The sequence below is a fragment of the Styela clava genome, chromosome 12 (genome assembly GCF_964204865.1).
Source record: "Styela clava chromosome 12, kaStyClav1.hap1.2, whole genome shotgun sequence".
Taxonomy (NCBI): Eukaryota; Metazoa; Chordata; class Ascidiacea; order Stolidobranchia; family Styelidae; genus Styela; species Styela clava.
Window position 1 is genome coordinate 14831340 of NC_135261.1, and position 56131 is coordinate 14887470.

Genomic DNA, 56131 nt, shown 5'->3' on the forward strand with positions numbered 1-56131 from the left:
GATTTTCAGTCGTGGATGTAAACCAGGCATGCCCAACTTTTTTAGTGCCACGGTCCACTTTTATATGAGGAAACTCATTGCGGGCCGCCTAAATGTATATATACCAGTTCTGATTTACATTAGAATTTGCACGTTCGCTGAATCGAACGCTTGTATTGCACAAAGCTATTGCGGATATCTGAACACCATATTATGAAATGCTCTGAAATTTTCAGTGTTTGAAGATGAAATTTGTTTCTAGAAGGCTATTACTTTTTTATTTCTAAATTTCGTATGAAATCTGATATTTCATCCAAGATTTCGCTGTATTATTTTATCTATGGAAACACTGGCTGTCTGGTTTGATTCTTGCTACGATAAAATTGGAATTTTTTTGAGGGTATCGGTAGCGTCAAGGGTAAGGACTGCTTTGCTCTGTGTTACGTGTCCATACTCCATATATTTGAGCATTGCTTTGTTGAAATTGTAATGTATTTTGAAAATTTAGGCGAGCAATTATAGTTGAATTAATGTAATTGATCCAACTGTGGTCTATACCGAATTGACTTGCATATTTGGTATAAATTTCATTGTACCATTGCTAGTTGACGAACTAATAAATTTCTCTCTTATTCTTTTTCACAATACTTCCTTTCTCCCACGCAGAATCTTTCACTCGTCGTCGCTTGACTATTTCAAGAAAACAAAGCGCACGTGTGGCCGACACGTCATCGTACATATCAAACGACGTCATTCTCATATCTGCACCACCTTAGTGTACGCTAAACCCGTTCTGCTGGCCGCACGTAATGTGTCCACGTGTCAGGGTTTGACCACCCTGCCATAGATCAACTTATCTACATCAACTGTCGCGACAATCCATTCCAGAGAAATTCTCAATTTACCTTCCGCAATCCTGCGTGAAACCAAATTTGAACTCGATCTCTCGTGGTGTTACGTAAGTACTAAGTAGGTGTATTCTTGCAAAGTAAAAGAAGTATGATTTGCCGCTCATGTTATTTTGGTAATTTTGTGATTGGCCACTCTGAATAAGTTGGACAATCCATACCAACTTCCTTCCCTCACACAATTGAATCATTTACTGTGTGTCGGTTATATTGTTTATTCAATTTCATGGTATAGTTATAGTGCATAACATGATAGTCTTGAAATAATGGACATCGAAGTTCAGAATATTGAAACCTTTACTAAACATTAATAAAAACTGGTCAAATTATATTTTTATTTCGTACTTTCCTTCTTGTTGCTCTGATAGTAAATATGCAATTTTACAATTTAATATAGACCTCTCAATAAGAAAGTAGGCATAACTTAATATTGCAATATATCTTTCTTTCTACCATTTTGGCCATTCGCCTCCGTTGCCTCCTGCAAAATTTTGAAATAAACGTGTGATTATTGATATATTTTCTTGCACCAATCTCGACATTAATAGAGTGGGTGTTGTCGATTCATTGGCCGTCTTTACGAGCTCATTCTATACCGTTCATTTTTTTAATCATTTGGTAAAATAAATATTATAAAAACAGCTTTTGGAATTAATGCTTTTAGTGTTTTGAAATTGAAGGTGCGGTTTTACAAGTGTATGTGAAGTTTACGACTATTACTATATAATGTAAGATCATTTCAAGGAATGGAATATTCCCAATGTTAAGATGTTTTATGTAGCCATAATAAATAATATATATCCCTTACCCATAAACATTTTCATCACTGAACTCATTATTTCAGAGAAATCCCCCTTTCCACTGTAACCACCTGTAAAATGGTTATTGGACGCTAGATTCATATATACTATTTCTTGCTTAAAAGTGCCTTTTGGGACGTAGCCTATATGTACAAAAATGGCTCATTTGGTCAAGCTAACTTTTCTAACTTGGTATGAGCGATTAAATTGTAAGAACTATAGACTAAATTTCAAGTATATTTTAAAAGCATTTCTAACTTATCCACTCATTCCATATTCGGACCGATCTAACTCCATTTTTGTTATTTTTTTCGAAAACTGGACTCAGATAAAATTAATTAATAATTGTACACAATTCTACTGCTTTATTAGCATGTACGATAGTAGCGCCAGGAAAAATGTTAATGCAAGAAGTTTGACAACTGAATGAAAAATGTCTGGATTAGCTTTTGGTGTTTCTTTTTTCAAATTTGTTGTTAAAGCGCATAGCTTATAATATTTAGACAAACCAACCTTTTCCCCACCCGCGGCCTTTCATCCAATCTTCGAATCCACCTTTTTCTCCCATGGAACTATAATCTATTGTAAAACAATGAAATGATAAAGATAACAAAAAGGATATTAGTAGTATTTAGTGGTACTTTGGGTGATAATATGAATGCATGAGGAAGTGCGAATTCCTGAAGACTCTGAAATACTGATTTTACATGTTGTTCATCACCTGCCTGATTTATTTATTTTCAGTCACCAAAACCGCCCATTGATTTACCGTCAATACCAAAAGCAGAGTTTATCAAATTATGCAGTAAAATGGTTTAGATTAAGTATTCTCACGCATTACTCTATGAAGTTAGGCTCAAGGCGATTTCCGATGGCGATGTAACAGATGAAACCATATTTAGGTCTTCGTTATACTTGCTTTACTTAAAACGTATGTTAATCAAATCTTCTATTGGTTAACCGCGTTGATGTTTAAATGTGAAGTAGTTACTACTGTTGTTACCAATATTCTAGAAAATTTGAATATTCTGAAGCATGTACAAATTACATTTATTATGTAAGAGTTTAAGTAAATATACCATTTGTTTTTCATGTGAATAAAAAATATCGATTATTATATGAATAGGAGTTGTCAACATTCAATATTATATACACCTCACTCCTAATGAAGTATATTTTCATTGATCGCATACATATTTCACTTTTTTCGTAAAATAGAAGAAAAATTTGAGTGCAATGTTTTGTTGCCTTAAGTATATTAAGGCTTCTTTATATTTATCGGTGTGCGACCATTTACATCAAATTGTTCATGTTTGAACGAATTCATACTTATTCTGGTCGCTTCATTATTGTAAATTTTCAAATACACAACTAAAATTAACAACTACTTGTTAGGACAAATATCAAGTATTTAGAAAAAGTTGCGGACTTTAGAAAGGGGAAAAAATTTTTTTTTTTGATTATTTCAGTCATAATCCACGGAATTATTTTGAGAATATCCGTTTCAAAAGTTGCATTAAACAAAAGTTATCTGTTCACAACCTGAGTATAACCTTCCCGTACTTCCCGGCGAGCACCCGTTTGTGAAAATATTAGTTGGATTCGGCTAACTGAAGTTAACCCACAATTGGATAAACGAATTTTAAAACCAGACTACTGATACGTTAAGACCAATTTTGCCGGACTTTTTTCTTATTTTCAATGAAGTTATATTTGTACTGACCGTATCCACCCATTCCACCACGTCTTGCTGTTTTACTACCGTATTTGCTCTGCCCTTTAATGAAAAAAAAAGAGATTTAAATATGTCAATCCACTTGATTTTAAGTTATATACTGATTAAATCGTTACCTACTTTCTGGATTTGTATTAAAATATTTGTTTGAATTTTCGTGACATTTTGAAAAATCGAAAGTAAAATGAATCTTACATCCTGGAGCCAATCCTTCTAAAACTCCTAAGGTCAGTTCTGTAACTTTCTCTGCGTTTCGTTTTGGATCCCATTGAAATCCACCTAATTGAAATAATACCATTGTTAGCAAAAGTAATCAAAAATCAGCAGTTTATTTGAATGTTTGAGATGATGCCTAACAATTCACCATATCCACTCAATCCCTTCCCATTGTATCCTTCCATTCCTTTGCTATATCCCCCCATACCTTCTGCTTGCTCTATTCAAAAATATTGTGAGTCAAGGTTATTATTTTGCAGAAGCAAATGAGTTTCAATACATTGTGCTGTGGTTGTTTTTGTTTGTTAAACTTTCATGCAAGAAATGAAAAATCAGAATTTATAGATATAGTACTAAGCTTTTCGTTAATTTTTTACGTAATGTTAATGAGGTATGGTAATCATTAAATTACTCGGAATCGCATAAACATGCAGTTTAATACTGATACCAAATATTGTTGGGGGAATATTTTTAACTGCGCAAGTAATCCGGTATGTTTCCTAATCTAACAACAACAGATACTTACAGCCAGGAAATAGTAAAATATTATTATGAATGTTACTGTTAGGAATTCTTGGAAGAATTAAAAAGGTTGACGTTTTATCATACCGTATTGTCCGGCTGCTTTACTACCGTATCCTCCAGCTCCGTAACTTCCTTTTCCCATCTTACCTTGCCCTTTTAAAATATTAACATTACTTTATCTGTATGTTTTTTAGTAAGATGAAATTACACATATTGAAAATGATGATCAAATTTGTCGATCAACTATAACATTATTATTGAATGGTTTTGAAATAGGAGGTAATGAGAAAAACAGTATTATTTAATTTGGTGATGCGTAAGGTTAAATGATGCTTCGTACGTCAAAATATGAGTCGCTCCGAATTGAATAAACAGTGAAATGCTGATATCATACAAAATCAAAAATAAACTTTTGCGTCGTTTTCAAGCATGATATATGCTTGTCCGAGTTTTATGACCCCGGGTTGTGCGTCACTCCCTTTTTGGCATATTTCTAATTCTACAAGTTTTATATCTGTAAGTATTTGAAATCTAAGCTATGCACATAGGAGTATGTTATTGGACACGTAGTGGACATAACGATCGTTTCAATATTATGTTGTTGTTGTTCTTGTTCTTTGACACGTTTATAAAAATTCGCTTTTCTCTTCGAATACTTGACCAATTGCTTTGAAATTTTCAGTGGTTAAAGATAAAAATTTTCTCCAGAAGGCTATTACGTTTTTTTTCGCTATGACGTCATCAAAATTATGTGACTCTACGTGTCCATATATTTGAGCATAGCTCTCTTGTTACTTGAAAGAAAGCTATTTGAGCAGGCCAGTAATCGTTTTAGCTCGTAAACACGGTAATAATCACAATAATAAAGAAACAATCAGCGTCCTCGCTGAGAATTTCTCGCTATGAACCCGCTCTTTTGTTTCTTGAATATTTAGCGTTCGACGCCGTCTGAAGCGGCATGTTTGGATTTGTCTGAAAGCTCACGTAATTGTCTAATTCGAGAGACTTTGTTGTCGAGTCGGTTTCGCTTGAATTGATCACACCGATGAACAATACAAAACCTTTTTTAAAAAAAAAAAAATTCTCTCATTTACAACGCGCACGGATAAGCGAATATCGCACGCATCAAGAGACACAACTGGCATAAAGCGGCGAAATACCGCTTTCCGATAGATTTAAACTGAAGGTTCTCGCACGTTTGAACAAAAAGTTATGACATTTTTCAGGAGGAGTATACAAAATTCTCCAGCCATTAAGGCTAGATAGGGTTAATCCGAAATTCAGTTAAGGTAATATTTTCAACTGCACAAGTAATCTGGTATGTTCCCTATTAATCGAATAACAACAGAGACTTACAGCCAGGAAATAGTCCTTCTAAAACACCCAATGTCATTTCTGTAACACCTTGCGCTTTTTTTGCTGGGTTCCATTGTACACCACCTTATCGAAATAAAAAATATTTTTATGAATGTTACTGTTAGAAATTATTGTAAGAATTAAAAATGTTGACGTTTTATCATACCGTATTGTCCGGCTGCTTTACTACCGTATCCTCCAGCTCCATAACTTCCTTTTCCCATCTTACCTTGCCCTTTTAAAATATTAACATTACTTTATCCATATGTTTTTTAGTAAGATGAAATTACATATATTGAAAATGATGATCAAATTTGTCGATCAACTATAACATTATTATTGAATGGTTTTGAAATAGGAGGTAATGAGAAAAACAGTATTATTTAATTTGGTGATGCGTAAGGTTAAATGATGCATCGTACGTCAAAATATGAGTCGCTCGAAATTGAATAAACAGTGAAATGCTGATATCATTAATCCGAAATTCAGTTAAGGTAATATTTTCAACCGCACAAGTAATCCGGTATGTTTCCTATTAATCGAATAACAACAGAGACTTACAGCCAGGAAATAGTCCTTCTAAAACACCCAATGTCATTTCTGTGACACCTTGCGCCTTTTTTGCTGGGTTCCATTGTACACCACCTTATCGAAATAAAAAATATTTTTATGAATGTTACTGTTAGAAATTATTGTAAGAATTAAAAATGTTGACGTTTTATCATACCGTATTGTCCGGCTGCTTTACTACCGTATCCTCCAGCTCCATAACTTCCTTTTCCCATCTTACCTTGCCCTTTTAAAATATTAACATTACTTTATCCATATGTTTTTTAGTAAGATGAAATTACATATATTGAAAATGATGATAAAATTTGTCGATCAACTATAACATTATTATTGAATGGTTTTGAAATAGGAGGTAATGAGAAAAACAGTATTATTTAATTTGGTGATGCGCAAGGTTAAATGATGCATCGTACGTCAAAATATGAGTCGCTCGAAATTGAATAAACAGTGAAATGCTGATATCATTAATCCGAAATTCAGTTAAGGTAATATTTTCAACCGCACAAGTAATCCGGTATGTTGCCTATTAATCGAATAACAACAGAGACTTACAGCCAGGAAATAGTCCTTCTAAAACACCCAATGTCATTTCTGTGACACCCTGCGCTTTTTTTGCTGGGTTCCATTGTACACCACCTTATCAAAATAAAAAATATTTTTATGAATGTTACTGTTAGAAATTATTGTAAGAATTAAAAATGATGACGTTTTATCATACCGTATTGTCCGGCTGCTTTACTACCGTATCCTCCAGCTCCATAACTTCCTTTTCCCAACTTACTTCGCCCTTTTAAAATATTACTATTACTTTATGTATGTATATGTGTTTTAGTAAGATGAAATTACACATATTGAAATTAGTAATCAAATTTGTCGATCAACTATAACATTATTATTGAATGGTTTAGAAATAGGAAGTAATGAGAAAAACAGTATTATTTAATTTGGTGATGCGTAAGGTTAAATGAGGCTTCGTACGTCAAAATATGAGTTGCTCGGAATTGAATAAACAGTGAAATGCTGATATCATCGATCCGAAATTCAGTTAAGGTAATATTTTCAACCGCACAAGTAATCCGGTATGTTTCTTATTAATCGAATAACAACAGAGACTTACAGCCAGGAAATAGTCCTTCTAAAACACCCAATGTCATTTCTGTGACACCCTGCGCTTTTTTTGCTGGGTTCCATTGCACCCCACCTTTTGAAAAGTAAAATTTGTTTATCAATCAAACTAGCAGGAAATTCAGGAAGAATTCAAAATGTTGACGTTTTATCATACCGTATTGTCCGTATGCTTTACTACCGTATGCTCCAGCTCCATAACTTCCTTTTCCAATCTTACTTCGCCCTTTCAAAATGATAACACTACTTTATATTTGTTTTAAGAATAAATTATACAAATTCAGTTTAGTAATCAAATTTATCACCCAACGATAACTATGTTATTGAATGGATTTAAAAATAGTAGGTTATGAGAAAAATACTACTATTTATTTTAGTGACTACTAAATCTTACATCCTGTAACCAATTCAAAATATTGTGAGTCAACATGTCATTCTGCACAAGCAAATGAGGTTTTATACGTAGTGTGGTATCTGTTGTTGTTGGTTAAGCATTCACGCAAAAAATAGAAAAAAAAACGAAATTGAAAATAAAACAATAGTCATAAGCTTCTCGTTAATTATTCTACATAATATTAATGATGTATGTCAAAACATAAATTTCTCGGAATTGAAAAAAACAGTAAAATGCTTATACAAATTAGTCCCAAATATTGTTAGGGGAATATTTTCAACCGCGCAAATAATCCGGTATGTTACTTATAATCGAATAACAACAGAGACTTACAACCAGGAAATAGTCCTTCCAAAACACCCAATGTCATTTCTGTGACACCCTGCGCGGTTTTTGCTGGGTTCCATTGCACCCCACCTTTTGAAAAGTAAAATTTGTTTATCAGGTATACTATCAGGAAATCCTGGAAGAATTCAAAATGTTGACGTTTTATCATACCGTAATATCCGGCTGCTTGACTACCGTATCCTCCAGCTCCATAACTTCCTTTTCCAATCTTACTTCGCCCTTTTAAAACAATAATATTAATTTATATGATTTTTAGTATAAGAATAAATTATAAATATTGAAATTAGTAATCAAATTTGTCGACCAACAATAACTATATTATTGAATAGATTTAAAAATAGAAGGTTATGAAAAAACACTACTATTTATTTTGATGACTACTAAATCTTACATCCTGGAAGTAATCCGTCTAGGACACCCAATGTAATTTCTGTCACTGTTTGAGCACTCTTTCTAGGATTCCATTCCATTCCACCTGATTTTCAAAATAATATAAAATAATTTGTATTCTGGGAATTCACAATCATAACGGTATTAAATTGTAATAATATTGTAGTAAAGATACTTTAATAAGGTTTAAAAATTTTATTTGTTCAGTTTGCTAAAAATTGTTGTAAACTGTTGCAAAACAAAAATGTGATTGACAAATAATTGGTACAAATATCATAAAACATATTTTTCACACAGTATCACATCATGGAGTAACCAGCCATTTAGTTGGAGAATGCATTTTAAATTAAGGTAAAATAATTGGTAATGGTCCTCTTGAGTACCACGGTTTCATGTATACGTTATATCTGCATTCAAAAAATTGTGTGTTTTTTCAGATGTGTTATAACATTTTCTATGATATCTTTTTTACAACCTTTTATATTGTAAAATATAGATTTAATTAATTGAATATCAAAACTCTTACCGAACCCCAACTTTCCTTTACCGCCGTATCCACCTTGTTTACTTTGCCCTGAACAAAGCAGCGAATGTTGAAAGAGCTGCATTTTAATCAAACCAACATGCCATAGGACGAAGCCCATGTCGCGTGTATACTGGTTTTGCTTAGTTAGCTTCAGAGTTTAAGTAGAATGAAATAAAACAGCCAAATAAAACAATGTTATAATTAAATAACTCACATCCTGGAAACAATCCATCCAGAACTCCTAATGCCAGTTCTGTTATTGTTTTCGCAGGACTTGACTGTTTTCCTCCTTTGCGGATGCATGAGATAGAACAATAATTGGTGTAATTGTTTACGTATTGTATAATAGGATTTAAAGACATGTGCTTTTTACGATATTCGGGGACACATATGACTCAAGAATCGAAATAATCCTACCCACCACGATATCTCACTAAATTTTGAGAACGAAAAAGCCCTTAATGTGACATTTAATCGCTCAGAAAACAGGTCATCATATTTAAGGAAAAATTGTTCACGATAGGTTGCCAGTGTATTCAAGTGGATGTGGCAATTGCTTGGGGTCTTTCAACGCTAGGTGGCGAAGCGATACCATGCAGAGATTACGCGCCAAACGACATGCTGACGCGCGAGGCTAACAGACATTGTTGAAGGTGAAACATGAACACACGTTCTCCAAATAGTATTTAAATATATTTGTTACATGAAATAAAATCATAATGTGTTGTCAAATGTTGGTGGAACAAGACGAAAGAAAATTGATGTTGAGCGCCAAGGTCTTAATGGCACATAGACGTCAAAGTCTCTTTACTGGACGCGTACGGAAAATACCGTGGTCGATTTACTGTGCCTCTGCATATTACGATGATTTTGAGCATTATGAAACTTGAAAACATATTTTAAAACTTAATAAGATGATTTGAGGCAACTTTTGATACAAAATGACCTTTCTGTATTTATGTTTATGTAAATGTTTGGAATGATTTAACTATTTCATTCAACCCAATAAAACCAACATCGACATAAGATACTTGAAAGTGAAAAATTTTATTCTATCTATATCCCGAGTATAATTCTTCTTTGTCAGTTTTGTGATTGTTTTTGTACTAATTTGGGAAACCCACTTTCATTTTTCGTGAACACCAATATTAATTGAATAATATTTGAAATGAAAACGACCCATGGCATGTTTGCTGCTGTTGTTGGCGTATGAATAGTTTCCGAGACTAAAATCAGTATCAGTAGTTCAGTTTTTATCATACTAAAATTACACTTTGAAGAAACATCAACTAAAATGGGGAAAATGCCATTTAGGTCATACAACGTCCAACATTCCGCCCCAAGATTTGTTAGTTTCATAATTCACTGTCAGACCATCATAAGACATTTTGCATAATTTTCAGAAATTTCATATTCTATTCGGAACAATTCTTTCATTGAAATTTGCTGAAATTACAGTGTTCGTATTACGCTAACCTTCCATTATCATAGCTTGTTAAATCATTTTATCCGAAGTTATTGAGACTTATAATATATGCAGTATATATGAGTACATCGTTAAAACAACTTATTTTGTCAATATGCGTTTCGAGTGAATTTATGTTTTGAACTTGATATGAAAAAAACATAAAATCTAACCTCCTGGAAGAAGTCGATCTAAAACTTTGGTTATGATTTCCATGACAGCGTCGACATCACTTTTTTTCCCGCCTGAAAACAAACAAATATTTATGTACAAATGTAACCATGGTGCTGCGGAGCAGGTAGCATCTAATATTTTTGAGCGTTATGAAACTTGAAAATAAGCACTCTGGCTAGATCGGCCAGAAAAAGAATCAAATTAAACAATCAAACAAAAAAAGAAGAATTCATCTGTTGTAAAAACATCTTGTTTTCCATACGTGAATTTGCATAGTCGAATTTCAAAATATCTAGCCCGCCAACTTGTATTGTGGCCAACGAACAACAAATTATTAACGATCTTCGAGATAAAGAATATTTTTATATCTTATTATTCTATTCCAATGCGATTTTATTGCAATAGACACATATGCGATAAAATATTAGTGACTTTATATTAATAAATTCTCTCACCCGTTTGTATTATTCCTTTACTGTCGTATCCACTTTTACCTATTCCCGAGTACAAAAAAGATGAAAAACTTACTAAGATGATTTAGGCAACTTTTGATACAAAATGACCTTCCTGTATTTATATTTTTGTGAATGTTTGGAATGATTTAACTATTAGATTCAAGTCAATAAAACCAACATCGAAAACCGATAAGATACTTATAGTCCAAAATTTTATTCTATCTATATCCCGAGTATAACTCTTCTTTGTCAGTTCTGTGATTATTTTTGTACTAATTTAGGATAACCACTTTATTTTGTGTGAACACCAATATTAATTGAATAATATTTAAAATGAAAACGACCCATGGCATGTTGGCTGCTGTTGTTGGGGTATGAATAGTTTCCGAGACTAAAATCAGTATCAGTAGTTCACTTTTTATCATACTAAAATTACACATTGAAGGAACATTATATAAAATGGTGAAAACGCCATTTAGGTCATACAATCTCGGACATTCCGCCCAGAAATTTGTTAATTTCATATTCCACTATCAGACCATCATAAGACATTTTGCATAATTTTCCAAAATTTCATATTCTATTCGGAACACTTCTTTCAATATTTGATTTAATTTTGCTGAAATTACAGTGTTCGTATTAAGCTAACCTTGTATTATCATAACTTTTTAAATCATTTTTCGTTAAAACAACTTATTTTGTCGATGAGCGTTTCGAGTGAATTTATGTTTTGAATTTGGTATAAAGAGTACATGAAATCTAACCTCCTGGAAGAAGTCGATCTAAAACGTTTGTTATGATTTTCATGAGAGCGTCGACATCACTTTTTTTCCCGCCTGAAAACAAACAAATATTTATGAACAAATATAACCATGGTGCTGCGGAGCAGTTAGCATCTAATATATTTGCTACATGGAATAAAATTATAATGTGTTGTCAAATGTTGGTGGAACAAGACGATAGGAAATATAACAAGAAAATTGATGCTGAGCGCCAAGGTTTTAATGGCACATAGACGTCAACTTATCTTTATTGAACGCGCACGGAAAATACCGTGGTCAGTTTACTGTGCCCCTGCAGTTTACGATGATTTTGAGCATTATGAAACTTGAAAATAAGCACTCTGGCTAGATCAGCCAGAAAAGGAATCCAATTAAACAATCAAACAAAAAAAAGAATGCATCTCCTGTGAAAACATCTTGTTTTCCATACGTGAATTTGCATAGTCGCATTCCAAAATATCTAACCCGCCAACTTGTATTGTGGCCAACGAACGACAGAAGAATACCGATCTTCAAGATGGAGGATATTTTATATATACCTTGATATTCTATTCCAATGCAATTTTATTGCAATGGACACATATGCGATAAAATATTAGTAACATTATATTAATAAATTCTCTCTCCCGTTTGCATTATTCCTTTACTGTCGTATCCACCTTTACCTATTCCCGAGTACAAAACAGATAAAAAATTTAATAAGATGATTTAGGCAACTTTTGATACAAAATGACCTTTTTGTATTTATGTTTTTGTGAATGTTTGGAATGATTTAACTATTAGATTCAACTCAATAAAACCAACATCGAAAACCGATAAGATACTTATAGTGTAAAATTTTATTCTATCTATATCCCGAGTATAACTCCTCTCTGTCAGTTTTGTGATCATTTTTGTACTAATAGGAAACCCACTTTATTTTATGTGAACACCATTATTAAGTGAATAATGAATTATTACAGATATTTAAAATGAAAACGACCCATGGCCAGTTTGCTGCTGTTGTTGAGGTGTGAATAGTTTCCGCGACTAAAAACAGTATCAGTTTTTACCATACAAAAATTACACTTTGATGGAACATCGTGTAAAAAATGAAAAATGCCATTTCGATCATACAACGTCCGACATTCCGCCCCAAAATTTGTTAGCTTCATAATTCACTGTCAGACCATCATAAAACATTTTGCATAATTTTTCAAAATTTCATATTTTATTCGGAATACTTCCTTCAATATTTCATTGAAATTTGCTGAAATTACAGTGTTCGTATTACGCTAACATTCCATTATCATAGCTTTTTAAATCATTTTCCCGCATTTATTAGGACTTATAATATATGCAGTATATATAAAAGTAACCCATGTTTCGTTAGAAAAACATATTTTGTCGATAAACTTTTCGAGTGAATTTATGTTTTGAATTTGGTATAAAGAGAACATAAAATCTAACCTCCTGGAAGAAGTCGATCTAAAACGTTTGTTATGATTTTCTTGAGAGCGTCGACATCACTTTTTTTCCCGCCTAAAAACAAACAAATATTCATGAACAAATATAACCATTTGCTACATGGAATAAAATTATAATGTGTTGTCAAATGTTGGTGGAACAAGACGATAGGCATTATAACAAGAAAACTGATGCTGAGCGCCAAGGTTTTAATGGCGCATAGACGTCAAAGTATCTTTATTGAACGCGCACGGAAAATACCGTGGTCGACTTACTGTGCCCCTGCAGTTTACGATAATTTTGAGCATTATGAAACTTGAAAATAAGCATTCTTGGCTAGATCGGCCCGAAAAAAAATCAAATTAAACAATAAAACGAAAAAAGAATGCATCTCCTGTGAAAACATCTTGTTTTCCATACGTGAATTTGCATAGTCACATTCCAAAATACCTAGCCTGCCAACTTGTATTGTGGCCAACGAACAACAGAAGATTACCGATCTTCAAGATGGAGGATATTTTATATATACTTTGATATTCTATTCCAATGCGATTTTTTTGCAATGGACACATATGCAATATAATATAAGTGACTTTATATTAATAAATTCTCTCACCCGTTTGCATTATTCCTTTACTGTCGTATCCACCTTTACCTATTCCCGAGTACAAAAGAAGATGAAAAACTTAATAAGATGATTTAGGCAACTTTTGACACAAAATGACATTTCTGCTTTTGTGAATGTTTGGAATGATTTATCTATTACATTCAACTTAATAAAACCAACATCGACAACCGATAAGATACTTATAGTGTAAAATTTCATTCTATCTATATCCCGAGTATAACTCCTCTCTGTCAGTTTTGTGATTATTTTTGTACTAATAGGAAACCCACTTTATTTTATTGAGTTAATAATGAATTATTACAGATATTTGAAATGAAAACGACCCATGGTCAGTTTGCTGCTGTTGTTGGGATGTGAATAGTTTCTGCGACTAAAACCAGTATCAGTTTTTATCATACAAAAATTACACTTTGATGGAACATCATGTAAAAAGGGAAAAATGCGGTCATACAATGTCCGACATTCCGCCCCAAAATTTGTTAGTTTCATAATTCACTGTCAAACCATCATAAGACATTTTGCTTAACTTTTCAAAATTTCATATTCTATTCGGAACAATTCTCTCAAAATTTTATTGAATTTTGCTGAAATTACTGTGTTCGTATTAAGCTAACTTTCCATTATCATAGCTTTTTATATCATTTTTCGTTAGAACAACTTATTTTTTGTCGATAAGCGTTTTGAGTGGATTTATGTTTTGAACTTGGTATAAAAAGAACATAAAATCTAACCTCCTGGAAGAAGTTGATCTAAAACTTCGGTTATGATTTTCATGAGAGCGTCGACATCACTTTTTTTCCCGCCTGAACACAAACAAATATTTATGAACAAATGTAACCATGGTGCTGCGGTGCAGTTAGCATGGGTATTCCGTAGAATTAAAGTTTTTTTTTTTAAATTAGAAAATGAGTGTTATTTTATCCCTGAAATGGAAAAAAGTCTTAACATTTTGTTGATAATTCTTACCCTTCCCGAGGTCACCGTAACCGCTATCGTCGCCATCACCATAACCGCTATCGTCGCCATCACCATAACCACCATCGTCGCCATCCCCATAACCGCCATCGTCGCCATCACCATAACCGCCATCTTCGCCATCACTATACCCGCCATCTTCGCCCTCACCATACCCGCCATCTTCACCATCACCATAACCGCCATCTTCATGATCTCTGCCTTTGCCGACCAATCCTACAAAACATTTTACTAATTTATATATATATAATTTAAAAAACAATGTTTCAAGTTATTTCATTGAAATAAAATATTAATCATACCGAGAAGCTTGCCCATGAACTCCATCATTTTTTTCCCGTCATCATCGCCTCCTTTTGGCATTTTTCCTGAAATTAAATATGTAAGGAAAATAAATTCAGGCTCCTGCTCCATACACCAATGGTTATTTTACAAGAGTCATTCAATTCAAAGTGACTGTCTACTGTTTTCTTATAAGATATTAAATATCGCTATAGGTTCTCCGCATGTATTATTTATAATTAATTCGTAAAAGACTGTTACCCTCAGATACGAACCAGAGCTAAGCATAACATATTTCTATTCTAACCATATGTTTATTCAGTTGATAATATTTATAAAAATTCTATATATATTTGTAAAAATTTCTAATAATGTTTACTTTTATGCGTTTTTACTGAATAGGGTTAAATTTTTTTGTTTACGTTTCTATTTATTTATAAGCAAGGATCTTACCCATCAAATCTTTCATGAACTCCATTATTTTTGTTCTTTCATCATCACCACCACGAGATCCTAGTTTACAAATAAAGAACAGAAAGACTGTTAGCAATAAATTACTTTTTTTTTTAAATTTTAAAATGCTAAATAATAATTTACAGCTATGTATTCAAGTACAAGCGCTACTTTCAGGTCATGTTGAAACTTAAAAAAGCTTGCGTTAGTTCTATGACTTAGCAGCTATTTATTTATCAGTGGGAGCAGAATTGGCAGATGAAGCTTTGTGTTCGATAACCTTCACAGCTTCTATTTACACCAGATGCTATCGAATATTGTATACGTCACTTGACTGAAGTTTTATGCTTGTGAAAATTAATACGATTTTTATTAAACTCCATTGTTGAAAATAATTTTATATCTTGACATATGAATTTTTGAAATAACGTAATTTGAGCACAAGCAAGTATGCTCGTCTGTTAGGTATTTATGTGTTGATTGAGATTGGCATATGAATTATATTGTTCCCTGGGCGTGATTGACTCGCCCGAATTAAAAAAAAATTTTGTTTGAAAAGAAGCTTAGTTATATTTCTTCAGGTTCTTGAAGGCCTCAAAAGAAAATTTTGATGTGGAACTATTCATCGAACTTTGTACATCCTGACATATTTTAGCCGATGGCACTAAACGGTATCGTTTGAATATAATTGATGAGCTGAGACGTAATTTTGTTCACTATGCTGTCTCATTTTACATCGTACGCAATTCCTATCTTCGTGCATCAAGTTTCATTGAACTTATTGAGAAATCTATAACCTTCTATCGGTAGTATATTCAAGTGGTTTTCAATTAATCGTCTTGATGGCATTTACATCGAAAGTTTCAATGTCGTAAGTACAAACAAACAAATATCTTTTCACACCCAAATCACAACACCATCTGTATATTTTGTGGTTTTCATTTTGTTTGAATTTGGGAATCTCCGCCGATTTAATCGGGATAGTTCACTTGACGTGCTGCCATATAAAACTAAATTGAAATCAATTATGGATTGACAGATCAAATTATTGAATACAAATTTTTTGTGCAAAAATCACAAGCTACAAAACACATTTTCAATATCCTCAACTTAACCATGAGACTGAAGTTTTGATGCTTTCTGCAAATTTTGAAATCACAAAAATAAGCAACCCGTTTTTTTTTTCAATTTTTTTTAAATGGGTTCAATTTTAAAAAAGTTCAGAAAATTGTGTTATAATAAAAAAAAATAGCTTTATGATATTATTTGGGAAACAAGGTACAGTTTCTGTCGAACAACAATTACAAATTTCTTATTAAGCATTTTAGCACGGGCGGATTTTTTACAAATAATTTGTTAGGATGCACCAAACTCTGGCATAATAAGACTACTAATTTAACAAATGTATAAAACGATCTTTATTATAAATGTTTCTCCATTTTATCATTTTAACTTATGTTAAATGCAGATTTATGTTATTTGTACACAACGGCAACTCAATCCAGGGCCCCGTTATATTCTTAAACTTGCCTATGCAACTATTTTTCAAGTTTTGTACTTAGGACATAACTAACCTTCTCCGTAGCCCTCGTCTTTGTCATCATCATGATCGTCATCATTATCGTCGTCGTCATGACTGTGATCAGCCTCTTCTCCGTCGTGGGTATGCCCATCATCATCACTGTGGTCGTCAGCTTTTCCTCCCATCGGCGACATATCTGTGGAAAATGAATACAAATATATCGTATATTTTACATTACATAACTTGTCTCTCATCGCTAACAAATTCTTTAGGCAAGCATGTAGCGTACGGTACGGAATTTAGATATTTTTCAAGTAAAAAAATGGCGTAAGTATAATACTCAATTAAATATGTCTAAGGATTGGTTCGGGTAAAGGACTTGAACCCGAATATTCTAAAAATACAAATGCAACGCATTCTGACTGCGTTCATCATTTTGTCATTGCGACATGTTTTCCTGTGTTATGTCTCAAAGCGTCTTTTCGTTGATTGGTAAAATTTATTTAAAGAAAATAAAATTTTTCACCTTTTGCTGCGTCTCCATGCTCATCCGCGAAAGCTGAAAATGAATGTAAAATTTTATGTTCCAGTATTTTATTACCTTTAAAAACTTATTCTTATATTTAAAAACTATATACAATATAAATTTGATATTATGTGAACACAAATCATTGCAAATATATAATACTTTTAATACGCATATTGCATTGAATATGAAAAGAATCATAAACTTCTCTTATCAGTATTTTTAATCATATTGAACTAAATACTTTCTAACTTTTAAAAACTCACCGAATGTGAAACACAGAAGAGCTACAGTCAGGAATAGAATCTTCATTTTAATTACTTATCAACCGGAGTCTTGTATAGTAACTGAAAAAAAAATTTACACAAAGGATTTTTTTTAAATATTTTAGAATATCGCGTTTTGCTAATATCGAAGTCATTACAAATTGTGAATATTATTTTTTCCCTGATTTGTATATTTTTCATATATTGCTTCATTTTAATGACAAACTTTAAGTTAAACAACTTAAATAAATTATTGAGTCCGTTAGGAAGAAACATTCACATGCCCCTTTCTAGGTGATCAACTTGTATTTTGATCAAATGTAACTTCAATTTTATTGTATTTGAAAGATTTCAAACTATGCATATTTTCATTGAAATCAATTCCACATCTGATCCAATAAATAAGGTGTTTTTGGCGTCTTCTCAATATGAATATCAATATTCTCAATAGAACAAAAATATTTTTAACATATTCGTTTTCATAAGTTAGCATTAATAATATAAATCAGCGTCCCATTGTATCGTCAAGTACCAGGCTATTATAGTGCCACTTGATGAAGTGTTCTACTTCCAAACTTCTGTGCGCACAGAGATATTTTCATACCCCTACTAATTTTTCAAATTTGCTTGCAAATTTATATCTTTTGTAAATGTTATGAAAAAAGGGAATTTTAAAAACGAAGTCCAACGTGAAGCAGCTTATATTTTGCCTTCCCCCCAAGGGCAAATTAAACGCAGAAAAAAAATTTTGCCACGTCGCGTTTTTATACACAACCGTCCTTTCAGGATTATATTACTTGATGAGCACAACTTTATCACAACCTTACCCGCAATCGTATACTGTAAAACTAATTAAAGATTTATCTTGTTGAAGTAATAAATATTCAGGTACTACAGAATGCAAATTAATCCTGCACTTTGGTCTATTTGATTAATGCAGTTTCTTATAATCTAATGGTTTTTAATATTGAATGCCGCTTCAATTCATGCTGGAATTCATGCAATTCAATTCATGCAATTCATTCAAAATCACTTTGTAGCATCTATACAATGAAATGGTATATTTTTCATTTGGTATTGTTTTTACGATTAAATCGGATATTACATAACATTTCAAAGAATGTTGCAGCGCTAGAAAAATTTAATGTTATCACTGATCTTGGTCGTTCGAGTTTATTGCAGACGTCTCGCCGATGTCTCCCTTACCTTGGGGCGAAATAATAAATGTATTTGTTCAGCAGTTGTTAATTAAGTTGTATAAATAAATCTTTAGTATGAAATCAATTTAGTTTTTTTCACTTTATCTGACAAGTGTATCAGCAAATATGATCAGAAAATTTGATAAGGCAAAAAGATTGTCTTACGATGTCGTCCTAATTCGTCGTCGTAGCTGCAAATAGCCGCAAAAGGCTTGAAATTTGATGCTACGGTTCGGTGGTTAAAGTTCTGTTGCTGATTTGTTTGGTGTCATGCTTTATCAGATAAGGAGTATCTCATTTCGACTAAGAGTTAATTTTAAATAATTTCCAGCACATTCACTGGAGAATTTTAGTTATTGTTTTCTTGCCAAGCTTTACACGTCATAGATGGAAGGGCATTCAAGTTGTTACGACACAATTTGATATCGCAAGAGTTCAGTTTCTTCACGTTTTCATGCATTGTTCGCATAACACACATCCACAAATGGTCGTACAAGGTCGTACAGATACTCCCGGCGTGCTGTCTACATATATATTTTGAATATAGATTTCCTATTAATTTCTTTTTTGGTTAAAATTTATAAACAAAATTCGTGTTTAGTCTTACTTTTAATAACTGATTTGACAAAATTGCGTTTAAAAAAAATTACGACAAAATTACCTTTAAAAGAATTGCATTTGTTTCGATTTTGTTGAAGTGAACTTAAATTCACCACATATAATATTTTTTCAGGGGCGCATGTCCCGCATATATATAGTTGGCAAAAAAGCGTAATTTAATCTTAATCTGATAAATTATTACATAAAATTTATTTCAACCGGCCTGCTGGAATAACGTTACGACATTTTGTAGAACGATGCACAATTTGTTTCGTTATCGTTGAAGTTAACTTATTAAATTTTACATAATATTATTTCTGAGACGCGTGTTTAACATATATATTGTTACCTAATGTACGTATGTTGATCTTAATCTGATAAAATATTACATAAAATTTATTTTAAGGTGTCCGCTGAAATTATGTTACGATATTTCGTAGGACGAAGCACGATTTCGTCGGACCGACTTCACTTTTTATACAACATCTGTCGAAATAATACGCGTATTGTAGATATTGCGACACATATATATATATATATACCTAAAATTATCAGTTAAAGTAGATGAATTAATTTCAAATAATGCTCACATTTCTACGAAATTTAACAGCATTTTTTGGAAAATATTTATTTCAAGAGTCTTCATATTTAGATGCTTGATATTTTATTTTCAAAGTATCTCAAATTATTTAAAAAATAGTTCCTTATAACTATAATGTGATTTGTTCTCTACATAAAGTTTCAATCTCTATGCTGCTATTCGTCATGTGCTTCCGTAATCCATTTGGCCCCATCTCGAATGTACATTTTTTTCTGAGCAAGTTCTTGATAATTTCACGACACATTATAATTCTCTTATGTATGAAGTTGCGTATTGTGGGCTTCTGGATTTCAACTTGTTTAGGTTCAGTTACATTAGACAAGGATAATTTAGAGAATATTGTCCGGACATAAACTAATATTGCTGCATTGTGATAGAGCGTAGAGACATAAAAATTGCCTTTACCTTTATGCAGCAAGCAGGGTACATAAGGTCACACTCCTCCAAGCTCACAATTACATGAATAAAATTTCATCTACAAATTGAATGTATTGAATTGCAAGATCTTTTTCATCGAGAACACATGACTTCACTCAGTTTATTTGATAGTTATTGTAACTGAGTTTTTGAACTTCTTTCCTTGTTTTCGTCGATACGCGGTCTAGATTATCTTGCAGTGTCAGTTTTAACTGTATCACGTATCATGTCAAACGCTTTCTAGTGACCACTATTATTTTTCATTATTTGCTGTAAAATTCTACAATAATGTACACAAGGGGTGTGTAACCTTTTTCGCAGGCGGGTCAGATATCAACAACTGGGTAAAACCGCCGGCCGCTTCTTCATTTATCATAGGCTTTCTATTAGTTGCAGGCACAAAATAGTGTATTTTTATCATTGGTCTAATGGCATTATCAGGGGTCCTTGCAGAAATTAAAGTTAAAACGCATGAATTTCGGAAAACTGTTATTCAAATTTATTGTCAAACCTAATTTAATTAACCTAAGACTTATTTTAGAAAAATATATGTTGAGCCGCAACTGCCATATTTGGGGCCATGACTTTTTTCAAATGTGGAAAGTTATCTTGGTTGAGATGTTTTTGGTAAATATCGCCAGGATTCATTTTCAAATATTTTGCTGTCAAATTTTATTATAAATTAGATTTAGTCAAAATCAAGTGATAGACTGAAACCATAATTTCGTAATAATAATTTTATTAAACTGCTTTCCAATTGCCTAATGTTCAATTGCCCGTCCTGACTAATTCATGCTCTGGTCTGCTCCGCGCTTTCCTCAAATTGCTCGCTGGTCAGCAAGTGACAGCTTTGTGAATCGCGTCGTTCGCTTGGCTGTTAGGATAGTGTAACGCCAATGACATAGATAATAAATTGGACTTGGATATGACCTCTGCAACGCAAAGGGAACCAGATTGCACTGAAATAAAAGCTCACTGGTCGCACACCATTCAAAACTGGCACTTCTCCGCGGTCCTCACAATTCTTCTTTGCGGGCCGCATTTGGCCCACGTGCCGCACTTTGCACACCCCTGATGTACACTATTTGCTTCCACCACAAAATAATCACCCACTGAATCGTTGTAATTGAATTTAATTCATTTTTCAAACACTCCAAATAAACTAATTCTCATTTTGGTTAGTATACAAATGTATAATTGAACATGTAATAAGATCAAATGGAACTTAGAAGAAATATCTCGATTGTAGATTCACCACGCACCAGTCGGTTATACACTATTTTCTTACTAATCCAAGAGTCGATCACATATAAAATTGTTGCAACTTGCAACACAAAATATCTATGAATTTCTCGTAGAAAAGTAGGCAACACTTGTATTATATGATAATATGAGTTTCTCATCTTTACTAATTGTAGGTTGGCCATCCTCCAAACATCCCTGAAAGAAAAACAAATAAAAATAATTTCTTGCAATGTTGATGTCATAAAGCTAGTTATTGTTTTCATTCTAGAGAAAAGAAACGATGTTTAATTATTTTGCATTGAAGTATGTTCTCACAAAAAGTGCATTTGGTCACAATATATAAAATGATTACAAACCACAGTTTTGAATAAAGTATAAAAATTCAAATTTACAATACTGTGAGTACTTTAAAGTTTAATTCTGTTTTTAGTTTGTATAATTTTTTATACTACAACAGTATATCTAACCTTTCAAAAAATCCGTCACTGAGCTCATTATTTTAGTGAATGTTCCCAGTTCATCGCCACTACCTAAAACAATCAAAAAAATTTAAAAAAAAATTATTTTGAAATACTTTGAAATAAATTGAAAATGTTTTAGATAGATAAACACCTTGTGCCCAGCCACGACCTTTCATCCAATCTTCGAATCCTCCTTTACTGCCGTCGTAACTCATGCCTGAATTCAAGGCAATATGACAAATCAATATTAAATTCAAGATAATTGAATAATCATTATAAATATTGAAGGTTTGCTCTTTAAAAAAAAAAAGCTTTATCATATATTTGTGCTTAATTTCAAGTAACTATTTAAATTTGAAATAGAATTCTTAAATAAAAGTTAAATTGAAAAAAGAATACAGGGTGTCTCACAAGTAAGTATACACTTTTAAATTTGATTTGCTTTTCAGGTACTCATCATAGAGCGTTCATTTCTTCAGGAAACATGGTATGGATAAGTAGTAAAATTTAGGTATATTCAGTGGTGGAATTCAGCCGGTTCGCACCGGTTCTATAGAACCGACTCAAGGAATTTTATGAGATCAGCGAACCGATTAGCTTTACTGATTACTGTCAATGTTCTGTTTGTGACAGAACCGGCTGAAAAATATGACTTTTGTGATGGAACCGGCTGACAAAAAATTTGAATCCCACCACTGAGTATTGTGTACATTTTTCAGCAACCCACAGAATGACAAGGAGATTAACACAAAAAATGAAGAGCAAAATTGCTGGTTGGCAGTAAGCATGTAAATCAGTAAGGCAAACTGAGCGCCTCTTTAACAGAGAATTTGAAATTAATTAAGCATCGATTGTTTTTCTCAGAGCTTCCGCTACTTGGTCTTCCTGATCAGCAATTTTTCACCTCATTTCTTGGGTTAATATCCTTGTCATTCTGTGGGTTGATGAAAAATGCAAACAATATCTAAATTTTACTACTTATCCGTACTATTATTTTTTCCTGATGTTACGCTCTATGATGAGTACCTGAAAAGCAAATCAAAATTAAGAGTGTATACTTACTTTTGAGACACCCTGTATTCTTTTTTCAATTTAACTTTTATTTAAGAATTCTATTTCAAATTTAAATAGTTACTTGAAATCAAGCACAAATATATGATAAAGCTTTTTTTTTTTAAAAGAGCAAACCTTTATATTTATAATAAGTACGTTCAACAACATAATAATTTAATTATGTTATTGACAATTACACATATCAAGCAAGGCGAATGATATTAAATTTTCATGAGAACAAGTAGTTTCATATGTTTGGTAAATTGCAAAATTTCCATTTACTGGATAATGAAACAAAAAAATTTATGTTGCCTCAAAAATTTGAAACAAATCTCATTCATTTTCGAATTTTGTTACCGAATAGGTGTTTTCAAAATAAGCTTACCAAATCCACGTGCTCCTTTGCTGCTATATCCGCCCGAATATTCTCCCATTTTTCGCTTACTTTGCCCTGAAAAATTTAAATTATTGCTAAAAAGGGGTGAATGTTTGATTTTAATTTGTGAACTAGATGGAGCAACTAAAATATTCTTACATTCTGGCAATAATCCTTCCAGAACACCCATCGTTATTTCAGTTACGGTTTGTGCATTTTTTGCTGGATTCCATTGAATACCACCTGATAATGACGAAACGGAAGTTTCAACACTTAATCCTTTATAGGTCTATATGTATATGCATGTATTTACTGAATTCTTACCAAATTCACTTGGTCCTTTGCTGCTATATCCGCCCGAATATCCTCCCAAGTTTTGCTTACTTTGCCCTGATAAATTCAAATGATAATTGAAATATTATAACATTATTATTATTTGCTTTAAACTTGTAAACTATATAAGGCAACTAAAATTTTCTTACATCCTGGGAATAATCCTTCCAGAACACCCATAGTCATTTCAGTTACGGTTTGTGCATTTTTTGCTGGATTCCATTGAATACCACCTAGTAATGATAAGAGTATAACAACCAAAGTTTCAACATTTATTCATTTACAGTTATATAATAAGTAATGCATAAGAGATTCAATTCAAAATAAAATAACTCATTATACAAGAACGATTTAAAAAATAATTATACCAAATCCACTCATTCCTTTGCCAACACCATATCCACCAGCATAACCAGGCTTTGGACTTTTGCTTTGCCCTGAAATTAGTGAACATTGAATTAGTACAACAGGAATCCGTAATTTAAGTTACTTTTATACTACTTACATCCGGGAAAAAGTCCTTCTAGGACACCCATAGTCATTTCTGTGACAGTCGCTGCGTTTTTTCTTGGATTCCACTGAGTAAGGCCTGTCGAAATTATTAAATAATGTGAGGAAAAACGAGACAGAGACTTGAAATAGTAGTCACGAAATAGTTTTATAACGTATATTGTTAACACGAAATTAGAAAGTATTATATTTGATGTGGAAGTAATTTTATATTAAAATACTACAACTGATGTTCAAAAGATAAGATATATTTCGAAAAAATAATTGTTAACATTTCTGTTTTTTTTTTAATTTTTAGTTTGTGTTCTAATAAATATTTAATACATTGAATATTTAACACCAAAAAATGAAAGAATAAATTCATACGGTTGTTAAATGTTGAAACAAACTAAAGAAACGTTCTTCAAAGTCTAAAATATTTAATGTATCATATATTTACTTGTACATAAACACTATAATTACAAAAAAAAAGATAAAAGGTGAACAAAAATTTCATCAAAGTATTTTTTTAGCAATAAGAAAATATAATAATACCAAACATTCCCATTCCTTGTTGTCCCATTCCTTCTCCATATCCGAACCTTTTTCGCCCTGTTTAAAAATTTTCGTTAATGAAGAAACTTAAAAAATGTCGAATATAATTTTTATAGTGTAGTTTGCAAATAATAATTGGGCTCCAACCTAACATATCCGAATCATTCAAATTTGACATCTTTATGTTGGTTTTAGAATTCATGATTATTATTAACTTGGTGCGCTTCAAGTTTCAAACCAGTCGGTGTCTGCTGAGACCTTAGTAACACATGTGACTACACGTGTTAGACATAATCCTCTGTCAGTATTTTCAATCGAATTTTATTTGTTTTTTTGTTGAAATTTTGTTATTTGACGTCTGTTCGAGCAAATATTTTATACCTAATCATGTCAAGGTAATATTAAATCATTGCACATGATAAGATAATAATGATAAACTCAATTAAGAAAACATGAAATCAATAGGCATTCAAAGCACTCTACAGTGCATGATAGAAAATAATATAATATTGATAAAAGAAGAATGCCTAAAATATTTACTCGAAGGCCGAATGGAATGCCTTCTTTAGGGATAACATTTCTAAATTTTTTACACCGTTTGTCTTGACACATTTGTTTCTATTATAAATGTTGTGTTTTTTGATATGACTATATATCGGGTGGGTACTGCAGTGGGACATTCATATGATCCTGGCAAAAATAAACTCAGTCAGTGAGACATTTATTTTGTACTCAATATTTTTGTGGTTGCTATTTTAATTGAATATGTAAAATATGCTTCCTTTTTGTCAAGAAACACCGACTTGAAATTTCCAGCCGATTTTGGGAAACATCGATATCATTCGACTTGGATTCGATATGGAAGAAATTGCGGCTTTTTTATGTCATATTCCTGTTTCCCAGTATGAATTTTTTTGTAATGGTCTGCTTGAAGTTGATTTTCGGCAAATGAGGCTGTCAGACATTACTTGGCGAATGCACATCGGTTCTCGGTAACTAGTTAAGCCAAGCACCGAGTTTGCTGAACAAAATGGCTGAAAATCGTCTTGGAGGCTGTCACTCTATACGGAATAAACAAGCGTTCCCGCGAATGAATGAAGAAAAAACTGAAATTTTGGATGAAATCTGGCATCGCATCAGACTTTATAAAAAATTGAAAGTAATAAATAGACTATCGACGATGTTGTCAAGCTTTTTTCATTGAAAATCTGAACATGATTGATCTATTTGTTTCGAGAAATAGATATTATTTTACTAACGAAAACAGCAAGATTAACTAACAACAACAAATCAAAAACAAATTATACGAGCAGTCCGTATCTATGATATTGATGTTATTGAACATTGGTATATCTCACATCCCGGAAGAATTGAATCCAAAAACTTCATAGATGCTATGGTAAACTTTTCTGAATTTTTCTCTGGGTCCCAATTGATCCCAGGTATATCTATTGATAAAAAAAAGGCATAATGAATAAAACTCAATAAAAAACGTTTCGGATAATCCAAATCTTTATGAATTTTTTTTATTGGTAAAGTATTTTGTTCTACGAAATTTTAAAGGAGACATATGAATCATAACATTTCATGATTAGTTCGACAGTTTTTATATTAAATAATTTTTATTATCTGATTCCAAAAAAAGGAATCCAAAAGATATATATGTTTTGATGCTTTCAATCGAAATCTTCTCTGATTTTTTAAATGAACTGCTTGAAAACGCTTTTGTAATGTACCATTGGTATCGGCGATTCTATAATTCGAGTATTTGTTTTCTGGGGTCTGCTTTTTTACTGTGTTTACTCAATGTACTCACCTGGCCTGTCCTCTTTTTCATCCCCTAATTTAATAGAAAACATAAACATTTTACCAAAAGAAAACTATCTTGTATTAGTTTTTTAAAATAATTTATTTCTTTCACTTTTATTAGCAAGTGTTCGAATTACAGAATCATCAATTCTCAAAAAAAGGTCTATCTAGTATTCCATTATGAAAGATTGTGACAACCGCACTTAAACGTGATAATTATGATAGTATATATCAAATTGAATCAATAATTCATCTACGGGCCAGCCAATCCACAATACAATAGAACAAAACATAATTTTAGATATCATGGGAAAATAATCTGATAAAATTAAAAAATACGTACAATTTGGAAATACTCCTCTCAAAACACCGGTAACTAATTTTTTTAATGCGTTTGCAGACTCTTTTGGATTCCAGTCGCCCGCAGAATCACCTGACCAAAATAAATACAGAGCCGTTTGTAATAGTTTCGATTTTGATGGGTATACAATAACTACTCAAAAGGGTTATATTTAACATTAAACAGGTATATTCAGCTTAAAACCGATTTTCAATAATTCGGAAGTACGAAACGGGCAAGATAAATATTGCTGAAACAAGGCCAGTAATCATTATCTTGTCAAACGCATATCTATATAGCAAGTATGTTAAAAAACTAATAATATTTTTCAAACACATAAATATATATAAATATAATACACTAAAAACGTACCTGTTCCACCGTTTTTCCCTGATAAAACAAAATGAAAATATATTAGAAAAAAATCATTTTCAAATATTGTATTAGTTGAAATCTTATCTGTGCCATTGGTAGAGTACTCTACCATTTTCCCTAACTTTATCCGGCCATATGTCAGGGAGCTTCACAAAAAGCATTGAGTGGTTGTTGCTGAACAGCTGTTTGGTCACATGTCTGGCTTTTGTGAGATAAATATTTTCGTCCACAAAATGGCTTTCGTTTTGCGCCTTGAATCATCTCTCATTTAGATTATGAAATGGTAATTTTTATGTATTTTAAGGAAAACAACTTTTTTTTAAATTTCCCCTTTCTCTTGGATTGATCGGCTGTATGTTATTTATTCATACGTTTTTGAGATGAATTGGTTCCATAAAATTTATGTTTTAGGTTCATGTAAGATGATTTTCTATTTTCCACACATCTCAACTTTTCGTTTTTATGGTAAAAATAGTAAATTTTGCTGAATGACTAAATGACATTTCCTACGAAGATCGAAAACCCATCGATCAAAAGCGCGTGTCGACATGCTTTGCAACAAGTCGTAAGTGGGCAACGTAGTGTAAGGAAAATAGATTTTAGGTATGTTCTAAAAGCACCATGGAAAATGAAAAAATAACATGGCCATAGGGGCCGGATATAAAATGATAAATCGGGGCTCCCGAAGTATGTGAACCAAGATGGTGGACATCGGAATGTAATATGTGTACTAGGTTAGGGTTAGGCCATAATTTTAGGTATAAATACTACGGGAGGCTTTTGGCTAGTCTTCGAACTGATAATAGGACTAAAATAAGGAAAATTGGAAAAAAATTATTGCCTAACCCTCACCTGTTACCCATGTTACGTTCCGATGTCCGCCATCTTGGTTCGCATACTTCGGGAAAACCGATAAATCTCCCGTAACCTTTACCGTGTTATATACTGTACGCGCTATGCGGCTCTCCGCGTTTTCACTTTTTCTACGAACTTCGATAATCTGTTCAACCAATCAAACACCCGAGAGTGGACAGCCCAACGATTCCACAGACGCCTGCAAACGAAGTGTACATTACGTGTGTGATGTGCGACTGGCGTTTTATTCGCAATTCGGTTCGTAACAAAGTGACTATAAACCAAGTGGAGACACCGATTGAAAGGATGCATATCGGGCGCCATTTTGTGTCTGGAAAATCGCGGGAACGCGGCAGCCTCGGTTTGTTTCAGCTTCGTCAGAAGGTTTCGTTCGTCAATTTGTTTGGAGTTTTGTCACTGTTTTGCATTTTATTCGGGTAAGCTCAGTGTTTTTCTGTTGCTATTTGCGTAGTGGAATAATACTGGTATTGTGCGGTTTCGTGAAGGTTGCGATAGTTATCTTATCATCTCGTGTGAGTTACGCAACTTTGAAACCTCATATCTCACGAACCTTATAATATAGATAAGCTTTATATTGTTTGAGAGACAATCTAGCTAGGAGACTAATTATAAGTATGAGATGGAGATAAAATGTCGCGATTATCGTACAAAAATCGGCAAAATTGAAAATCATGATTTGAACTGATATTGTGATACCCGTTCACACCATGCCGAAAGTTTAAAGCCTGTGTTTTACATTAATCATTCCAGAAATTTGCTCGGGAAAATTTTTCTTGATTCAACGAGCTGTTGCAACAGTTGCTTCAAAAATTATAGAATGTAAACGATCTTATGGTTAGCACATTGTGCGGCTTAATGAATTCCACCGAAGCGTACAAGTTGTACATTATATAACGTACAAATTTTAAAGACCATTCGCCGCGACTGGTGTTACAGCTCTTATCGCTTCATTGGCAGGATATTTCGATTCTTTTGCGTCGGAAAATGTAAAATATTTACTAGGTGATCTAGCGTATCAAAATAATATCCAACAGTGAAAAATTAGCCTTGATGTTTCCGGCGGAACCCTATAAAATCGTGGGGTTCAAATTGTTTGTTTGTTTTTATGGAAAGTGTGAATCCCCATGAATGCCCACAATCGTTACTAACTCTTTTTCGGTCTTACACACATGATAAAAATTTGAAAACTGATAGTTTTACCCAATATTCATGCCACCCATCCAAAAAAACAATCGTATTTTTGAGAAACTACATTTCGCGCCAATATTAATGCCCTTCATAATATATGTTCGCCAGTTACTTGTTCAAGAATAATACGGAAATACTTACAGTCTTTAATCATTCCTCGGGTTATACCAAGCGCCAGTTTTGACACCGTATCCTGTCTTCCTTCTGGCTTCCACTTTCCATCTTCCGTTCCAACACCTAAATAGAATATAAATTGATAAATTAATCAAGTAAATAGTAGTTCGAAATTTGTAAATTATTTTTATGGTACCTTATCAAATGCATGACTTTATCAACAAACAATTATCAAATATTTTAGTCGCCAATCAAAAATACAAAAGTCTCACCAAAAAGAGTCGCCATAAAATCTGTCAATTGTTTCATTTCGCTTCCAGTTCCTATAGAAAATTAACAAATAATTGATGATTACTAGTAACTGTAACTTTGGATAGTTTGAATATTAGTGATTTCATTTTTTGTTAATACATGAACTAGTGTCTATGTATTATATACACTCACCTAAAATATCAATGATTAATTTCATTGTTTCAGTCCTTTTGTCATCACGACCGAGTTTTCCTAAAGATGGATTTAAAAATTGATAATAACGCTTTTATATCAATATTACAACATTTGATGGAGTTGTTTAATATTCTGACCAGTATAAACCTACCTCAAGACTACAGAAAACTAAAATAAAAAATGTTCTATTAAATTCAAAATTTATTTCTATTTTTGATACAGTATGTAACATACCTCTGAGAAAGTTCTCCAACCCTGCAAAAATAATAATTATATTAAGTCTCATTGTTTAGTAAACAAATAAGGTTATTCTAAGTTTCATTTCATTGAGTATATGCATAGATATAATTGTGTTTTTTGAACCACTCGTTATTGAACGATTTTTATGACAATATTTTAATATCTTAAGAGTTTTTAATCTATTAAAAACTATTCAAATAAATATTTTCAAGAATAAATATACTAATGAAGCATTGAAATTTGAAGCATACAATCAGGAAATAAGGCGTTTAAGATATCCATTGATGCTTTCGTAAATTTTTCTGAATTGGTTGCCGGATCCCAATTAATTCCAGGTACATCTGCAATAAAATATAGATGTGAATTCAATACTAAATTAGAACATGAAAAAAACAATTTATAGTATGTTGTTTGAATTAGAATGATGATCTTTCAAATATATGTATTCATGTTTTGAAGTGGCAAAAAAATCGCACTTTCCTGCAATAGATTACATTTATCTGGAAATATTTTATTGAATTTTCCTCAATGAAATATTCAGGTTTTATATTGAAGCAAAGATCTTACCAGGTCTGTCTTGGCTTTCATCCCCTGAAATAAAATAAATACGTTAAGGAGGAAGTAGCCTATTCTCCACATGCTTTATAAAAATATTGGAGACAATAGCAAATAATCCCAATAAAGGGGGATGACATGATAATGTACACTACAGTGATAATGATACATAATTCATAAAAGTAAAGTACTCGACAAATATCAAAACTGAGGTAAACATAATCTGAAAACGTGGCGTATTCTTTTAATTAAAAACATTTTGGCGAAGTATATATATTTACTAATAGTCTTTAGCACTCAACATATGTATACCAACATCATTCGTTATTTGTATTGTTTTTTCGTATATAATAAAAATATAATGAATATGAATAAATATCCATTTCAATTTATTACCTAAACATACTCATATTCAAGTTTACCTTTGATCCGTTAATCACGAAATATTAAAATCTAATTGATATATTTCTCTCAATTGACTATGCTAAATAACTCACATTTTGGAAATACTCCTTTCAAAACACCATCAAACAAATTTGTGATTGATTTTGCAGTCATTTCAGGATCCCAGTTATCTCCAACGCCCTCTATTTTCAATTGATGGAAAGCAATGGTATGTTGTATTTATAATTCGAAAAAGGAATCACTATATAGTTGGGATGATTTTAAAGGTGTTGACGAACGGTTTGTTGGAAGCGCGAGCATTTGTCACTGCTACCAAAATTGTGTTGATTACTACGAAAGGCACGACTGGAATATGAAACTGTTTGCTCAAGAAGTTGATATCTTTAGAAATATTCGAAATCGAAAATATATATTCCTTTATATCGTATACGTTGTTTTATATTTTCATTCTACTATGCAAAAGATGACATTTCTTTCAAATATCTTTAAACTGCATTTTACTGATCGCGACGTGCAAAGTCACACACAATTGCGTGTGAATTTTTCACGTTTCTGAAGCGAAACACAAATATATAGACTACAGCATTAATATTCTGTTATTTTTACAAATTGTCGTTACTATGAAAATGGATTAGTGTTTTGTTTTCAAATATTCAAATGGAGTTTTAGATTTCACCTTGTCCGTCTTTTTCTTTCCCTGATAAAAAGTGAATGAACAATTTTTAATGAAGAAATTGCACTTTACTGAACCATAGAAAACTGAAATTTACAACTGAAATATATCGACTAAAATTCTCCTGTATGGTGAAATCCTCATGTTGTTTAAATGTATAACATTAGTAAACCAATTAAATGAGATTTATAAATGATACCATAAGAAATATCTTACAATCTTTGATCATTCCTCTTGAAATTCCAGTCGTTAGCTTGGCCACCGTGTCGTATTGTCCATCTCCTAAAATATATATTACATAGACGGTATTGAACACGAAGTGAACTTGTAGATCATTTTAATATTATGTTGTTGTTGCCGTTAGAATTTTTGTTGTTATGAAAAATATCGTTTTGTCTTCAATTACTGGACTAATTGCTTTGAAATTTTCAGTTGTTAAAGATAGTTGTTGTCGATGGAAACCTATTTTTCATTTGTTCCCAAATTTTCTATGAATCCTATAATTCCGCTGTTTATTTTCATTCGAGGAAACACGTTTTAATAAGAACGTGACGGATGTCTTCCGTTTTGATTTTGCGGAGATTTGCTATGCAAAAGTCGGAGGTAATTTGATACCGGTAACACATCGGTAGCTTTATTGTTGAACGGAGAATAGGCTACTGGTAATGTAAAAAATTTGTTTTTGCCTTGGTGTCCATTTCTATTTTGTGATAAATATACTATTATTTAAATTTGATACATAAAATAGGGGATTGAAATGGATAAATATCAATGTTTCAATATCAATAATAATCAATGTTTTATTTTAAATCTAATTGAAATTTTTATCTAAATATATATTGAAGTGTTAGAAAATACGAGTATGGAAATAGGTATTTCATTGATGGAAAGGTATTTAAATCAATTTGTGTTTATTTTCCGTTAATTCCCTAATACCAAAGTATAATCCAGTATTTAATCTCACCAAACAGTGCCTTCAAGAAACGACCGAGTTTGTTGTCTCCACTTCCAGCTGCAAATAAATTAACGAGAAAAATTAAAATATTGCAAATATTATCGGAAAGCTATGTAACATTGTGCAAAATATTTTTTCTAGTGTGATATAAATTGAGGAGAAAAATAAGAAATGCATTTTATTAAGATAGATTGTAGCAGAACTAAGTAAACAATCTCTGCTAATTGCAAATCTTATGCTGCTGTTATCATAAAAGATAGTATATTTAATTAGCAAAATGCATAAAAGTTTAAGTCGTTGTTGAGCCAGTTGTTAGGTTTTCAAAAAAAAAAAAACTTCTTGGCCATTAGAGTCTATCGAAATCCAGAAGGCGTTTTTATTTGGCATAGATGCTTTGCAATAATTGAAAGAAAAAGGAAACACAAACAAAAACTAATAAATTGATATACTTATTATAGTTTATTATATGCAATCTATAATTCAAAATTTATATAAAAATTAATTGCCTCGAACTTACCCAATAAATTTTTAATTAAAGACATTTCATCTGAATCTTTACCCAATGTGCCACTCAGGTCATATCCAGATCTACCTCTCCCTGTTTAAAATAAATAATTATAAATTATGATAAAGAATTAGCATTAGAGGTATAATTCTGTTATTTGATTAAAATTATTTAGGTTCTCTAATATAAGGAATGTAATTTAAATTTAAAAGTTTTACTACAAAAAAAATGCAAAAATATGTACTAAAGAAATGTTTAATTTATAGAAAATATAAAATTTACTACTGTAATATCCTAAGCGTTCAAACAAAAAGATAAAATTGACACGTTAGCGCAGCTAAAAGGTTGAATCGACCCAATCTTTTCTGAACTTTTCTTCGTATGAAAAAGTTGATATTGATCCGTGCGATTTTCACAGGGCTAATTTTGTTAAAACCGGCAATCGTATTCGCCAGTTTGACGTTGGTAGTTTGACGTGCCAGTTTGAAGCAGGTATAATGTGAGTAAACTACATTTCTTACTCTCCCTATCTCATTAATATCCCCCATGTAAGTCTTGTGCCACGAGTACGCCTGAAACTAGGTATTTTTCTTGTCCGAATCTATACACTCGTTGTTATGCGATTATAGGCGACGAGAAGCTAGACGCTGAAGACAATATAAATAAAAGAATGAATCTACAACTCAAATATCCGACTAAACAAAATAATAAGAATTAGGACTAAAATACTGTTTTAAAAAAGACTAAAAATAAAACGAAAAAAAAACATAAATTTTGGTTTCGTAGCTTCACAACGTATTCAAACGACATTATTTATGAATGGTCAAAAATACAAAAAATTGTCAATGAGCAGTCCGATAACAATTGGAATATTGCTTACATCCGGGAAACATAACATCTAGAATATCCATTGAAAGTTTCGTGAATTTTTCTGAATTTCCTTCTGGATTCCATTTAACACCGGGTATATCTGTGTTAATAACATAATAAAAAAACGATAACATTGATAGTTACTTGATATAAATAAATATAAAATACTAAATTAGGGTCTCACCCGGTTCATCCTTTTCCTCGTTCCCTGAGAAAAATAGGTTTTATATCTTACGAGTATACAAAAAATAATACATATAGAAAAAAACTAGTAAATTGTGCCAATATGTCATATTCGTTTTTATTGTAGTTTACTAAAAAACATTATTCAGACATGGACAAATATGTACTTCATGTACTGCTAAAAGCGAATTGATAAAAATGGGCGCGGCTCAAAAGTTTGAGAACCAATGTTCTAACTAAATGATTACATTAAAACAATAATAAAATAGCAAAAGTGCTCACAATCGGGAAACACTCCCCGCAGTGTCTCTGTAATCAAATTTCTCACTGATCTTCCTGTTTCTTCTGGATCCCAATCTCCTTTGCCAGATCCATCTGAGACTTTGAAAAATATATATAATATACTATTACAGGAATGTTTTTATAAAATCACAATTCTAATATTCTAGAATTGCAAATGGAAACATATTCATTTTTATTCCACAGATTTATTTGAGATGAACTATTAAATCATGACACATTTTGAACTGGCCTGAGAGAAAATTAAGCACAGAAATGGCATTAGAAATTTGATGTAGATCATTAAAAAGGAAAAATATTTAAATCAAAGTCAGGTGAATCCAAATACCAACAAACGGATAGTAAGATGCAATATTTGATCATATTATGTGAATATAACAATGCAATTTTTATAAACATTCTTATTGTCATATTTACCACTGTCGTCTTTTTCTTGCCCTAAAAATACATATATTTGATATGCAATTGTTTCTTACAACACTTCTAGAATTTTGATAAAATAGGAAATATAATATTCCACAACAAACTGTAAATTGGAGAGGTTCATTCATTCTTGATAATTTTTACGTGTCAAACTTGGGACTACTTCAAAAAATGATTTTAAAGTCAACTGAAATATATATATATTACACCATCCTAATCCGAATAAATTATATTTGTGCGTCTAATAATATTACTTTACTAACTTTTTTTTATCAGTATTTTGTACATTGAAAGTTGATTTGACTCACTTGTAATTTTTAAAATTTATTTCATTTGACGTAACCCCAGCTTTGTCTATGTAGGTAATTTTGTTAACAAAACTCAAACATATTTTTAAAACTTACAATCTTCTACCATTGCGCTGGTTATTCCCAAAGTTAATTTGGATACCGTATCTGATGATTTTGCTGCCATCCATTTTCCGCCAACTTTTCTAACACCTGAATTCATTTTTTTGTTAATATATTGTTCATATTTAAACTACATTTTAAACTAATTCAGTGCAATTTATAACTTGTTGTTTTGCAAAAAATATGTGAGTTATTATAGTAGAAAAATTTAAATGTTTAGCTGTGTGAGCAATTTAATATATCGTTTACTTGATTTGACTTATATTCGATAGATAATTACAGAGTTTTTTTTATTTAGAATCGATATTTGTACACCCTAATAACTGAAAATGTATACCGCGCAAACAATCAAATTTTAAAAGTCAAAGTCGTAATATTAGGAAAAATATAAAAAATAAAAAAAAACTTTAGAAAAGTCTCAAAAAATTCGGACTATACAAATTAATAAGGTTTAAAAAATGTAAAAAGAATTACTGTATTCAATTTTCTACATGTCTACACTTCTACAATAAGAAACTCTTACCGAGAAGTGCTTTTCCGAATTCCACTACGTTGCCTCCTGCGAACAAAAAAGAAAGCACCATTATATATTTGTATCATTATAATTTAAATATATTTTATTGACATGAGTGAATATCACAATGCTGAAAGTCGTTGTCAAGTTTTGATATTGAACACGGTTAGTAAAAACTGACTACGATACAGTTATAGCAAAGCCATTCGGAAAGTATGACAATAAAACTTTATAGTATAACATCTAAAAAAAGATAAATTAGCTCACCCATGTAATTGTCTAAGAATTGAATCACATCAACTCGTCCATCACCTTTAAACCAAACATTAAATAATTTCGAATTACGTCATAATGGTAACGAATATTTAAAGTTGGGTGCTTTAAACTTAAAGTATATATAAAGAAAAATTGTTCAACTTGGATAAAACTCGAACCTTCATGTCAAAAACAGTCCACACCAAATAAAGTAAATTTTCTAGTATCAAAATTATAGACATTCTAGGTTTTTGTACTATTGAAACCCGTAAGAATTTCATAGTCGCAAAACAAGATAGTTAATAAACAAATGATAGCATGCTTGAGTAAATAATTGTAACAACACGGATTCGTTATTGAAAAATAAATTTTCACTTTGAGCAAAAGCACAACATGAAATTATTTATTTTTAATAAATAAACTTTACCTTGCCTTAAAAGTTGAATATGAAACTTTGAACTTGATGAAATTCATTTGCTTTACAATTATGCGCTCAGCGCTCACTACAAATTATTTATGTTCTGAATATATCTCATCATAAAAAATATTTATTTTACCAATGTGAGATTTAAATTTTTTTTTAAATAAAATCTTACCAATAGATTTCTTTGCTCCAGCATCCAAATCTTTGCCATATCTGACCCTCTGCCGCCCTATTTAAATATATATATATATGTAAGCATATTTTCAATTTATAATTGACAATTAGATTCAGATTCATGATTTTTCCCCTTTTTGCTGTTTTTCAGTCATCGTTTAGGGAATGGAAATCGAAGTCATATTTTCACAAACAAACAATATGAGGGTGGAAGAAATAGTAATTACAAAATAAGTTCCTGAATAAATTTGAATACAATTAATCCTAACAGGTTGAATGCAAACTGCATATACTAGAAATCAGTTTTATAGCTGTCATTTGCACCTTGCACTTTTGTACTTTTTAGAATTGGAAAATAAATAGTAATAGTAGAGCTAGACATGAATTACGATTTTAAATGGCCTTAAAGTTCTCAGCTAAAATGTGCTGAGGCAATATCAAAAATATGAATAAATTTATTAATGGATGTTTTCGGTCTCAAAATATGTTATTAGATGTTGAACCAATTAGGTTTTTATTTTGAATATTATTTATGTTTTTATTTCATTTTTGTTATGAGAAGTAATGTGCAAGCTAAATAACTCACATTTCGGGAATGTCTCGTCCATGATATCCATACATGCTTTGGTAAATTTTTTTGAATTTGCTACCGGATCCCAATTTATACCTGCTACATCTATATTAAAATGATAAATAAAATTAAATTTAAAGAAAATTGGTATTATGGCAACAAAATAAATAAAAATCATTCAAACTATTTGTTTACAAATACGAAAGTTTAAAGAATTGCGACTTAAGATATATATATTGGTATAAAATACAGATATGTAATACTTGGAAATGGGAATCGATTTTTAATATTTGAAAAAGTAAATTACTAACTAGCAACGTAAAGTATAAATTATACACTTACCTGGCCTGTCTCTTGTGCTGTCCCCTGATTAATAAAAGAAACCCGTTAGAATAAATTGAACGTCATTTCAAAAAGAGGTTTATCGACAAAAAAAAATATTGCAAAATTTTTGGAGTTTGAAGACATGTCATTTTGTTTAGTACATGATATTGTAGTCATAAACTATAATTTTTATTAATCGGACGTTCCTCGTTGATTAAAAAATATCAAAGATATAAAGTATCTCACAATCTGGGAAGGCACCACGTAAAACTCCATTTACTGTTTCTCTGATTGATTTGGCCGAGGCGGTAGGATCCCAGTCATTTCCGGCATCTTGTATAGAAAATAGTTAAAAAGAGTCTCAGCCATACATTTTGAGAAAAATATAAACATAAAATATAAATTCTAATGATAATAATGGAAAAGTTTAAAAAACATAATACAAACTATTTTCAAGCACATAGTATTTTATATGTCAAAAAGTGAATAAATTAAGATTTTAAACAAAACATACACTCACTTTTCCCATCTTTTTCTTGCCCTGATTATGAATAAGTATAAATGTAATGTGTAATATACGTAATAAATAAAAATTTTATGGTGCTAAAAGAACTACATATAACGTTTACATATTTTTGTTATTATTATTTTAATTTTCATTCAATGCACTAATTAACTCTTTTCAAGAAAACTTGTGATTTATTGAAATACACAAACATATTTTTAAAATTTATAATAGTTGAATGTAGTGAAAAAATAGAACGTGTAACAACATCCGTAAATTTATGATGAAACAATACTTACAGTCTGTGATTAGGCCTTTAGTAGTTCCCATAGTAAATTTTGATATAATGTCTGGTTCCCGTGCAGTTACCCATTTTCCACCACTTCTTTTTACACCTGGAATATTTAAATGTATTTTTCACAATGATAAGTGATAGTTAGAAAATAGTTAGAAATTTGATAATTCAACCAACAGAAAAAAGTAAAAATGAAATTGTATTCGTGCGGCAAACAAACATGAAAGCATCAATAATTTGCGTGTTTGAGCAGTTTTGTAAAATATTTATATCATGAAATATTTAAATTGTGTTCAAACGTATACTTTTATCTAAAAAAATAAAATAATATAGTATTATACAATGAAGCATATATATGACCAGGTAAATCTTTTTTTAATAGGAATATATGATGATACATTAAACACACCCAATGTAGCACTGCATAAATTTGAGTTCTGTTTTTCCTACGATGCACACTGAAGACCAAATTTTTATTCGATATCAATAAAATATACAAAACAAAATGTAACTTTTCATCTTTAAATCTTATTGCAATATAATTTACGAATTTTTTTTTTTTTCATTGAACAAAAAAATGTATTGTTAGTTATTATTGATGCCGAGGAACGTAATGAAATTGTGTGTAAAATATCCTACCTAGCAAAGTCTTCATAAAGTCCACAATCTTGTTATTTCCTACAAAAATAATATATCATTAAACTGGACTTTTCTGAAAATAAAAAAGATCTTTTGATAAATTTTGTGAACTTTAGTTAACATGAAGTATAAAATCATAAAAGCATAACAACATAACATCAAAAAAAAAATAAACTAAAATCATTAATCATACCTCAAATTTGAATATGTACTTTTCAAATATTTACTCACCAAGATAATCACTAATAAGCGTCACTACAGCAGCTCTATGATCGCCATCACCAACTCCTATATTTGCATTCATTGAAAATAAATAGGATTTTGGATGAAAAAGTAATTAAAAAATGGTGGTTAATTTTTAGCGTATTTTCATTTAATTTTTCATTTTACATAACTGTAAACAGGTATCGAAAAAAATATTTTTAGTTGCGCAAAACAAAAATTTTATTTGTTTCATATTATGTGTATAATAATTAACTTTCTAAACTGAACAAGATGTAGAAAATATTATAAATAAATTGCAATTATTGCACCTAATTTTGCTGGAATTTATTTTTTTCATCAGAAAAAATGTCAATTCTTACCCAACAATTGTGTTACTTCAAATTTCAGACCACTACCATAGCTCAATCTTCTGCGCCCTTTGGAAAAAAGGTTTAAAATTTTGTTATAATTATTATATATTATTTTGTTATAATTATTTATAACCATATAAATATTCTCACATCCTGGAGCAAGTCCATCCATAACGTCCATTGATACTTTAGTGAATTTTTCTGAATTCTTTTCAATATCAAAATCGGGAATATCTATGAAATAAAATGATTTATTGATTAAAAATGACTTGGTCATCGATGTAACTTAATGGCATGAGAAATTTTACTAAAAACCTAATTTATGAGAAAGTTAACCGCATACAAAATATTTTCATAATAACGTTACAGTAAGTGCATATGAATTATTTATAATAAGCAATAAATATTCCGATTATACACAAAATGGTAATATGTGATATGTTAAAGGAAAATATTTTTTTCCCTGAATTTTGTTTGTATTTGACTAAGATATGTGATGATAAGAGATAGAGTAAAAGTGGCGAATGTCGAATGCTGTATTTTAATTGTATGTAAAATATCTATAAAGGGATTCAAGATAATATCATTTTGAATTTATTGAACATGTTTACATAATTTATACTTTTTGTACTGATAACATATTTCTCCATGATAAAAACAATTTGTGTTTAAATTATTAAATATTAATTCTTACATTCAGGGAACGCTCCTTTCACAATTCCGCTGAACAAATTTCTGATGCTTGCTGCAGTTTCTATAGGATTCCATTCACCTTCAGCAAAACTAACTGTTGGCCAGTCTGACACTAAATACGTAAGCAACTATATTACCATATTTTTATCCGGTATAAAAGGAATTTACTCGAGCAACAATGTTGAATTTTATAAACAAAAGTCTTCATTCTACTATTCACTTTCAAAAGTTTAGTTGTATAAGAAGACATTTATTACTTTCAAAAATTTAATATGGTAGTCTTTGAATCCAATACCATCAAACTCAAAACATAAGATTGTAAAAGACTATTGCATATTTGTTAAAATACTCTCTACAAATATGCTGACAAGCTAAAAAATTTAATTTAAACCTAGGATTACATATAAAAAAAAAAAACTTGCCATCTTCGTCTTTATCTAGCCCTGTAAAAAATATCTTCATGTCATTCTACGCAAACAGAACATACGTCTCAATTTTAAAACAATTTGTAGGCATACAATTGTATGTTTTCTAATAGTTTTTTTTCATCATAAGAAGATTTGGTAGCATGATATTAATATTTCTAATTAAAATATGAAACATTTTGTGACGAATTCTAGTATTAAAACTTACAATCTTGGATCATTCCTCTAGTAATACCCAGAGTCAACTTTGATACCGTGGTCATTGGACCTGTTGTTCTCCACGTTCCATCTATTTTTTCAACACCTAAAACATTATTTTTTTAATTTATTGCTTGTTCAAAACTTCCCATACTCATGACGGACTAAAAAAACGTTACTGAAAGCTCAAATAATAATATAAAAAACAATTTCAACGAACATTAAGTTTGAAAAATGGTCGAGTACTTTTATTTTTATTTTGAGAATATGTTATGTAATAAAATGTGATAAACGACGCACAATTTACTCGTTCATCCAATGCCTTCCATTTTCTGTTTTGTGTTTAACAATTTATAAGCAATATCAAATAATAGAGATGATAGTGGTACTGAATAGGTTAATAAGAAAGGAATTGATATTTTAAAAAACAAAACATGATTTTAAATCATCATTGCCTTTCTAAAAAGCTTGGTTTGCAGATGAAATGATTTCTATTTTACCAACCGTAAATAACAAAATATGTGTAAATGAAAATTTTTTAGAGCTGCCATGATAAATATTTATTCATTCCCTAATAAATTGTTGGAAAAATAAATCTTTAAAAAGACCTAAACTACATACGTTTGTACTTGTGCATAAATAGGTTTCGAATTTTGGTAAAAATCCGTGGAAAATAAAAGAAAGACAAGACTATTTTTACTTTTTGTTCAATATTTGTGATTTTGATGGGTTAAAAAAAGCATGTTACCAAGTAGCATCTTCAAAAATTCCACAATCTTATCGCTTCCTCCAGCATCACTTCCTGTAAACAAAAATCATTAGCGTTGTTTATATATGGGACAGTAATTGTATTAATTGAGCACTGCTGAAAATTAATATTGTTAGATTATAAGTAAATTTAGAAAAAGTAAATGTAAATAAAAATAGTAATATGTTTTTACCTAAAAAGTTCTCAACAAAGACAATAGTGTCAATTCTTCCTTCACCAAGATCGCCTCCTGTCCACATAAACAAAAAACATGTTTACTTAAAACATGAAAAAAAAACTATTTTCAAATGTCTATGCCACTTATAAAATGGTACTAGCTGAATATTAGGGTAATAACAAAGCATGAATTGTTTTGGGTTTGTTTCAATTATGTTAAAATATATTTTTCATTAAAAAAATACTGTAGGAAAATATTTCAAACTAAAATTTTTACCGTATGAGTCAAATGCCAGGCCACCCAGACTTTTTCCGTATCTGTGTTTTTCCCTCCCTGAAAAATGATCACCAAATTAGAGCTTAGGTTCAAGCTACTCAATTTTAAAAAGATAAAATTAACTGTAACTGAATTATAAATCTAACTTGTAATAATGAATAAATAAATACTACATAGATATTTTAGGCAACATAGTAAGAAAACTTGAATGTATATTTTGCTGACCATATGACCTGAGTTTATTTATATTTTTTTTTGCTCCTATTTCAAATGATGCAATTGCAACAAAGAAAATTTATCATAAAATCTTACATCCAGGTAAAACGTCGTCTAAAATGTCCATACATGCTCTGGTGAATTTTTCTGAATTCCCTTCAGGGTCCCAGAATGACTCATATCCATCTGTATTGATAAGACATAAAATCTATAAACTATGTAATTTATCTCTGATTCAAATTAACTGCACCCACGCTAGAAGCTGGTATAGGCTTAGTGCTCTCAATAACTCAAATTTGAGCAGCATTAAGTACTGAAAAGTATTTTAATTTTATCTCAAAACGCGTTAATAATTTTCAATCAGTATAAGGTAAAAAATAGCATAGCAAAAATATATAAATAGAACATAAACACACAAAGTAATATTTAAAAAGTAAAATTTTTTTTTCTGTTTTTCTCTGCATTCTTATAGCATGTCTCAAACAGTGGAATTTGAAAAAGTTGCTGATTTAAAGCTTTATTCTTTATATTACTCTGTTGAATTATTATCAAATCTATATTACAGAACTCACGTTCTATATTTTTTATACAAAATAAAATTATTCAATCATTGTACTTTAAAGAAGAAAAAAAATGTAAATATGGCCGAATCAAAAGCTTGGCGATGTAGAATATGTTTTGCCTAGTGACTTACCTGGTGCATCTGTCACTGTATCCCCTAGTGTAAAAAAAAATAAAAAAAATAAATGAATTTAAAAAATAAAGAATATGCAATGGGATATTCACATTAAAAATGACATGTCATATTTGTAAATTTCAATATTTATAACGCGTTATCAAATTTCATTTTCATATGAATCAGAATGAAAATGATATGTCATATAAAAAAATCAGAATTTTATAATAAACTCACAAGTCGAAAATGTGCTTGACATAACATCATTGATCAATTTTGCAATAGTGGTGGCAGATGCTTTGTGATCCCAGTTTAAGCCAACACCAACTAAAAGTGTATAGAAAAAAAAATTGTTACAAATACGTCTCACTGAGTTAAACAAACCCCAATGTTTCAAATATTTTTATTTTAGTTCTTTAACTTGCTATTTTGACACAAAGGTCGGATATAACAAAACTTGAAAATTGTTACATCATTTTGTCTGACCGAAAAAATGTTTCTGGAAAACAGCAGATAGTCAGTCAGTCAGTAGTTGTTGTTTTTTCACCAAAATGAAAATGCACTCACAGTGAACATAAACTTAAAAAAAAATTGAAAATGACATTTCATTTCATGATAATATATATAATAATATATTTTATAAATAAAATACCATTACAAATTTGAAATGTAAATTAATGACTTATATTGAAATAAATTATTATCAAAAACCTGTCTTAAGTACGTACCAAGTCCATCTTTATCTTGCCCTGAGAACAAATGAATAGTTTATTTATCAATGAAATACAAACAAGAGGTTTGAACGAATAGATATAGGCAAAAAATATTTCTTACAATCTTTAACCATTCCTCTTATAATTCCCATTGTAAATCGTGATATCACATCAGAACGACTTTCTACCCTCCATTTTCCGCTCTTTCTTCGAACACCTAAAAAAATTGCCATTAGATTCAACATATGTTTTAACTTACAACTTATGTCCAAGGAGGAAATATGGTTCATTAGCTTTATCAACAGAGAGAAATATTTTTGAGGCACATCATTTTATATTGATTGCTCTACTACAATCTTTTCCAAAAGATACATTATCAATTTTAAATAAAAAAGAGTTTATTCACCAAGTAGAGTTTTTGTGAACTCCACAATTTTTTTGCTCCCGCCAGCTTTAAATCCTGCAAAAATATAAAATATAAGAGCCTATTATATGGCTAACTAAAGACGGAAACTGTTTCTTCATTGATTGCTAAAGTTCATTTTCCTTTATATTTTTAAATAAAGCAATGTCTTGCATTGCTTTGAAAAGATAAAATTCAAAAAACGGTTTCAATAAAATTAAAACTATATGTAAATGTTTAGTATAATACTATAGGAATGTGCAGTGGGCGCTTGGCGAGTGTCCGATAATTTACGAAAACTTATTGTTTTCAAATATAATACAAAAACGGTAAAACCTTAGTTCTCGTTTGCAATTTTGAATCCCATTAGCTCTCAACTATTGGTTCACATGTCAAATATCACATGAGAGAAGAATTCTATATTCAAATGGTAACAGTACTCAAACGTTTACCTAGAAAATCGTTGACAAATTTGATTGCTGCTACTCTCTGGTCCCCATCGTCTCCATCTGCAATAAAATATAAAGAAACATTGTAAATATATAATATTTAATAAAAACATCTTTTATAGTAAAAATTAAGTGAATGCTTACTTACCCACCAAATCAACTACATCAACACTTAATCCTTTTCCATAGTCAATCCTTTTGCGCCCTTTTTAAAAAATATGGATTACAGTGCATTTAAGTTATTGGAATTTGAATAGACATCACCGAAAAAATATTGGTAATAAATTAATAATATTATTTCTACATTGTGTATTTTGTGGATTACTTGTATGATACAGAAAAAATCTGCAATGATGGAAATGTGGGCATAGTTTTCAATAAGAAAATTTTCGTTAGATATTTGAAAAAACAAACTGAACAATATACTATTGGCTTAGCAAATAAAAAATAATCGGATCAATTTAGATAAAATTAAAAATATTGAAAATAAACTCACAATTAGGCAACATTCCATCCAAAACGTCCATACTTGCCTCGGTAAATTGTTCAGCATTTTTCTCGATATCAAATGCCATTCCTAGTGTTCCTAAAATGAGAATGTGAAATAAAAACCAAACATATAGTCGGCAATAATTTTGTGGACAGCAAATTTCTGACGTATTAGCATTGCAGTTCAAAGTGGATTATTCAACAAATTAAAAACACTACCTTGACTAGTAGTGCAGTTCGATTCAATTATTCAACCAGGTATAAAATATATATTTGACACAAAAGCAAATTTGAGTAAACGTTCATGTTTTTGATTATCCTACAATTTTACTGAATTGTTTTCTTATAAAATTATTATATTACATATAATTTTATAGGGTATACACTTTATTGGCAAACCCACCTGGTCTGCTTTGCCCTTCATCCCCTGGAAAAATAAAAATACTAAAATGTTATTACATTCACTTTCTTCCACACTAAATTACCTTTGTTTCACCTCTGAGAATTCATTATGAATAACTAATAAATCCATGAAATATAGCCTTACTCGCGAACTTACGCCAGTAAGTTAAATGCAGCTTTTGATTTTATGCCTGATTACTTCAAAAAGTTTTGGAGCAATTTATGTTTTTAAATTTTGCTTACATTATATGTTCTTATGCCTTATATACCGTAACCGCAAAAGGTTTTGTCATTTTTTAAAGTAAATAAAATTCTGCTTCTAGCGGTTTTTTGAAAATGCTCAAAATCTTGATATGCTTGTTTGTTATTTTAAACTAAAAAGTAGTATGAAATGCTTACAGTCCGGAAAAACGCTTTTCATGACCATGTTAACTAAAGTTCTGACAGTATTTGCACTTGCAATAGGATCCCAACTACCTTGACCGAAACTGAACATCGGAATACCAGTTTCTAAAAATTGAAAACAAGTTCACATTTAAAATCTTCAAATAAAAAATAAATTATTGAAAAAACATACTACCTTCATCTTTTTCTTGCCCTGTAAAAAGTAGAGAGTTGAAAGAAAAACTTAGAATTTAATATTTTATCAAAATTATGCCACTATACTTTAAAACTATTAAAATTAAAATAATTATGGAATATTTGTGCACACGAAGCCCATATAACAACACAAAACATTTTATATTTATCATGGAAATCAGTGGAATTCATTTAAAATTAATTCAATCAGATAATAATATGAATATATATGATATGAATATAATATGAATATGAATCTAATAATATGAATATACAGTACAAAAATGTATACAGTATACAGTACAAAAATGTTTGGTCCAGTAGACCAAATGCAAGTAATTTAATAATCAAATGCAACGCTACATATTTTATAGCTTAAAAATAGACATAAAATTTTTTAATGGAGTTCATATTAAAAGTGCAATGATTAGGCAAAAAGAGTTAGAATGTACATTGAAAACTTACAATCTGAAACCATCCCTTTTATAATCCCCAAGGTCAATTTTGATACCGTGTCTAATGTTCTTACTGCTTTCCACATTCCATCTTTTTTGCTCACACCTAAAATATTTCAAAAATATTTTTTTAATTTATCTTCCACGAAGAAGGCTCAAAATTTATTTAAGCGTTCAGACATTTTTAAAAAGTAAAAATAAAATATTAATTCCTCACAATGTTTTATTTTATTATCTTTCAGGTATATTTAAAAATATTTTATGCTTGTATAGTTTTGAGTATTGCTTTACTGCCTTATTAATTAAGAACTATAACAAATCAAGTATTACCAAGTAAGACTTTTGCAAATTCCACAATTTTATCGCTGCCGCCAGCATCACCTTCTGTAGGTAAACAAAAATAAAATTAAAATTACATCCTAATGTCGGTTGAACTAGTGATTCTAATTCTCACCCAGAAAATCTTCAACGAACGTTATCACGGCAACTCTCCCATCTCCTAAATCACTGCCTGATTTAAAAAAAAACGAAATATAAATTAATGATAAAATTGGAATAAAAGTAAAATGAAGAATAAATAAAATGTAGTATAAATTTATCTCCCTGGGGGAAGAAAAAGAGTTTTTACTATGTAAATATACCACCAACACCCAATACTACACTATCCGACACTATCAAATTAACTATACGGATTTTGCAAGTAGACTTGGGGCAGAACACCTTTGATTTGTTCACCATTACGTGTTTCTCTGTACTATGACTTCAAATCTTGCAGAGAATATACACTATATGCAGTTGTCTGTCAAAATAGCCATTTTCGCTTTTAAAGGGATTTACATTTTCGGTTGCTATTATAACTTTGATCAGGGGTTATTTAATCACTGCATGAATAATAAAAAGTTCATAGGACAACCAAGCATCTTTAAAGTTTTGTGATATATAATCTACAAAAAATAAATATAATATATTGAAGCGATTCGTTTGTTTATAACTCCAGCACTATTGTTTTTTCTAAAGAAATCGGTTCAAGCAAAAATATTAAAGCTTATGAGTCACTAAAAGAATACCCCCCAAAAAATTACCAATTCCATCTTTTGCTGAGCTACTCAATCCTTTACCATATCTCATTCTTTCTCTCCCTGTTCAATTATTAGAAAAATAATTGTCGTATTCAAATAAAGTATTGTGAAGTTTTAAGAGAGCATTTTGTTGAAGTCTATTGTTAGAAATTGTTTTTACCTTGAGATTCACAAGTAAATAAATTTTTTTTAAAAATTGCTTGTGTTCCGTGGTTAAATTTTTCAAAGTATTTCACTTATACACAGATAGTTATTAAGAATTGAAATTAGGATTTATTTATGACTTTTTGACTTGCAGCAAAATCTTACATTGAGGAAAGAGCTTATCCAAAATGTCCATGGTTGCTCTGGTAAATTTTTCTGAGTTTCCTTCAGGATTCCAGAATACACCGAATCCACCTATAACAAATTTGAAAATGATACCATAATACAGTATCGTTTACTCCTTGCTTTTTATATCTCGTCTTAGTGATTCTTTCATGAAATATGATTTGAATAAGTTAGCAGTTCAAATTGATTTTGGATTTTTTCTGTCTGTTCTAGATGACATCGAGTAATTTTCTTGACAGATTTTTGCCTCTGAATAATATTTCATTTCAACATTTTAGATTTAGTTTTTGCTTTCTGCTGAGAGTCTCTATTATATCATTGTTAACAAATAATCATTTTGGATTTCAAAAATTTTGTGTGACAAAATATTGGTAATTATAATAGTATAAATTCACGATTTCATCATGTTCAAAGTAAGACAGCCAGGTTCATAAAATCTAGTTACCACGAAACTCTGATGAAAAGACCACGAGACTTCGATAAAAAGTTCTTGCGGTTAATTTTTTGATCTACAATGCTTTCGGATGTTGTTTTGAAGCTACTTTAATTCTCCATCCAACAATATAGGAGGAGTAAACCCTATATGACTTCTGGAATTTATCAAGTATTGCAATTTCAGCGTTCACATTTCGAACCCATCAAACAGTCAGCAAAAAAAAATACGACAATAAAAGTGGGCCATGCGCGTTAACAGCTGAAAGATTGCAAGAGAGAACTTTTGTTTCTGAAGTTTTAGAAGACCTCCTTTCGAATGAATTAGTCTAAATATTATATTATGTACATTTTCGGATCGAATGACATGCATGAAAACGGCCATGTACAATTTGCCAGATTGGGCGTGGCTGAAAGTTGTATCAACATTGTTAAAAAAAAATCAGCAAATATTTTGTTGACAATTAGTCGTTTTTGTTGTATATAGCAATTCTATAAAAACTAAACAGAGATATTTTAATTTGACCAAGAACATAGCAAGATTTTCCATGCTTAGATGAATTCAGTAGGTCCCCTCAAAATAAAGCTATGAGATCATAGAATTTATTCCAGAACTCATTCCCGATATATTCTTGTCCGTTTTGGGAGTGTATTTTTGATGGTATATATTTTAAGTGTTTATATTTTTCAACTTACTTGGTTGATCTGTACTTTCGTCCCCTGGAGTAAAATGGAAAAGTTGGTTATAAACTAAAGTCGTTCAAATCAAAGCCAAATCAAGGCATTAACATACCTATGTTTAGAATGATATATTATAAAATAATTGAACATTTTAAATAAAGGGAATGTATGATAGAAAATAAGATATCTATTTAGCATTGTTTTTTTTTTTATTATTTAGATAGAATCTTATAATTTATTTTTATTTCTTATTTGTATCCAAACCCCATTTCACTTAAATAACAAAAGAATCTTACAGTCAGGAAAAACCTCTTTGAAAATACCATTGACCGCATTTCTGACTGAATTGGCAGAGGCTGTGGCATTCCAGCTAAGTCCAACACCGTCTGTTAAGAGCAATATAGATGAGATAGTTTGGATTTAGGATATCAACTTCTATACTTTTCATATAAGATTTTAATAATTTAAATATATAACCATAAAAGTTCTGAAAACTATTTACCATCAAAATCGAATAGTGGGGGAATGGGGTTAAAATTTTGATGTTTTACAACTTGGGTTTAAAAATTAAAATTCATCACTACGGATTTAAACAACGAGTTAGATCTAAGCTTCAATCGAATCATGTATTTATTACCTTTGTAAATAAAACGTTTAGGGTAATTTAATATTTTGAAGATATAGCATTTTGAATGGATTCATAAACTCACCCTTTCCATCTTTCGCTTGCCCTAAAAACAATAAAGAATAAATGTGTTTGTATTTATTTTTTATCAAATTGAATGAATACTTTTTTTCAATAATAAAACTTTTAAAAATTAATATGGTGAAAACTTTTATTATTAACACAATATATATATAAATGGATAATTTTCAATTGTGGATCAACATGATTGTCTAACAATAATTCAGAAAAATTGAAAAATTGAAAAAAAAAATGTACAATTTTTTTACATAAAAGCACGCTTCCTACTGAATTATTATCAACCAATGCTTACAATCTTTTATCATGCCTCTGGTAACTCCCATAGTCAATTTAGATATCCAATCTTCCTTTTCCGTTACCCATTTACCATCTGTTTTGCTGACACCTGAAACATTTCAAAATACAGAGCGCTTTTAGACTTATTTCCACCATGTTTTCATATTTATAAACAGTCAATAAAAGCCAATCTGCATTAATAAAAATCATTATGCAATATTCATAATTTGAAATACACTTTTTCTTCACAAAATTTTGCTATAGAAAAATATTCGAAATTTATATATTATCTTTATTATATTCTTTCATATTTATTACAATATTAATGTTTATTTGAGAAAGATAAATGACAATAAAGATGCGCATGAAATCCTATAATAAAACTCATTCTTACCTAATAACGTTTTCATGAATTCAACAATCGTATTTCCACTGGCTTTGTTTCCTATATAAGCAAAAATATGCAAATATTTACAAATATAATAATTTTCATTATACCTCAAGCATAATATTATTTATTACTCATCGATTTTATTCGGTAAGTATGTTAATAGGTATTCATCATATGTCGTACCAGAAGCCTATTGACTTTGGATGAATTATGTCGTATAATTAGCGAGTTATTAATTAATTAGTGATGGGACACAAGGTGTCACTATGGAGTAAGAGCGCTCTTTTGGGGATCTCCTGACTTTCAATCGATAAGTCTTCGGTCTCTGACCGATATTCTCGTTGATGTATTATTTAAAATCTCACCCATATAATTTTCAATGAACGTTATTACAGTGATTCGTTGATCGCCCTCAATACTTTCTGTATTTAAAAATACAAAAATATATATAAAGTTCTCGATTTAAAATGAAAAATATAACAATCCATTTCATTTAATTTTTACTTTTGTTAGATTGCTATTGAAGTTATTTACTTATAAGCAATATTGAATATATAGAATTCCTTCTAAATGGAGTAATTATAGATTAAAAAATTTTTGAGTATTAGACAAAAATACCTAAACATTATTAAAAAGTGAAAATAATCTTGTTCGTTGCATTCACACTAATTAGGTAAATTTTCCCCATATTAGAGAATCACTCACCCAATAACTTAATCACATCGATATCCACCCCTCTACTGTACCCATCTTGTTTTCGCCCTGTTAAAATATGTAACAACGCGATGGTAATTGGCTGGTTTGATGACATGAAAACCCTGTTTATAATATTTATTTTCGAAGCGATAAAGACAAATAAGCAACAATACAATTTTAAAAGAGCAAATATGTAATTGATGATTAGTGTGCCAAAGTCTGCCAGCGAACTATTTGTATTTAGGGGTTTATTATAGGCTGTCAACTATGCTTTTGATTTTTAATAAATTATTCTTTCCACAAAATAGCAACAAACGAAAACCTACATCCTGGAAACAGTCCGTCCAATATGTCCATAGTTGCTATTGTGAATTTTTCTGAGTTTTTCTCAATATCAAAGTTTTTTGAAGGTATATCTGTATGGATAGAAAATGTACAAACCCAAATAATCTTAATTAACGTTCCATTAGACAACTCTTACTTTAGAGTATTATTTAACTCCTTTAAGAAGCGAAGCCTCTTTATGCAGTGCAAATAACTAAAGCCTTGCTATATTTATGTTATAAAGAAAACAAATTTGAATGATTATAAGGCAATTCACATCGTATTTTCAAGTTTGCAGTTAATGTTTGATTTGCAAACATTAATTGTTTGATTAATTATGAGTGTAAAATTGATGTATTTCCGTAGCAAGAATGTACGGTACAAATTTATAATTACCAATTCGCAGACTTACACTTTTCGAAAACAGTTTTAAACGTTCCCGAAATCAAGTCTTTTATTGAATTTGCCGTTGCTACGGGATCCCAGTCGCCTCCACCAAATCCTTGAATATTGAGATGTTAAATGTTTTAAAAAATATATTTAATGTAAATTGGGCACTACATCTAAAACACAGATGGTTTTTAAGCATAAATTTATTCTCAAGTCTAAATTTACTTCAACATTGTCGAATGATTAAATCAACATATTTTTCACCTCAATATTGACGAGAATAAAGATTAATTAAGTTGGAAATATTAATTATTGTTTAACTACATAAAAAGGGGGATTTTCTTTTTTATCATCTGAATAGTCGATTTGATACAAGATATGACTTAAGCTTATTATATTAGCTTACCACTTTCGCCGACACCTTGCCCTGGTGTAAAATAAAGATCAATCCATTAATTAGGTTTTTAAACGGGAATATTACAAATTTAAACGGGAATACACAAATTTTACATATTTTAGCCAATTTTTAAAAAAACTGAAATTTCGTTGAGATCAACTTGTACAAATTGTGATTTAGCATCACATATAAACAAACAAAATTTACTTGTGTTACTTGTTTTCATTCATTTTATTTACTTTGTCAACAAAATGCCAAAGTTCTACTTAACACGATAAATTAAATCATGAAGGAAGTACTCAAAAATATTTTTTAAAAAGTGTTTTCATAAAAAGTAATTTTTGAACCTTTGAGAATTCCGCTGAAAATTCCCATGGCCAATTTTGATACAGTGTCACCGCCCTTCCATGAGCTGTCGTCTGATGAAGAAATTACAATAAAAAATTTCATAAGGAAAAAACGAGCACAATAGCGAAAATAAAGAAATTTCACCCCCAAATTTTATACGTTTAAATAAATTATATACATCTTCCGAAATAATTGTTCTATATTCACGTACTATATATCATAGTAACAATATAATTTGAATGTTTTCTGGACCGAAACCTGTGCTATTACAATTTCTAAGTTGACGACATAGCTTTTTTTCTCTCCGCGTCGTAACATAAACTCCATGTTTTAATATCAAAATTGAAGAATATGGAAAAATACCTCTTTCTCCGTCTTCCCCGCCTTTTTTGTCAGAGTCTGAAATTTTTTAATGATTAGTAAAATTGTACGCATGAAATTTCAATCATATAAGACCGATTTCATAAATGTTCACATGAAACTTTTGAATTTTCAGAATTAAAATACATAAAACAAACAAAGGCTTACCGAAAAGCTGTTTTACAAAGTCCATGATCTTAGCAGTATCACCCGTACCACTGCCTTTTGGAAGCATCCCTGGACATAAAAATAGAATAACAAATTATAAACCCCTTCAATACGGTTGAAATACGAATACGAGTGACATGTCATATGCTCAACATTTTTGTGCAATTACATCAATGCAATATAAATAAAATAACGAATTGATCAATATTTACTGATTTCAAATGATTCAAAATTTTCAACATTAAATAATACAATAGTCGTTCGTCAATTCATTGTATTAGAAAAAGTCATACCTAGGAGGTCGGTCATAAACTCCATAAGTTTTCCACTTTCATCATCAGCTCCACGCCCGCCTAATAATAAAATAGAACAAAAAATGAATTACTTAAAATTATTAGAATTATAGCGTTGTTTGGCAAAGTTTGTTTGACGTGCTTGTAAATATATATATCTTTTTGTTATATATATTTGAAAAAAAAATTTAAAAGATTCGAATACAAGCAGTATTACAATTTTATAATGTTTTATAGGAACTTTCCCTAGTTGTCACAGCATATATTGCGTGGAAAACGGTAAAAAAAAGATACCGTTACTTACCTTCTGGTGGATTTCCATGTAGATCAGCATATGCTAAAGTGTAAGAGAAAGTCAAACAATATACAAACTAATAAGTTTGTTTGAACGACGAAGTTAGAAATTAAAACTGTAATTATATTGTGTATGCTACACAACAAAGCTGAGCAAAGCAAATAATTGGTGATTCAAATCATAACAAAAATAAACCTTGAAATCGAATATAAAATTTTTCAATTTGGTATAATTATTTTTATTTGTTCCAAAATGCATACTCGATTTTCTTAAATAACCCCAACTAAATTAAAGAATTTTTTTTGAGGTCAAAAGGACCAATTGAGCCACTGTACACTGTAATTCAAGAAAGTTCCCTATTGTATTTTTCTGAGTTGTTTCATACACGGTCAATGCTAATAAATTTCGAGAAACATAACCAGCAAACTTGTGAAGCGTTTAAAATATTTAAAATTATACTGCAATGCCATAAATATAATACACGTTTAGTATACACTGCTTGAATAAAAAAACGTTTTATTAATCATCATAAGAAATATGCAGAGGAAGGAAAAAAATTAGAATCGGCATCAAAAAAATTAAATAATTTGTAAACAATTACGCTAATTTCCAAAAGCAAATACCAACTTACCAAAAGACATGCACAAAATACCGATCGCCAGAGTGAGAACTTTCATTGTGAAGTAATCTCGTACAAGTTAATGTTTAACTATTAATTTGTAAGAAAATATTTTATTTTTAATTAATGTTTTTTTTTACATTACCATTTTTAACATCAAAAATATTTCTCTTTCAGGATACTAGTGCCTTCTAAAATATATAAACTAATGGGTATGTAATAATAAGTTTAAGGTTAGAATATTTGATCTCAGATATCAATAATCTCAAAAAAGTTCACGCTATAAATTGCTCGATAGCGCCTAGTGGTGACTGCATCAGCGGAGCTGTGTATGCTACCCAATCGAACAACAAAACTTTGGATTGCAGCTTCTGAGATTAGCTTAAACTTGAAACCCAGACATTCATCCATAATCACATTCACATCTTACAAAAGCATCACTCATTGCATGAAAAAATTACTTTATATGAACGTATCCTGTTTTATTACGCATCCGTATTTATTGCAGATTGAAGGTGATGACGTTTAAATACGATAGAACAGTGTTTTCCTACCCAAGTCTGCGGTCTCAAATGAGTCCGCGGAGCGTTTGAATGAGTCCGCAACAAGCCAGAAACTCACTGCGGGCCGCAATCGTTTTTGCGAAACTTAATTATCAGCCAAGTTACGATTTACGTAAGAATTTACATAAAACATAAAAAGCAAGTTTATTCACATAACATTCATCGAGTCAATAATTACTGGTTACTGAGTAGGGCTGGGTATATATTCAACTATTAGAATAGCAATTTACTATTTGAAATTTTGGTAACAGGTGACACGACAGGTCACTTGCGCGTCGTTTAATAAACGATTGGATTTCAAAAATCACGTGCGGATTTCCGACGAAAACACGAGGTTGCACACGCTTTGATAGATAACTGTGGTGTTTCTCGCGAGTTCGAATTCGAACAATGGTGGCAACCCAAATTTTCTAAATTGGAAAGTTGCAAAACAAAATACTAGTAGAACACCATAGGTTTTCTGCGGTCTCAAATGAGTCCGCGGAGCGTTTGAATGAGTCCGCAACAAGCCAGAAACTCACTGCGGGCCGCAATCGTTTTTGCGAAACTTAATTATCAGCCAAGTTACGATTTACGTAAGAATTTACATAAAACATAAAAAGCAAGTTTATTCACATAACATTTATCGAGTCAATAATTACTGGTTACTGAGTAGGGCTGGGTATATATTCAACTATTAGAATAGCAATTTACTATTTGAAATTTTGGTAACAAGTGAAACGACAGGTCACTTGCGCGTCGTTTAATAAACGATTGGATTTCAA

At 30.7% G+C, this 56131-nt stretch overlaps 2 protein-coding genes across 14 annotated transcripts; both read right to left on the minus strand.

The window, feature by feature from the left end:
* Positions 1-1088: 1088 nt before the first annotated feature.
* Positions 1089-17938, minus strand: LOC120329680 (uncharacterized). 11 transcript variants are annotated; one of them, XM_078118900.1, is made up of 33 exons: positions 17847-17938; positions 17581-17613; positions 17107-17250; positions 15533-15592; positions 15100-15165; positions 14978-15013; positions 14789-14914; positions 14554-14625; positions 13811-13849; positions 13198-13269; positions 12374-12413; positions 11731-11801; positions 10967-11005; positions 10511-10582; positions 9087-9161; positions 8873-8920; positions 8348-8431; positions 8107-8175; positions 7942-8025; positions 7372-7440; positions 7207-7290; positions 6808-6876; positions 6642-6725; positions 6247-6315; positions 6081-6164; positions 5686-5754; positions 5520-5603; positions 4248-4316; positions 3618-3701; positions 3411-3464; positions 2201-2266; positions 1696-1758; positions 1089-1368 (listed from the first exon to the last, which is right to left on the minus strand). In XM_078118900.1, the coding sequence occupies exons 1-33, from the start codon at positions 17890-17892 to the stop codon at positions 1337-1339; spliced, it is 2256 nt and encodes a 751-aa protein (XP_077975026.1). In that variant the 5' UTR covers positions 17893-17938; the 3' UTR covers positions 1089-1336. The 11 variants fall into 11 exon arrangements, with proteins under 11 accessions (XP_077975026.1, XP_077975022.1, XP_077975025.1 ...); XM_078118896.1 differs by having other exon boundaries at positions 14789-15013; XM_078118899.1 differs by lacking the exon at positions 13811-13849 and having other exon boundaries at positions 14789-15013.
* A 3842-nt stretch (positions 17939-21780) lies between these two features.
* On the minus strand, positions 21781-54896 carry LOC120330321 (uncharacterized). Of its 3 annotated transcripts, XM_078118819.1 has the most exons (81): positions 54817-54896; positions 54195-54227; positions 53891-53950; positions 53598-53666; positions 53433-53468; positions 53069-53140; positions 52731-52751; positions 52347-52436; positions 51937-52026; positions 51620-51676; positions 51280-51336; positions 50918-50968; positions 50540-50632; positions 50252-50272; positions 49838-49927; positions 49557-49580; positions 48408-48497; positions 48102-48158; positions 47474-47530; positions 47350-47403; positions 47030-47125; positions 46566-46583; positions 46385-46495; positions 45987-46010; positions 45591-45680; positions 45243-45299; positions 45098-45154; positions 44649-44702; positions 44364-44459; positions 44258-44278; positions 43767-43856; positions 43548-43571; positions 42950-43039; positions 42638-42694; positions 42377-42433; positions 42184-42237; positions 41446-41541; positions 41235-41255; positions 40814-40924; positions 40270-40353; positions 40129-40185; positions 39776-39832; positions 39545-39583; positions 38910-39005; positions 38626-38646; positions 38352-38438; positions 38124-38147; positions 37797-37886; positions 37209-37265; positions 36625-36669; positions 36367-36402; positions 35838-35933; positions 35428-35448; positions 34993-35091; positions 34712-34735; positions 34538-34627; positions 33670-33750; positions 33162-33209; positions 32414-32479; positions 32201-32221; positions 31617-31706; positions 31132-31155; positions 30816-30905; positions 30559-30579; positions 30322-30381; positions 30150-30200; positions 29905-30000; positions 27697-27714; positions 27328-27417; positions 26992-27015; positions 26534-26623; positions 25176-25232; positions 24637-24720; positions 24500-24568; positions 24281-24364; positions 24123-24188; positions 23958-24041; positions 23808-23873; positions 22521-22586; positions 22376-22438; positions 21781-22103 (listed from the first exon to the last, which is right to left on the minus strand). In XM_078118819.1, exons 1-81 carry the CDS (start codon positions 54860-54862, stop codon positions 22072-22074), a joined length of 4956 nt encoding a protein of 1651 aa, XP_077974945.1. In that variant the 5' UTR covers positions 54863-54896; the 3' UTR covers positions 21781-22071. The 3 variants fall into 3 exon arrangements, with proteins under 3 accessions (XP_077974945.1, XP_077974946.1, XP_077974947.1); XM_078118820.1 differs by lacking the exon at positions 24281-24364; XM_078118821.1 differs by lacking the exons at positions 23958-24041; positions 24123-24188.
* Between the last annotated feature and the right edge of the window lie 1235 nt (positions 54897-56131).

What these genes read in the sequence shown, in the direction of transcription:
- LOC120329680 (XM_078118896.1), bottom strand. Translation starts at nt 17,892, where the DNA reads ATGAAGATTCTATTCCTGACTGTAGCTCTTCTGTGTTTCACATTCG. An exon ending in GTTCATGAAAGATTTGATGG is followed by an intron (nt 15,166 to 15,532) that starts GTAAGATCCTTG and finishes ATTTAATTTCAG; the next exon opens with GAAAAATGCCAAAAGGAGGC. An exon ending in AGATCGACTTCTTCCAGGAG is followed by an intron (nt 9,162 to 10,510) that starts GTTAGATTTTAT and finishes GCATCCGCAAAG; the next exon opens with GAGGAAAACAGTCAAGTCCT.
- LOC120330321 (XM_078118819.1), bottom strand. Translation starts at nt 54,862, where the DNA reads ATGAAAGTTCTCACTCTGGCGATCGGTATTTTGTGCATGTCTTTTG. An exon ending in GCTAGATAAAGACGAAGATG is followed by an intron (nt 40,925 to 41,234) that starts GCAAGTTTTTTT and finishes TTACGTATTTAG; the next exon opens with TGTCAGACTGGCCAACAGTT. An exon ending in AGAAGGACTTTTTCCCGGAT is followed by an intron (nt 24,569 to 24,636) that starts GTAAGTAGTATA and finishes CACTAATTTCAG; the next exon opens with GGCAAAGCAAAAGTCCAAAG.